Here is a 71,676-nt window from a genome sequence, read left to right as displayed (position 1 = left end):
CGAGCCTAAACTTCCCCTGGCACAGCTTGAGACTGTGTCCTCTCGTTCTGGTGCTGGTTGCCTGGGAGAAGAGACCAACCCCCACCTGCCTACAACCTCCCTTCAGGTAGTTGTAGGAAGCAATAAGGTCTCCCCTGAGCCTCCTCTTCTCCAGGCTAAACAACCCGGGCTCCCTCAGCCTCTCCTCACAGGGCTTGTGCTCAAGGCCTCTCCCCAGCCTTGTTGCCCTTCTCTGGACATGTTCAAGTGTCTCAATGTCCTTCTTAAATTGAGGGCCCCAGAACTGGACACAGGACTCAAGGTGTGGCCTAATCAGTGCTGAGTCCAGGGGCACAATCACTGCCCTGCTCCTTCTGGCCACACTATTCTTGATGCATACCAGGATGCCATTGGCCTTCTTGGCCACCTGGGCACACTACTGGCTCATGTTTAGCCAGCTGTCAATCATTACCCCCAAGTCCCTTTCTGCCTGGCTGCTCTCCAGCCACTCTGACCCCAGCCTGTATCACTGCATGGGGGTGTTATGGCTAGTTCTCAACTGTTCAACAGATGGATCAGATAGATCAGAATCAGAAGCTGATAAAATCTCTGGAAAGACCTTCCAAGCACACTGTACTGCGCCAATGTCATCAAAGCAATGCATAATCTACCAAACTATTGAAAAGTTCATGAATCTCAGCATCAGAAATGCTGGCATGAAGATCAAATTAATTTTTTAGTATATTGATGTCAACCCACTGCTATTAATAACAAGTCCTCCAAGCATCCTCAGTTATTTATTTGTGGGTTTTATCCTTCCTACAAACATCTTTTATATCTCCACTTAATCATTACTAAGTCAACATCATCAACTTGTTTCATTTTAATCTGCTTCATCACACAATCTGTCCAATCTTCAGTGATTGCACGAACAGGGTGGAGGGAAATGGGGGGGTTGTTCCCACAGGAATGTGAAAATCTTCCCATCATGATCTGGAATGGGGAAACCAAAATCTCTGCAGAAATAGTAATGGTGAAACATCTCTAAATCATTTTGATGGTCTTTCTCTTTTGCAAAAAATAAACAACAGAAAAGCAATTTGGATGCTTAAACTAAAACTTCAGCCTTATCTGCATGGTCTTTTCCTGTATTTTAACATTAAAGAAATAGTTGTTGAAACCAACCTTTTCATACAGGAAATGGAGTACAAGAGATGAACAGCTCCAAATGATACTCAGGTCAACACTGACACTCTAAATGAAACCTCCTTTCTTGGAGAAGAATAGAATAGAATAGAATAGAATAGAATAGAATAGAATAGAATAGAATAGAAAGAATAGACCAGGTTGGAAGAGACCTTTGAGATCGAGTCCAACCTGTCACCCAACACTATCTAATCAACTAAACCATGGCACCAAGCACCCCATCACAGAGTGGAAAGGGTTGGAAAGAATAGGCATGGTGATGTCAAAAAGCAGAAATGGAATATCATCAGGAAACAGCATCAGCATGGCTCCCACTAGTGTTGAATGGACTGGAAAGCCTGAGCTTGTAATTTTGGCACATGAGCAAAATGCACTCAGAGTTAATTGAAATAGGATTTGTTGTGATGTAAACAATGAAGCTTTCCTCAAAGATTTTTCAGCATGACTTTTAGTGAACCAGCTAACAAAAGCAAGCTTCCAAAATCATTGCCACTCGAGACATGAAGGCTGCAGAAAGGAATCACAGGAGTCAAATCAAACTGTTGATGTGTTTAAAGGTCTGGAGAAAGCTCAGCTCCTTGGCTCCTGGAAATGTAGCAAGAAGCTTTGCCACCCAAGACTGCATGTCAATTTGACATTTTCTTTTTGCAGTTCTTTCTAGAATGGTTCCATAGGGAACCATTTCATGGAAAGAGTGATCAGGCATTGGAATGTGCTGCCCAGGGAGGTGGTTAAGTCACCCACCCTGGATGTGTTTAAAGGTCATTTGGATGTGGTGCTTGGGGATATGGTTTAGGGGTGAACCTTGTAGAGTAAGGTTATTGGTTGGACTTGGTGATCCCAAGGGTCTTTTCCAACCTGAATGTTTCTGTGATTCTGTAACCCAGGATTTATTATTACCCTTATATCAACTTGCAGTCAGTGCCTTTATCACTGGCAATCCCCAACCCTTTGTCCCTGTGAATAATTAAACCATTTGATTGCTTTAATTTTCTGAGCTGTGACACAGCAAGTCCTTATTGAGGCACCGAAGGGTGGAGGGAAAAATGCAACTTTGTCAGATAGTTCCAATAGGAGTCTTGGGCTCTGAAACAGGCAAACATCAGGGGGGTTTATCAGAATGTGACACCATTAAATATTAAAGTCATGGGTAACAGGGCTTTCTAAATAACATACCCTGAGGGGGGTGAAGGGAATTAACTCCCAGGTATGACAATGTGTTCAATAAAGATGAGGACATACATATTCCTGGAACTCAGAAGAAACTGAGTAAAGACTTTGCTTCTTACACAGACTAGGAGGTAGGCACCAAAGAAGCCTGTCAACTGGAGGCCAAAGGAAGAATCATCTGGGGATGTCTGGGGGGAACACAAAGGGAATAACTGGCATTTATTTAAGAAGGGATGTAGAGAAAGTGGCCTGACATCCTAGGAAAGAAGGGAAGAGTAACCTTAAGAGCAATGCTCCTGCTCTCCTTCATATCTCACCTTTCCAAACCACACAGCTTTGCTTAGCAGAGCTTTCCCTTGTCCTGTCCCTGTCCTATCTGCTCCTTGCAGTTTGACCCTCAGTGCTTTCCATGCATCTTTTCATTCTAGCCATCCTTTTCTTTGCTTATCTGCCTCACTGCATTTCATTTGTTTCCCACAAACACTTATCCCTACAGATTTCCCAACAGCCCTGCAGACCTGCATGGCTGTGAGATGCCTTGGGTTTGGGTGGTCTGACCCTCTGGAGCAGACTGCCCGCAGGTAAGAGTAATACTGGATTAGCCTTATGCAGTGACTGGTTGGCTTTCTGTCTTGGCTCTCCCAAGTCATTCCCACAGGTGGACTTGGGAAGCATTTCTTAAGTCATGGTTTCTAGTCCCCCAGTTCCTTCCAAGATTTTTTTTTTTCCCCTTTGTCATAATGACACCATAAACCAGCTTAAGATCTTTAATCTGTGGACATACTGGTGCTGACAGTGTTGCCTGCTAGCTGAAAACCAGGACACATACTGCCCAGAGAGGTTTAGAGTCTCCTCCTCTGGGAACATTCAAAACCTGCCTTGATGCATTCCTGCGTGACCTGCTCTGGTAGAGGTGCTGGATTCAATGGTCTTTTGAGGTCCCTTCCAATTCCTAACATTTTGTGATTCTATGACATTCAGGCACACATCTTAGCTCAGACTCTAATCAGCTCTTACTACACATAAATCTCAGTGAGGCTGGTCCTACCATGCTGACCCCACAGTGAGGGAACCAATGGCTTCAGGACCCTGGATGTTCACAGCCTGGCTAAAGATCTTCATTGCTTAACATGCAATGTAGATGTATCCTTACAATAGTTACTGCCCTTCCTTTTCCACTGAGCTATCACCTCCATAAAGCATTTGCAGTGTATTCAAAGGCTGACTGCCTCAATCAGTCACCCACTCCTATACATTGAACTTTTGATTTCTCTTTCAAAAAAGCTGGATCGCTTTTTCCCTTGAAAACATCTCACCTAAAGGAATATCACCAGGTTTATTTTAATAGGAAGACTTATATGTGACAACAGCCATCCTGTGCTTGAGAAAAGCATTTGGAGTGTTGCTGACAGCAACTTTTGAACCTTTACATGCAAAACCTTAGGAAATGTCCCTGGAGGTGTGGACATAGCACTTTGGGATATGGTTTAATGGCTATGGTGGTGTTGAGTTGATGGTTGGATTTGATGATCTTTAGAGGTCTCTTCCAACCCAAACAATTCTATGGTTCTATGTGATTTTAAAATACAGTTCATATGCCATTCCTGTAATCTGTCATTCTCATTCATCAGCTTCCGACCTCAAAGACCAGGAGAAAAACCAAACTGGGAAACTTATACTCTAGAGCAGCAGCAGCAGCAAGGGTTAGAGTCTTTTCCAGAGACCATGAGGTTCTCCTAGGTTTACATAAGATCATTAATTTAGCTGTACAAAAAAAGAAGACCTGGGAACTCAGCCCTTTCCTGTTACTGTTTTTGTTTTTCCTTTCTCCTAATTGTGTGCGAAGTACCCAATAAACCAAGAAGCGATTTTAATCATGTCATGGAAAACATTATTTTAGATATATTTAGCCAGGTTGAATGCATGAGGAACCCCATCCCACCCCAAAGAGCACAGTGTGGTAGCAGCTCTTTTCCCTCTAGTTGTCATCAGGAAAAACAATCTTAGACCCTCCTTAGAATTCAAGTGTTTCTTTCCAAGCTGATTCCAAATACCACTCCACTCCCTCCTTTTATCCCTCTTTCCTCTGCACTATTTGGGAGGGCTTTTTTTAATTCCCAGCGTATACAAATACTTGGCTTCCACACCAGGGTACACAATTCTTCACTGTCCATAGAATCAAGTCCAACCATCAACCCAACACTGCTATGGCCATTAAACTATGTACCCAGGTGCCACGTTCATTGAACACCTCCAGGGATGGTGACTCCACCACCTCTCTGGGCAGACTAACCTAAACCTCCCCTGGAGCAACTTGAGGCCATTTTGTCTCATTCTATGATGTGATACTAGAAAGAAGGGACCAGAAGGCATAAGAAGCAGGGAAGTCATTCTGCCCCTGTATTCAGCGCTGGTTAGGCCACACCTTGAGTCCTGTGTCCAGTTCTTGGGCCCTCAGTTTAGGAAAGATGTTGACTTGCTGGAACGTGTCCAGAGAAGGGCAACAAAGCTGGGGAGGAGTTTGGAGCACAGCCCTATGACGAGAGGCTGAGGGAGCTGGGGTTGCTTAGCCTGGAGAGGAGGAAGCTCAGGGGAGACCTTATTGCTGTCTACAACTCCCTGAAGGGAGGTTGTAGGCAGGTGGGGGATTGGTCTCTTCTCCCAGGCAACCAGCACCAGAACAAGAGGACACAGTCTCAAGTTGCACCAGGGGAGGTTTAGGCTGGATGTTAGGAAGAAGTTCTTCACAGAAAGAATGAAATGTGCTGCGCAGGGAGGTGGTGGAGTCACCATCACTGGAGGTGTTTAAGAGGAGACTGGATGGGGTGCTTGGTGCCATGGTTTAGTTGATTGGATGGTGTTGGGTGATAGGTTGGACTCAGTGATCTCAAAGGTCTTTTCCAACCAGGTTAATTGTCTTCTATTCTACAAAAGAGGGAACATTTTCAGAAAGAGCTTCTTGTGAGTCCCTTGAGACTCAGAAATATTCTTTCCATGTGCAAAAGAAGCTTTCCATTAACTGCTGAAATATCACTCAGTTAATTATATTTTTTTGATAAAACTGTTGTGTCCTTGACAAATCTGTTCACTCTAATGAAACCAATCAGATGCAGAACAAGACCTGATTGATCTTTGCACTCTGTCTGATTGAAAGTGTGCAGCTCTGGCACTTGAAGCATGAATTGCACATCTCTTGTTGAAGGATTGATTTTCTTTTTCATGTAGTGAAACTCTGATCTGATGGCATGGGGAACAGTTTAGAGCCCAGGATACCATGGTGCAATGAAGAAACAGAAAGGGCAAATAAGCAGCCTTAAGGCAGTTGGGTTTTGTGTGTATTGCTGCTATCATTAAACGGGAGAATGGAGTTACATTATAAAGTATTATAGGATCATGGAATTATAGAATGGTTTGGGTTGGAACAGCCCTTAAAGATCAGCTACTTCCAACACCATGACATGGGAAGGGACACCTCCTGCTGGACCAGATTGCTCAAGGCCCCACCCAACCTGCTTTTGAATACTTCCAAGCTTGGAGCCCCCACAACTTCTCTGGGGAACCTGTTTCAGTGCCTCACCACCCCCATGGCAAAGGATTTCTTTCTATTTTCTAACCTAATTCAAGCTTCTTCCAGTTTGAAGCCATTACCCCTTTTCCTGCTGCTCCATGCCTTTGTAGAAACTCTCTTTACAGCTGCCCTGGAGCCACCTTCAAAAACTGAAAGGCAACCACATTAAGTTTTTTATTACTATAACATCAAAGATTTCAATAAAGAATCCCAGAATCCCAACGTGCTGGAGGTTGGAAGGGACCTCTGGAGATCATCCAGTCCAACACTCCTACTACAGCAGACAGGGTCACCCAAGATCACAATGTCCAGGTGTGTTTGGAATCTCTCCAGAGAAGGAGACTCCAAAACCAATCTGGGCAGCCTGCTCCAGGGCTTCAGCACCCTCATAGCAATGAATTTTTTCCTCCTGTTTAAGTGGAGCTTCCTGGGTTCCAGTTTGTGCCCACTGACCTTTGTCTTCTCCCTGGGCATCACTGAATAGAGTCTCCATCCTCTTGCTCCCCACCCTTTAGCTCTTGATGAATATTTTAAAGAGCCCCTCTCAGGCTGCTCTTTTCTAGGCTAAACTGCCCCAGGTGTCTCAGCTTTTCCTCCTCACTGAGATGCTCCAGGGCCCTCAGAATCTTTGGACCCTCAGCATCTTTGGACCCTCAGCTGGACCCTCCAGTAGTTCTCCGTCCCTCTTGCAGCCTGCTGGCAAGAACTTGGCCTACTATTAGTCAGGGAACCCAGTTCCCCAGGGAACTCTGGAGCCATTAATCAGTCTGTAAGAGCCTATCTGCTGCTCACACCAGTTTTAGATCTCTTTGTTCAGGTCAACATGTTCCAGCATTTTATCTTACATAGTCCAGTTCATTTTGTCACACACACAGCTCCCCCTCCCCTCCAAAAAAACCCAGAAACTATTGGAGGAAAAAGAGGCTTTGTTTCCTTAATTTCATGGGAACCCCCAGAGCTTCCAGTTCTCAAAACACAATTGTCATTGTTGTGTGTTAGTATTCGTGCAAATACCAGGGCAGTGAATTCCCCTGTTCCAGGGGAACCTGGAATAGGGATGGAAATGGTGAGGGTTTTTTTCCCTCACCACTTTCACAGTCCTGCCCACACTGTGGTAGCTACTGGGAAGGACCTGTTCTATATTTTTTTCTGTCTTTGGTTCTGCAGTGATAATGGTGAAGCCCTTTCTGTCACTTTTGTGTACCTTGCCCTATGATGCAGACGTGATGTGATCAGACACATTCTTTTCCCACCTCAAAAGATAGATCAGCATTCTCAGCTTCGGTCTTACCCCTGAAACCAATGAAAACCAAACAAGCAGATCAGGTATATCACAGAATGCACTGGGTTGGAAAGGACCCTCAAAGGTCATCTTGTCCAACACCTCTGCAGTCAGCAGGGGCACCTCCAACTATATCAGGGTACCCAGGGCCACAGCAAATTTGACCTTGAATGTCTCCAGGGATGGGGCCTCAACCACATTGTGGTGGTTTAGGCTGGGTGCTGGCCCGGATGCCACTGCACAGACCACACCTGGGAGGTCCCAAGGGGTGGGCCCAGCCCAGGGGGTAGGCACAGGAAACCAGGTATTTCATTCCCATAATGCCCTGCTCCCCTATAAAATGTCCATGTGGGGTCTTCACTTCCTCTCTCTTTCCTCCCTCGCCAGTGCCTAGGTAAAATGGCATGAGCTGCCTCCCTTGGGCCTGCCCAGGCCCAAGGCTGGCTGGGGGGGGGGAGGGGGAGAAGGAGCCCTGGGGGGCTTTGGGTGTACCCCCCAGGTGGGGATGGGACGTTCGTGGGTATGTTGTGGGATTTCTCTCTTTTGTCACGGTGCTTGTGGTTCTCTGTAAAACTTTCATTGTTGTTTTTTATTGTTTCCCCATATAAACTTTCCATCACTTTTGCAATCCGTTTGTCTGAGTTGTTATTTCTGCCTGTGGTGGGGAGGGGATCTGCCCCAACCCATTACACACATTTCTGGGCAATCTGTTCCAGTATTTCACCACCCTCACTGGAAAGCACTTCCTCCTAATGCCCAACCTAAGACCACCCTGCTCCAGTTTCAAATCATTGCCCCTCATCCTATCACTACAAGCCCTTCTGAACAGTCCCTCCCCAGCTTTCCTGTAGGTCCCCTTCTGATATTGAAATGCATCTCTAAGGTGGAGCCTTCTCTTCTCCAAGCTGAACAGCCCCAACTCTCCCAGCCTTTCCTCATATGAGTGGTGCTCCCACTCTCTGATCATCTCAGTGGCCTTTCTCTAGTCAAACTCCAGCAGGTCCACATCCTTCTTGTGCTAGGAGCTCCAGAAGTGGACACAGTACTCCAGATGAGGTGTCACCAGAGCAGAGCAGTGCCAGAACCACCTCCCTTGGTCTGCTGGCCACATTGCTTTTGATGCAGCCCAGGATGCCGTTGGCCTTCTGGGCCACAAGTGCACATTGTTGGCTTGTGTCCAGCTTCTTATCCAACAGCAGCCCCAAGTCCTTTTCTGCAGGGCTGCTCTCAATCTCATCATCCCCCACCCAAACCTAGCTGCAGCACCTTGTTCTTTGCCTTGTTGAACCTCATAAGATTCTCCTTAGCCCACTTCTCCAGTCTTTCTAGGTCAAGGTTTGGTCTAGGTGTGTCTATGTTTGATGTGGCTGACATCAAACCAACAAATGTTTCATTAGATTTGTTCCCTGTTGTGATTGATCCACACAAGATGGTAACATTCAACTTGTGTTCTCAGATCCAAGGAGAGACTTTCGTAGCTTAAAGAGTTGGCTTCTCCATCTGCAGTCTTTGCTCAAAGTTCTGCAGATGACTCAGAGGGCACTCCTTTAGTGATGAAAGCTGCCTGCAATTCAAAGGGGAACATGCAGTGATCTCTTGTCAGAAATTCAGATTACATTTGTTCACTTGCATTCGAAAAACTTTGCAAGGGACTTGATTTTACTTTCAGATGAGACCAGGTTTCAAGAAGGAAGAGTTACATTATTAAGAACTTGAAAAGGTCTTAACCTAAATCTGTGGAAACAGCACTGTGACAGCCTGAGAGACTAAGTGACACCATGCCAAGCGTAACTGTGGTCTTCCTGGCACAGACCACCTGCCATTCTCTTTACCAGGCTAAACAGCCTCATGTTTCTCAGCCTCTTCTCATGAGAGAGAACTTCCAGTCCCCTCAGCATCCTGAAATGATACTCCAGGAAGGCCAAAAGAAGTACAAAAGGAACTCAAGGGGAGTTTCATGAGCTGTGCCCAAAAGTACAAAATGTCAGAGGTAATCCAGCAGCTCAGTGAATCAGAGAGGAGCACAAACAGTTCTGAAGAGTTACATAAGACTGCAGAGGATGCATTCATCTACCTCACCCATCCACTTCAGTGGCTGAAGTATTACCTTCTGCACAGCAACACAGGAAAACAGGAGAAATTTTACCTTCTTCTCAAAACCCTGATGAATTTTCCACAATGAAGAGACACGCAGCTATGCTAGCTACATAACCAGTTGTGGAACCTGAGCCATTCTGTAAGCCTCTCACAACTTGATTTCATCAGTTCTCAAGTTTCATCACCATGCAAGATTGAAACCTAAGATCAAGTGATAGGACTATGAAGTATAAAAATTTAAGACAGACATGGAAGTGCTGGAGTGGGTCCAGAGGAGGCCATGAAGATGATCAGAAGGCTGGAGAACCTCCTCTGTAGAGACAGGCTGAGGGACTTGGGACTGCTCAGTCTGAAGAAAAGAAGGCTCCAGCGAGACCTCATAGAGGCTTTCTGGTACCTGAAAGGAGTCACAGGAAAGCTGGGAAGGGACTTTTTACGAGGACTTGTAGTGATAGGATGAGAGGGAATAGGTTTAAGCTTGAGCAGACTAGATTTAGATTAGATATTAGGATGAAATTCTTTCCAGTGAGGGTGGTGAGAAACTGGAACAGTTTGCCCAGGGAAGTTGTGGATGCCCTCTCCATGGAGGTGTTCAAGGCCAGGCTGGATAAAGCCTTGAGCAACCTGATCTAGTGGAAGGTGTCCTTGCCCATGACAGGGTGATTTGAACTAGATGATCTTAATGTCCCTTTCTACCTAAACTATTCTATGAATCTATGGATTTTTTATTGCTGTGGTTTAGTCTGCACTGTAGACTTTGTCTATAAGTACATGAAGGTCAAACATGTCCACATTTTCAAAGACCTGAAGCTATGAACCAGACAGCTTTGGAAATGAAGGTGCCTTGAGCTCAATTTAGGAAATAGGGAGTTGTCACTGCGATTTCCTGGTTAGTCTTTTGGGACATCTCCAGATGAAGAGCTTGGACATAATTGTGGCAGAGTCATGGTCCCTGAGCCAGCAGAACTGAAGAAACAGCTGGGTCAGATTTTAAAGGAAATCTCATTAGCCCTAGTGGAGCACTGTGCTAGGGCTGCTTTGTTCACCTTGGGGTTAGCTGGGATCAGGCTTCATATAGAAAAGCCTCACCTGGGAAGCCTTCAGTTTTCTGGATTTTGACAAAGAGAATAATTTCTACGGCTAACTGTTAATAACTGAGGTCACAGTTTGAAGGCTAATGTCTTCAAACTTGGTGAAGATGGGTTGAAAAGAGACATCAGGAAGAAATGCTTCCTCATGCAGGTGGTGAGGCACTGGAACAGGTTTTCCAGACAAGCTGTGGAGGCTCCAAGCCTGGAAGTATTGAAAGACAGTTTGGCTGGGGCCTTGAGCAACCTGGTCTAGCAGGAGATGTCCCTGCCCATGTCAGGGTGTTGGAACAAGAGTGTATCTAATGTCACAGTATCACAGTATCACAGTATCACTTAGGTTGGAAAGGACCTCGAGGATCATCGAGTCCAACCTGACACCACAGACCCCATGACTAGACCATGGCACCAAGTGCCACGTCCAATCTCCCCTTGAACGCCTCCAGGGTCGATGACTCAACCACCTCCCTGGGCAACCGGTTCCAATGCCGAATGACTCACTCGGTGAAGAACTTCCTCCTCACCTCGAGTCTAAACCTCCCCTGGCGCAGCTTGAGACTGTGTCCCCTTGTTCTGGTGCTGGTTGCCTGGGAGAAGAGGCCAACTCCCTCCTGGCTACAACCACCCTTCAGGTAGTTGTAGAGGGCAATAAGGTCACCCCTGAGCCTCCTCTTCTCCAGGCTAAACAATCCCAGCTCCCTCAGCCTCTCCTCATAGGGCTTGTGTTCAAGGCCTCTCACCAGCCTTGTTGCCCTTCTCTGGACACGCTCAAGTGTTTCAATGTCCTTCTTAAACTGAGGAGCCCAGAACTGGACACAGTACTCAAGGTGCGGCCTAACCAGAGCAGAGTACAGGGGCACAATGACCTCCCTGCTCCTGCTGGCCACACTATTCCTAATGCAGGCCAGGATGCTATTGGCCCTCCTGGCCACCTGAGCACACTGCTGGCTCATATTCAGGTGGCTGTCGATCAGCACACCCAGGTCCCTCTCTGTCTGGGAGCTCTCCAGCCACTCCGACCCCAGCCTGTAGCTCTGCATGGGATTGCCATAGCCAAAGTGCAGCACTCGGCACTTGGACTTGTTGAAAGTCATCCCATTGGACTCTGCCCATCTGTCCAGTCGGTCGAGGTCCCTCTGCAGAGCCTTTCTACCCTCTAACTGACTAACATCTGCCCCTAACTTTGTGTCATCTGCAAACTTGCTGATGACTGACTCTACCCCTTCATCCAGATCATCAACGAATATGTTGAAGAGGACAGGGCCCAGCACTGATCCCTGGGGGACACCACTGGTGACTGGCCTCCAGCTGGATGTGGCACCGTTCACGACCACTCTCTGGGCCCGGCCCTCCAGCCAGTTCCTAACCCAGCACAGAGTGTAGTGGTCCAAGCCACGGGCTGACAGCTTAGTCAGCAGTTTGCTGTGGGGGACGGTGTCAAAGGCCTTGCTGAAGTCTAGGTAGACCACATCCACAGGCCTCCCCACATCCACCAGGCGGGTCACCTGATCATAGAAAGAGATCAGGTTGGAGAGGCAGGATCTGCCCTTCCTGAATCCATGTTCCTTCCCTTCCATGTCCCTTCCATCTCAAAGCATTCTATGATTCTCTGATCAAGAGAGGTGATTCTGCCCTTTTGCTCTGCATAGTATTCCACCTGGAATACTATGTCCAGCTATGGGACCCCCAAGACAAGAAAGACATGGACCTTCTGGAGTGGATGCAGAGAAGGGCCACAGAGATGATCAGAGGGCTGGAGCACCTTTCCCATGAAGACAGGCTGAAAGAATGGGGCTGATCAGCCTGGAGAAGAGAAGGTTCTAGAGAGACCTTAAAGCAAGCTTCCAGTACCTGAAGGGGACCTACAGAAAGGCTAAGGAGGGACTGTTTAGAAGGGCTTGTAGCAATAGGGCAAAGGCAATGGTTTGAAACTGGAGCAGGGTAGATTTAGGTTGGATATTTGGAGGGGTTGCCCAAGGATATGGCTGAGGCCCCATCCCTAGAGATATACAAGATCAGACTTGATGTGGCCCTGAGCAACTGTCAGGGATTGAGTTGAACTTGCTGCCAAGCTAAACCTCCCCTGGTGCAACTTGAGAGCATTTCCTCTCATCGTGTCACTTGTTAGCAGGGAGAAGAGACCAACCCCCACCTGGCCTCAACCTCGTTTCAGTAAGTTGTTAAGAGTGAGAAGATCTCCCCTCAGCCTCCTCTTCTCCAGCTTCAACAACCCCAGTTCCCTCAGCTGCTCCTCATGTGATCAGTTCTCCAGACCTGAAAAGAGGCAGAGATCTGGTGCTGAGCAGCATGGTTTAGCACCAGACTTGGTGAAGTTAGATAATGGTGTAACTAGATGAGCTTAAAGGTCTCTTCCAACCTAAACCCTCCTATGATTCAGTGATCAAAGCAAGAATACAGTCATTTCATTACTCCATATCAGCTGCTGCATATTAAGAGTTATTTCACCCAGTCCCAGATTTAACCATGATTCTGGTTCAGAAGGCTTTGTTCTCATTCACATACTTGTTGAAACACAACAACAGTGCTGCAAATGCTTATCTTTGCAGTATTTGTTTGACAGAACAATGCCCGTGGAGGTAATGCACTATCCATCAAGCCTGGTGATACTGCAGGGAGCAATAAAAAGGAAAGTGGTTTGTTTGAGTCTGATGGAGGAGATAATGTATTGAAATAATGCTTCTTTTGTTTCCTTGCCTGCTAACTCCACTAGGACACTGAGCCTGCAATGACCACTTACAGCCCAGAAGGCAACTGTATCCTAGCCTGCATCAAATGAAATATGGCCAGCAGGATGAGGGAGGTGATTCTGCCCCTCTGCTCTGAGACACCATCTGGAGCACTGCATTCAGTTTTGGGAGCGCCAGAACAAGAAGGACATGGAACTGTTAGACCAGGCCCAGAGAGACCACAAAGATGATCAGAGGGATGGAGTACCTCTCCTGTGAGGACAGGCTGAGAGAGCTGGGGGTGCTCAGCTTGGAGAAGGTTCCGGGGAGACCTGAAAGTGGCCATCCAGTACTTGCAGAGGCCTACAGAAGAGCTAGGAAGGGACGTTTTACAATGGCTTGTAGTGATAGGACCAGGGGCAATGGCTTTAAGCTGGAAGAGAGTAGCTTTAGAGTGGATACTGGGAAGGAATTCTTTACAGTAAGGGTGGTGAGACACTGGAACAAGTTGCCCAGGGCAGTGATGGACACCCCATCCCTGGAGTGCCTTGAGCAATCAGGTCTAATGGAAGGTGTCCCTGCCCATGGCAGGGGGTTTGAACTACATGATCTTTAAGGTCCCTTCCAAGCCAAACTATTCAACGACTCTATGATAAACTTCCCCTGTGTGGTAAACTAGCTGCTGCAGGCAGCCCAGTGCCAAGTGGAAGTCTGTCTTTTTGAGGAAACCACAGGGAACTGAGTATTTTTAATTGGGATTCAATCAAATGGCATGTTCCTGTCCTTATCTGTAGAAGAACTACAGCTAAGACACTGATTAAAGCTGAAATGATTCCTTTTGCTGGAAGCTTAATCCTCTTAGAATTAGTTTTCCTACTGAGTTTGGAGTCTTATTTTCTAACTTTGTGCTGCAAGAAAACAAGCAAGAAAACAAGCCTCTGAGTATCGATTTTGTTTTCAACATGTTTCCTTACAGCCACAGAGCTGCTCCTTCTATTTTAATGAATCCCATTGGAAATCTGATTGTGGCAGTGCCATTGCAACATTACACTTCAGAATCTTTTTTTTTTCCAGTGCTTTTGTTCTGAATTTCCTGGGATCTATAGGTCAGTTATCAACATTTGTTGTGCAACCCCCACATGCCTTAAAGTGATTGAATTACAGAATCACAGAATCACCAAGGTTGGAAGAGACCTCAAAGATCATCAAGTCCAACCTGTCACCACAGACCTCATGACTAAACCATGGTACCAAGTGCTACGTCCAATCCCCTCTTGAACGCCTCCAGGGATGGTGACTCCACCATCTCCCTGGGCAGAACATTCCAATGACTAATGACTCTCTCGGTGAAGAACTTTCTCCTCACCTCAACCTTGTTCTGTCAGAGGTTGCCTGGGAGAAGAGACCAACCCCCACCTGCCTACAACCTCCCTTCAGGTAGTTGTAGAAAGCAATCCCCTGAGCCTCCTCTTCTCCAGGCTAAACAATCCCAGCTCCCTCAGCCTCTCCTCATAGGGCTTGTGCTCAAGGCCTCTCCCCAGCCTCGTTGTCCTTCTCCGGACATGTTCAAGAGTCTCAATGTCCTTCTTAAACTGAGGGGCCCAGAACTGGACACAGGACTCAAGGTGTGGCCTAATCAGTGCTGAGTCCAGGGGCACAATCACTGCCCTGCTTCTTCTGGCCACACTATTCTTGATGCATGCCAGGATGCCATTGGCCTTCTTGGCCACCTGGGCACACTGCTGGCTCATGTTCAGCCAGCTGTCAATTAGCACCCTCAGGTCCCTTTCTGTTTGGCAGCTCTCCAGCCACTCTGACCCCAGCCTGTAGCTCTGCATTGAATATCTGTGGGATGCTGTCTGTGCCCATGCTGGAGTGCAGTGCATTCAGACAGGTTGGAAGTTTCACAATGGATACATATAGGAGCACATTTCCTTTTTGGAACAAGAGTGAACAACTCAGACACAGAGAATCACAGAACACATCAGACTGGAAGGGGCCCTCCAAGGTCACTGCAGTCAGCCGGGACATCTCCATCTCCAGGTCAGGTTGCTCAGGGCCCCATCAAGTTTGACCTTGAATGTCTCCAGGGCCTCTACCACTTCTCTGGGAAACTGTTTCAGTATTTTGCCACTCTCATTGTGGAGAACTTCCTCCTAATGTCCAACCTAAATCTACCCTGCTCTAGTTTCAAAACACTGCTCCTTGTCCTATCCCTAAAAGCCCTTCTAAACAGTCCCTCTCCAGCCTTCTTGTAGGCCTCCTTCAGGTATTGAAGTATATCTAGAAGTCATTCCTGGAGCAGAACATAATACTTAAAAATATAATACTTAAAAACATAATACTTAAAGACATAGAATTATAGAATCATAAAATGGTAGGGGTTGGAATGGACCTCTGGAGATCAAGTCCAAAACCCCTGCCAAAGCAGGATCACCTCAGGCAGGTCACACAGGAACACATCCAGACAGTCTTGAAAGTCTCCAGAGAAGGAGATTCCACAACCTGTCTGGGCACAGTAGAAAAGAGCCTGGCCCCTTCTTCCTGACACCCAACCTTCAGATATTTATAGACATTAATAAGATCTCCTCTCAGTCTTCTCTTCTCCAGACTAAACAGCCCTAGGTCTCTCAGCCTTTCCTCATCAGACAGATGTTCCAGTCCTTTCATAATTCTAGCAGCCTCTGCTGGACTCTGTCCAGTAGTTCCCTGTCCCTCTTGAACTGGGGTGCCCAGAACTGGACACAGTACTCCAGATGTGTTGTTCTCTCCAGACTCTGTGACAGAATTATAGAATCACAGAAAAGTGGGGGTTGGAAGGGACCTCTGCAGATCATCCAGTCCAATCCTATTGCCAGAACAGGTTCACCTAGGGGAGATTGCACAGGATGGTGTCCAGGCCGGTTTTGAGAGACTCCATAGAAAGAAACAATTACAGTTCATCTGTGTTGCAGTTTTGCTATCCCCACGAAGCACTCTGAGCAGAGGATTTAAAACTTAGACTTACAGCTACTTCAGCTCAACCAGGAATTGAAAAATAAGACAGATGTTTTCCAAAAGAGAATGGCTTCCAAGGCAGAGACACCATAAACTCCCTGAGAACAGTGAAATATGGTCAAATTACATTTGGATCCAGCTTTTCCATTGCAAATCCTGTAGGAAATTATGGTTTGCAGATGGGAAATAAATATCTCAGTGAGATCTGATCTAAGTAGTCCAGCCAGAGGTTTTTACGAGAAGAGAAAGTTTTTTATCTTCATTTCTACCCTTCTCTCACACAAGTTTGAAGTCAGGCCCCAATTCATCAAACAACTCTCACTTTACAGAGGTGCTTTAATCAATGTGGTAGAGAAGAAATGCAGCGTGTTTTTATTAACCTGATACAAAGTGATAGGACAAGAGGAAATGGAATCAGGTTGCACCTGGGGAGGTTTAGGTTGGCTAAAAGGGTTGTTAAAGACTGGAACAGGCTGCCCAGGGAGGTTGTTGAATCTTCATCCCTGAAGGTGTTTCTAAGAGGCAGAGATGTGGTGCTGAGGGACATGTTTTGCCACAGACTTGGTAGAATTAGATGATGGTTGGACTTGATGATCTGAAAGGTCTTCTCCAACTAAAACCATTCTATGATTTTATGACTATGTTTTCTCATCAATGAGTAAGAATGCAGATATGCACCTGATCTTTTCAAGGATAGCTGTACTGCTGTTGTCACAGGTTCAGAGAAGCCACAGGTGAAGTCACTGTGCCCGCTCATGCACAGCACTCAGCCAAGTCACATGGCAGCACCCCTAGTATCAAGAAGCAGTGAGAGAGTAGCAGCACAAATACCTCAGGATGTGGAAGACCACAGACCCCTGGAAAGATAAGCTTTATTCAGAGTCTTTAAAATCATCTGGTTTGAAATCACTGATAAGAGTGGCAAGAAAACCTTCTCTTTCTTCTGTAACCTTCAGCTTTCTAATTTCTCAGACCAGAAACTCAGCTTCAGTAGTTAGCTCTCCATGTCCAGGCCGGCAATGTCCTGGAGTGCATTAAAAAGAGTGTGACTGGCAAATCAAGAGAGGTTTTCCTCCCACTTTGCTCTGCCCTGGGAGTCCTCATCTGGACTGTTGCATCCAGTTCTGGGCTCCCTGATTCAAAAGAGACAGAGAACTACCAAAAAGAGTCCAAAAGGGAGGGACTGGAGCATCTCAGTGAGGAAAGGCTGAGACACCTGGGTCTGTTTAGGCTGGAGAAGAGCAGCCTGAGAGCAGAATCTTCTCAATGCTGAGCAAGAACTAAAGGGTGAGGAGCAAGAGGATGGGGCCAGACTCTTTTCAGTGGTGGCCAGTAACAGGACAAGGGACAATGGACACAAACTGGAACCCAGGAGATTCCATCTGACCATGAAGAGAAACTTCTTTGCTCTGAGGGTGCTGGAGCCCTGAAGCAGACTTTGAGAAGCTGGCCATTTTAAGGCAACAGGAAATCACAGACCACAATGGTTGATCCTGGGAGCAAAATACACCCAAGTTATGGTTCTGAATTCATTTAACTGTAATCACTGTATGTGCTCTCCTTCATGTGTTTCTCTTTCCCAAGAGATCTATTCATTTCTTTCCAAAGAGGCCATGAGAGATGCAAGAACAGTGGCAAAGGGCACAAACTAGAACACAGGACGTTTCACTTGAACTCCACGCCCATCAAGAGCATTGTGTAAGTGCAAAAAACCTGCAAACTTCTGCTGGATCCTCACCATAGTGCATGGTTGGTCATTTCTAAATTCCACCAAACACAGTTTGAACACCCTCAAATACTGGAAAAAAAACAGTGGGGTGTGGGGTTGTTTGTTTGTTTGTGTGTTATTGTTCCAAGGCTTTATTTCTGGGTAGAGCAAATACAGAAAGGGGGAAAGTGAACCACTCCCTTTATAAGAAATATTTGGAAGATCAGCAACCACATTTTCGTCTCCAAGTAATTGCACTCATGAGATAAATTGGAGTATATTCAACAAAGAAAATGCTGCTTCTATTTTTGCCTGTGAGCTGAGTGGTGCAACTTTGTAGTGCACAAGCCCTATGAGGAGAGGCTGAAGGAGCTGGGATTGTTTAGCCTGGAGAAGAGAAGGCTCAGGGGTGACCTTATTGCTGTCTACAACTACCTGAAGGGAGGTTGTAGCCAGGTGGGAGTTGGTCTCTTCTCCCAGGCAACCAGCACCAGAACGAGAGGACACAGTCTCAAGCTGTGCCAGGGGAAGTTTAGGCTCGAGGTGAGGAGAAAGTTCTTCACAGAGAGAATCGTTTGCCATTGGAATGTTCTGCCCAGGGAGGTGGTGGAGTCACCATCCCTGGAGGTGTTCAAGAGGGGACTGGACGTGGCACTTGGTGCCATGGTTTAGTAGTCATGAGGTGTTGGGTGGCAGGTTGGACTTGATGATCTTTGAGGTCTTTTCCAACGTTGTTGATTCTATGATTCTATGATTGGCCTTTCTTCTCTAGAGAAGACTCTAGAGAGACCTTAGTGTCGCCTTCCAGTACCTGAAGGAGGTTAACCTTCCCTACAGAGATTTTGCTATTTGAACATAGCATTGTTTTACCTTCCCACCTCAAAAAAAAAATTAAAATGACTTTTTGCCTTCAAAAATCTTTAGCCCTGGTTACAAATTAGCATGACAATTCAAGCTGTATTTCTCACTCAGGCTTTTCTAACTGCAGTTTTGCCTTCACTTCTGCAGATCTTTTCCTTCTTTGGCATTCATCCTTCATATTTGTCTTGAAAGAAGTGGCAGTCTTCTCAGCCTTTCTCTTGCTCCTGCTAGTGATCATATTCTTCTGTCAACCCCTTGCTGAAGCTCTTATAACCCCATGAAAATACACACCCACCCAGTTGTTCCTGAAAGTAGGAACTCCCACAGCTCACAGCATCGAAGCAATGTGACACAGCTGTTCAGCAGGCCTGGCACTTTGCTGGCTCAAGCACTGCTCGGGATCAGCCACTGTTCCATTTCTAGGAGCAATTTTGTATTGGTTATTTTCTTTGTGTTTGAATCTCTGCCCATTTTCCTCTGAAACTCTGCTGTAACATAGAATGGATTTGCAATTACAAAACAAGCCAGATTTTTGGTCCCAGGCTTGATTATCTTGGCCAAGGAAAGATGCTCTGGGGGAAAGGTAACGAGCTCCATGGAGTGGAAAATAACCCCAGCTTTGGCTTCCACAGGGTACAGGTCATATCAATCACTCACCTTTCGGATTCCCTGTTGATGCAGACAGCTGTTAAAGGCTAAACACTGTGCATCTGGGCCCCCCAGTTTAAGAAAGATGTTGAGATGCCAGAATGTGTCCAGAGAAAGGTAACAAAGCTGGGGAGGGGTTTAGAGCACCAGCCCTATGAGGAGAGGCTGAGGGAGCTGGGCTTGCTTAGCCTGGAGAAGAGGAGGCTCAGGGGAGACCTTATTGCTTTCTACAACTACCTGAAGGGAAGTTGTAGCCACGTTGGAGTTGGTCTCTTCTCCCAGGCAACCAGCACCAGAACAAGAGGACACAGTCTCAAGCTGCACCAGGGAAGGTTTAGGCTGGATGTTAGGAAGAAGTTCTTCACAGAAAGAGTGATTGGCCATGGGAATGTGCTGCCCAGGGAGATGGTGGAGTCATCATCACTGGAGGTATTTAGGAAGAGACTGGAAGGGGTGCTTGGTGCCATGGTTTAGTTGATTAGATGGTGTTGGGTGATAGGTTGGACTTGATGATCTCAAAGGTCTTTTCCAACCTGGTTAATTCTATTCTATTCTATTCTATTCTATTCTATTCTATTCTATTCTATTCTATTCTATTCTATTCTATCTTGTCATTTCCAGGTAAGGTCCCACTCTACTCTTGTCTAGTCAGACCTCATCTGGAAGTCTGTGTCCAGTTCTGTGCCCCCAACACAACAAGGACATGGACCTGCTGGAGTGGGTCCAGAGGAGGCCACAAAATAATCAGAAGGTTGGGGCACCTCTGCTATGGGGAGAGGCTGCTCAGCCTGGAGAAGAGAAGGCTTTGGGTAGACCTTAGAGCAGCCTTCCAGTATCTGCAGAAGGCTAGAGGAGAGCTGGGGAGGGGCTTTTTACAAGGGCTTGTAGTGATAGGATGAGAAGGAATGGATTGAAGCTGCAAGAGAAGAGATTTAGACTGGATATTAGGAAGAAATTCTTTACAATGAGGGCGGTGAGACACTGGAACAGGTTGTCCAGGGAGGCCAGGGGTGTCCCCTCCCTGGAAATGTTCAAGGCCGGGTTGGATGAGGCCTTGAGCAACCTGGAACACTGGGAGGTGTCCCTGGCCACTGCAGGGGGCTTAGAACTAGATGATCTTGAAGGTCCCTCCCAGGCCAAACCATTCTATGAATCTATGACTATTCATTAGCATTCAATTGAAGAACATTTTGTGAAGTGACAAAAAAAGAAGTTTTACGACACAAACACAGAAGCTGGTTTATTTGGGGCATACAATCTTTATTTAAACAGTCACTTAGGAATAACTTTATAGAATAAGATTTCTCAGTCGATTGTTTTCTCTTTCCTCCTATATCTGCTCCAGGCTCTGATGTTCAGACTTTAGCTCCCACACTCTTCATGGGATGAAGAATTATTTATGTACACAATTACATCCCAAAAGGGGCCTCAGTCAAGATGAGGCCTGTGTATTTCTTTGGGGGATATCACTTGCACAAGCTGAAGTGGGAGAGGGGAGCACAAAGTGAACACAAGTTGTCAAAAAGGATAATTACAAAAGCGGAAAAATCGTTTGGTGTGTGAAAGTTGCTTCACTACTCCTCCACAGATTTATAATCCATTTCCCCTCATGCTTTCCAGCTCTGTGAAATGAGACCTGTGGATCTCCCCAGGGTTTGTTGGTAAGCCATACAGCCCCAAGCAGCCATGCTTAAAGGCATTTTAGAAAGGATGGTACGAAGCAGCATTGTAATTCCTGTGCAGGCAGTCACTGGGCATAAGGCATTGTTCCTTTGCCAGGACAACACTTTCAGCTCTGGATAAGGATGCTTTGGGCTCACTTCCAGGAAAAGCTGCCATTTCACTAGATCCATATTCAGTTCCTTTGCCAGGGATCTTCTATCCAAGTCACAGAGATCACAGGTGAAAATCTCAAGTGCCCTGCACAAAAACTCCAGAGATGCCACCTGCCCTGCAGGCAGCGTGACACTATGTGTGCACACACTTCATATGGTTTTGCAAAACCTAGTTTGACAACCAGCATTACCCACGGGAAAGTCACTTTACCTCTTCCGTAGCTAAGAGGTCCATTCCCCTGGGAATTCTCCTGTTTCTGGGAGCTGCTTCTGAATTCCATGATGATGAGGTGCAGTGGAATTAGAGAGCTTTGCACCGGCAGCACCGATGGCCAAGCTCAGGAGCAGTGACCTTCAGCAGCAGGCAGCTCTTTGCTCACAGGAGTGTTGTCTCTGTCTCAGTATCTCACAGGTCCACATTAGCAGATCTGAAGTCTTTATGCCAAGTTTCTCTCTTTGTCCTATTTCCTTAGTGCTCTTGGAAGGAGGAAATGGAGAAGAAAATCAACCTTGAGGAGCAGCTCACACCAGGATATCGCTTCTCTTGCTGCACCACACTACCAGTGTTATCATGGCACATGTCAACATGACTGGGATTATGATGAGAGTTATGAGAATTTCATCAGGTGGATCTTCCCAGTGAACCTTGTCTGAAGTACAGTTTGAAAAGAATTGTTTATGAATTCCAGTGATAAAGCCCTCAGCCAGGGGGTTTGGCCAAAAGCAGCTGGCGCTGTTGGCTTCACGTTCTGTGCACTGGGTAAAGTTGTCATAATACCTAGGAGGAGAAGAAAAGCAAGAGAAGTTTAAACAGGACACATATGCACATTACACCTGGGGAAAGCTACAGAGGGTGCCATGTGGAATCTGTAAGAGTGGGTTTGTCATATAGATACTCTACTGAAGGACCTTTAATGGAAGCTGTGGGTCCCAAACAGTATACAATGAGCCAGGAGAACTCATTCACAGTGCGGGAACTAATGCCTGAACATACAAACAGGGAGATTTCATGTGAAATTCTGAGATCCCAGATGGACAGACAGTGGTCAAAACTCTGTCCTTTGGGTGCTGTTACTACAGCCAGGACCCCCTAACACTGCTTAACTAGAATTAGAACCTCCTCACTAGAGACATCTCTAGGGACTTTTTACAAGGCCTGGTGGTGATAGGATGAGGGGCAATGGATTTAAGCTGGAAGATAGGAGATGTAGACTGGAGATTAGGAAGAAATTCTTTACTATGAGGAGTGGTGAGACAGGTTGCCCAGGGAGGTCATGGATGCCCCCTCCCTGGAGGTGTTAAAGGCCAAACTGAACAGGGCCTTGAGCAACCTGGTGTAGTGGAAGGTGTCCCTGCCCATGGCAGGGCATTTGAACAAGCTGATCTTTAAGGTCCCTTCTAACCCAAATCATTCTGTGGTTCTATGATCTTTAAAAAACAAATGTGCCCAAGAACAGGACATATTGAGCAATATGTGGGCAATTTGTGCATCCTCTGCCATTGGATATGAAGTTGTGGTGAAAATGATGAGTTGAGGCTAGACTGAGCCACAACACACATCACTGCGCAAACATTTCCAGTTCTGTTGTACTCTCCAACAGTAAGAAGATAATGGGAGACTAAACATACAGAAAGTTAGTCTGTGACAACCTTTATCTTCTTGCCAATTCTAGCAAATGTCCGGCAGGGGAAAAAAATTAAACATTTCTAATTGCACGTTGGCAAGGCTCCCAAAAGATCAGCAGCTCCTGGTAATGCCTGACACGTAATTGCCACACAGTGTTTGATGAAATTTACAAGAACTCACCATCCCTCGTGGGGGGGGAAGGAAACAATAAGCCTGGGCAAGGAATCCAATGGGTTTTGTGGTGTTATCACAAGTCAAAGAAACTCAGGAAGCAAGTGGAGTATGGGGGAGGAGACTGGAAATGGAGAAGACGCAGAGTGTCTGGTCAGGACATGAACAGGGCAAGAAATGAGGAAGCTGAACGATTGTCTGCTGTGATTTTAAATATTCCTTTCAGTCCTGCATGACTCCATAAGCTCACTTCAAAGGGAAATTAAAAATAGAAAGGAAAGAGCAAGAAGCCAGATGACACCTCAAGGGACAGCATCCTGCACCATTATCTGGAGGCCCTGCCCTGCCTTTCAGTAAGCAGACCTAGGATAACTCCTGCTGAATGACTCAGTTCTGACATCAAGCACTACAGGGCCCTAACACAGGGAGGTCATGGGGGAGGGACATTCAGGGCTTGGGTCAAGGCTGAAGTCCACTGTCTATTGCCTGTCTCTCAGGGCAAACATCTGCCTGCCCATGCTACAAGCACAGAGGGTGAGAATACAGGCTGCAGAGCAGCTGTGTTCTCAGGGCTGTTCATGAAAGAAGAAAAAAGTCCCACAGAAAGGTCCCTCTGAAGCCCCCTCACAGTTCTCATGCTCAGGGAGTTTAAGCTGATGCCACTTTACTCATAAGCAAATGCACTGGACAATCTGAAAAATCCATACCAGGGTGCTCTGGTGCACACTTGAGGTTTAACAAAACCAAGTACTGAGTCCTGCACTTGGATCACACCCACCCCATGAATGCTACAGGCTTGGGGCAGAGTGGCTGGAAACAGCCCAGCGGAGAAAGACCTGAGGGTGCTGACTGACAGCCAGCTGAATGTGAGCCAGCAGCGTGTCCAGATGGCCAAGACCACCAGCACCCTGGCTGGGACCAGCAATAGTGTGGCCAGCAAGACCAAGGCAGTGATTGTTTCCTGAATTCAGCACTGCTGAGGCTGCACCTTGAGCACAGGGTTCAGATTTGGGGCCTTCACTCCAAAAAGGACATTGAGGTGCTGAAGCATGTCCAGAGAAGGGCAACGTAGCTGGTGAAGGGTCTGACAATTGATTGATTGATGGGGCAGGAGCTCAAGTGGTGTTCTGCTCAATTCCTTCAGTGTCAGGGGTGTACACTGAGAGGAATGGGAGAACCCACACCATCAACAATTGGCTCAGGGGATGGTGCCAGCGGCAGAACTTTGGGTTCTATGACCACGGGGCAACTTTCACTGCACCTGACCTGCTGGGTCCTGATGGGGTGCATCTATCTAGAAGGGGTAAAAGAGTCCTGGCACTGGAGTTGGCAGGGCTCATTAGGAGGGCTTTAAACTAGGTCTGAAGGGGGTGGGTGAGGCAATCGGTCCCTCTGCAGAGGTAAGAGTAGGGCGCAAGGTAGGGTCAGTTGAGAAGTCAGGAACCCAGCTGCGATGCGTGTACACCAATGCACGCAGCCTGGGCAACAAGCAAGAGGAGTTGGAGGTCCTAATCCATCAGGGCGACTATGATGTAGTCGCCATCTCAGAAACTTGGTGGGACAGCACCCACGATTGGAGTGCTACCCTGGGGGGCTACAGGCTCTTTAGGAGAGACAGGCGAGGGAGAAGAGGAGGAGGGGTGGCTCTGTATATTAGAGAGTCAATCTCTGCCACACAACTTGTGGTGGAAGATGAGGTAATTGAGAGCCTGTGGGTCAAAATCAGAGGACAACCTAACAAGTCTGACATCCTGATTGGAATCTGTTACAGACCACCCAACCAGGATGAGGCGGCTGATGAGTTGTTCTACAAGCAACTGGAGGCTGTCTCAAGATCATCAGATCTTGTCCTTGTTGGTGACTTCAACCTCCCAGATATCTGCTGGGAACTTAATTCAGCAGGGAGGAGGCAGTCCAGAAGATTCCTGGAGCGAATGGAGGACTGCTTCCTGACACAGCTGTTAAGCGAGCCTACCAGGGGACAGGCTCTGCTTGACCTGCTGTTCTGCAATAGGGAAGGGCTGGTGGGAGATGTGATCGTGGGAGGCTGCCTAGGGTGCAGTGACCACGAGATAGTGAAGTTTTCAATATGCAGGGAGATTGGGAGGAGCACCAACAGAACCTCCACCTTGGACTTCCGAAGGGCGAACTTCAGCCTATTTAAAAAACTTGTCTGCAAAGTCCCCTGGGTACCAGCCCTCATGAACCAAGGGGTTCAGGAGGGTTGGACCTACTTCAAACAGGAGCTCTTGAAGGCACAGGAATTGGCGGTTCCCACGTGCCGGAAGGCAAGCCGGCGGGGAAGGCGACCGGCCTGGATGAGCAAGCAGCTCCTGGAGGATTTAAGGGGGAAGAGGAGGCTGTATCACCTTTGGAAGGAGGGGAAGGCTTCTCGAGGTATGTTCAAGGAAGCTGTTAGATTATGTAGGAATAAAATTAGGGAGGCAAAGGCCCAGCTGGAACTGAAGCTGGCCACCACAGTCAAAGATAATAAAAAGCATTTTTATAAATATATTAACAATAAGAAGAGGGGCAGGAAGAACCTGAACTCCCTAGTGGACCTGGAGGGGAACACAGTTACTGAGGATGAGGATAAAGCTGAGGTCCTGAACACCTTCTTTGCCTCAATTTTTAACAGCAAGGCAGGAGTTCAGGACGAGTGGTCTCCGGAGCTGGGCGTTGGGGTCGGGGAGCAGAGTAATACCCTGGAAATCCATGAGGAGTTAGTTCGGGACCTGCTGAGCCACTTGGATATCCACAAGTCCGTGGGACCAGATGGGATCCATCCTAGGGTGCTGAGAGAGCTGGCGGATGTGCTAGCTAGGCCACTCTCCATCATTTTCCTCCAGTCCTGGCTCACCAGTGAGGTCCCAGATGACTGGAAACTGGCCAATGTGGTCCCCATCCACAAGAAGGGTCGGATGGAGGAACCTGGAAACTACAGGCCGGTCAGCCTGACCTCAGTGCCAGGGAAAGTGATGGAGCAGATTATCCTGCCAGCAATAACTGCGCACCTGAAGGATGGCCAAGGGCTCAGGTCCAGCCAACATGGATTCAGGAAGGGCAGATCCTGCCTCTCCAACCTGATCTCTTTCTATGATCAGGTGACCCGCCTGGTGGATGTGGGGAGGCCTGTGGATGTGGTCTACCTAGACTTCAGCAAGGCCTTTGACACCGTCCCCCACAGCAAACTGCTGACTAAGCTGTCAGCCCATGGATTGGACCACTACACTCTGTGCTGGGTTAGGAACTGGCTGGAGGGCCGGGCCCAGAGAGTGGTCGTGAACGGTGCCACATCCAGCTGGAGGCCAGTCACCAGTGGTGTCCCCCAGGGATCAGTGCTATGCCCTGTCCTCTTCAACATATTCGTTGATGATCTGGATGAAGGGGTAGAGTCAGTCATCAGCAAGTTTGCAGATGACACAAAGTTAGGGGCAGATGTTAGTCAGTTAGAGGGTAGAAAGGCTCTGCAGAGGGACCTCGACCGACTGGACAGATGGGCAGAGTCCAATGGGATGGCTTTCAACAAGTCCAAGTGCCGAGTGCTGCACTTTGGCCACGGCAATCCCATGCAGAGCTACAGGCTGGGGTCGGAGTGGCTGGAGAGCTCCCAAACAGAGAGGGACCTGGGTGTGCTGATCGACAGCCACCTGAATATGAGCCAGCAGTGTGCCCAGGTGGCCAGGAGGGCCAATAGCATCCTGGCCTGCATTAGGAATAGTGTGGCCAGCAGGAGCAGGGAGGTCATAGTGCCCCTGTACTCTGCTCTGGTTAGGCCGCACCTTGAGTACTGTGTCCAGTTCTGGGCTCCTCAGTTTAAGAAGGACATCGAAACACTTGAGCGTGTCCAGAGAAGGGCAACAAGGCTGGTGAGAGGCCTTGAACACAAGCCCTATGAGAAGAGGCTGACGGAGCTGGGATTGTTTAGCCTGGAGAAGAGGAGGCTCAGGGGTGACCTCATTGCCCTCTACAACTACCTGAAAGGTGGTTGTAGCCAGGAGGGGGTTGGCCTCTTCTCCCAGGCAACCAGCACCAGAACAAGGGGACACAGTCTCAAGCTGCGCCAAGGGAGGTTCAGACTCGAGGTGAGGAGGAAATTCTTCACCGAGCGAGTCATTCGGCATTGGAACCGGTTGCCCAGGGAGGTGGTTGAGTCATCGACCCTGGAGGCGTTCAAGGGGAGATTGGACGAGGCACTTGGTGCCATGGTCTAGTCATGGGGTCTGTGTTGATGGGTTGGACTCGATGATCCTCGAGGTCCTTTCCAACCTAAGTGATACTGTGATACTGTGATACTGTGAAGAACAGGTCTGGTGAGGAGCAGCTGAAAGACCTGGGGTTGTTTAGTGTGGAGAAAAGGAAGCTGGGGGGAGACCTCACTGCTCTCTACAACTCCCTGAAAGGAGGTTGGTGTGAGGTGGGGCTTGGTCTTTTCTCCCTAGCAGCAGGTGACAGAACAAGAGGAAACAGCCTGAAATTGTACTAGGGGAGGTTTAGGTTGGATAGTAGGAAAAAATTCTTTCTTGAAAGATTGGTGACATTGGAACAAGCTTCCCAGGGACATAGTGGAGTCACCATCCCTGGAGATGCTCAAGAAACACGTGGGCATGGCATGTGGGGACATGGCTCAACGGCCATGGTGATCATGGGTTGAGGGTCTGACTCAATGATCTTAGAGGCCTTTTCCAACCCAGCCAATTCTGCGATTCTATGACCTATGCACAATGCACATATACTTTAAGCAAAGCTTAAAACTGGAAAGGAAGGTCTTGTGACAACACCAGCAGCTGCAGGGAAATAACAGGAAATAAGCTAAAAATAAAACACAAATATGAGCTGGGTGTTATTTTTACAGTGTCATTCTTCCGTGTGACCCCGTAGCATCCATTCTTTATGTCCTTGGACTAAATTAGCAGCTGAAAATGTCTAGCTGAACGTGGCAGAGACAACCCCAGAGGACCTGGAGAATGATACATCTAAAGGCAAGCCTACAAGGTCTGACAGCGATTCAGAGCCGGCAGAGCCAGCAACCAGCTGCACACACAGCTCAGGGCTCTTTCTGGCACAGGCACCAGGCAGGGCTCCAGAGTGCCCCAGGCTCTGCTCCAACCCTGCTCCAGGACATGTTCTGGGGAGGAAGCTTGTCCCATCAACAGCTGCTCCAGCTCTTCACAGCCATCCCAATCTGCCCATCTGTTGATGGAGAATACCAAAACCAAGAAATCCAGGTCACCAGAGCAGACTTTATATAAAAGTACTGAATAATTTAATGACAGAAAATGTTTCTTTTCACTTCTTATCTTTCTTTTTATCTTTTTTTTTTTTCCCCTTTGCTGTAAACCCCTGTAAAAGTTCCCTGCTTTTCCACCAATTTTGTAGATGTCTTTCATAAATGGTCCCCATCCTCTTTAACATCTTTATTGATGATCTGGATGAGGGCATTGAGTCTATCATCAGTAAATTTGCTGATGACACCAAGCTGGGGACAGGAGTTGATCTGCTAGAGGGTAGAGAGGCTTTGCAGAGAGACCTCGACAGGCTGGACAGATGGGCAGAGTCCAACGGCATGAGATTGAACACATCCAAGTGCCGGGTTCTGCACATTGGCCACAACAACCCCATGCAGTGCTACAGGCTGGGGTCAGAGTGGCTGGAGAGCAGCCAGGCAGAGAGGGACCTGGGGGTGCTGGTTGATGGTAGGATGAACATGAGCCGGCAGTGTGCCCAGGTGGCCAGGAGGGCCAATGGCATCCTGGCCTGCATTAAGAACAGTGTGGCCAGCAGGAGCAGGGAGGTCATTCTGCCCCTGTACACTGCACTGGTTAGGCCACACCTCGAGTACTGTGTCCAGTTCTGGGCCCCTCAGTTTAGGAAGGATGTTGACTTGCTGGAACGAGTCCAGAGAAGGGCAATGAAGTTAGTGAGGGGCTTGGAACACAAGCCCTATGAGGAGAGACTGAGGGAGCTGGGGCTGCTTAGCCTGGAGAGGAGGAGACTCAGGGGTGACCTTATTGCTCTCTACAACTATCTGAAGGGGGGTTGTAAACAGGCAGAGGTTGGTCTCTTCTCCCAGGCAGCCAGCACCAGAACAAGAGGACACAGTCTCAGGCTGCGTCAGGGGAAGTTCAGGCTGGAGGTCAGGAGGAAGTTTTACACAGAGAGAGTGATTGCCCATTGGAATGGGCTGCCCGAGGAGGTGGTGGAGTTGCCGTCACTGGAGGTGTTCAGAAGGAGACTTGACAGGGTGCTTGGTTAGATGGGTTAGTTGATTAGGTGGTGTTGGGTGATAGGTTGGACGCGATGATCTTGAAGGTGTCTTCCAACCTGGTTTATTCTATTCTATTCTATTCTATTCTATTCTATTCTATTCTATTCTATTCTATTCTATTCTATTCTATTCTATTCTCTTATGAGGAGCTGCTGAGCTGCTGAGTTTCCAGCCTGGAGAAAAGAATGCCTAGGGGAGAGTTTCTGGCTCTCCACAACTCCCTGAAAGGAGATTGGAGCCAGGTCAGTGTTGGTCTTTTCTTCCAGGTAAGAAGTGAAGGGATGAGAGGAAATGGCCTCAAGCTGCACCACGGGAGGTTTAGGTTGGACATAAGGAAAAAAATCTTTCCCCCAGGAGTAGTCAGGCATTAGAACAGGCTGCTCAGGGAGGTGCTGGAGCCACCATCCCTGGAGGTGTTAAAAAAAATAATAAAGTAGATGTTGCATACAATGATCTTAGAGGTTTTTCCAACCTTAACAATTCTTTGACTGTGCAATGGTGTAAACAAAAGCATTTCCCACTGACTTTGCATTTGAGGTATATCACAGCTAGAAAAAGCTGCTTAAATGTTGCCAAAGGCCAGATTAAAAACAAAACAAAACAAAACAAAACAAAACAAAACAGGGAATTACATTGTGTTTGAAAGGCTGAATCACTAGAAGTAAAAATAAAAGATGTTATCTTAACAGCTTGAATTCCTTTCAATTTTAATGCTCTCTCTCATCAAAAAAAAAAAAAATAGAAAGAGGAGAGGAGAGGTTCGGAGAGGAGAGGTTCAGAGAGGAGAGGGGAAAAAAGGAAAAGGGAGAGGGGAAAAAAGGAAAAGGAAAAGGAAAAGGAAAAGGAAAAGGAAAAGGAAAAGGAAAAGGAAAAGGAAAAGGAAAAGGAAAAGGAAAAGGAAAAGGAAAAGGAAAAGGAAAAGGAAAAGGAAAAGGAAAAGGAAAAGGAAAAGGAAAAGGAAAAGGAAAAGGAAAAGGAAAAGGAAAAGGAAAAGGAAAAAAGGAAAGGAGACGAATACCTGCACTGTAAATGTTCATTCACACAATTGTGAACATGTAGGTAAGAAAAAGGTCTCAAGCATGTCTGCTAGAAAAGCTCAATTCACTGAAATATTTACCTAATTTAGTAATTTGGAGTATCTGAACTGCAACACATAGTTCACCTTAAAGTGTTCTCTTTGTGGTGGTGCGTAACAGATGCCTAAGATGGGAGCAACTGCATCCTCATACCTATAGCATGGACACTTCCATCAGTTCATCTGAAAGTTGTTGGGGTTTTATAAGAGGAGGACAGGGGTTAATAAATGTTTGATTCTGACCACATTCCATAGAATTTTGGAATAGTTTTGGCTGGAAAAGCCCTCTAAGGTCATCTAGCCCAATCATCAGCTCAACACCACCATGGCCACTAAAACACAGCCCTACGTGCCATGTCCACATGTTTCTTTAACACCTGCAGGGATGGTGACTCCACCACCTCACTGGGCAGCCTGTTCCAATGCCTGACCACTCTCGCAGGAAAGAAATTTTCCCAATGTCCAACCTCAACCTCCCCTGGTGTAGCTTCAGGCCATTTCCTCTCATTCTATCACCTGATACTTGATCTGCTGTTGTGTATCTTTCAGCCAGAATAACACACTACAAAACATAAGGAAAGAAATGAATGTAAGGATGAGAAAAGGCCAAAACAAAAACCTTGTTGGTTTAATGACAACGTTCTGAAGTACAGTTTACTCTCTTGTCAGTAAATAAGGGGCACTGTGACAGATTCACTCACTTGGGTTGAAAATAATAAACACAGTTTAGTGTCCTTGACAATAACTACAGATCTCCACCTGTGGTTTCACATCAGCAGCTGTCTGGAAAATAGAAAACCCTAAAATGTGCAATTCTTACTCAATTGTTAACTTCCTAAAGATACAGCAAGAAAATGTAAATAGAAAGAGCAACTGTAGAGGCATGCAGTAGTTTACTTACCTAATACCTATCTCCAATGAGCAAGAGAGCTACTGTATCAAGCAAATTTGGAAGAAGAGGGAAATGCAGCCTGACATGTGGTGTTAAGTAATAAAGATCAAAAATGGAGTAGAACTGCAATTTTACCAAGCCAGAAGCTTCTACAAACAAGTGAGCTCTGCCCTCCATTGCTCCTGAACTACATTTTAATGACTTCTTAGTTGTAAACTCAACCCATTTGGGGGTGACCAGCATTTCAGAGGACAAGTCTTCTCTGAAGCCATCACTACTTCATGTCTATAGGAGCAAATAACTCACCCAAATTAGCCAAAAATCACAGAATTGTTTTAGACCTGGAAGATCATTGAGTACAACCAGGGCAAAGGCAAATCCTGCTCCCCCCAAACTTCAGCAAATGTATCCAACTGCTCCCAAGCACCTCCTAAGCAGCCACCACTGCCATCAGAGAGAATAGAATAGAATAGAATAGAATAGAATAGAATAGAATAGAATAGAATAGAATAGACCAAACCAAATTGGAAAATACCTTTGAGATCGTCAAATCCAACCTAACATCCTACACCATCTTATCAACTAAACCATGGCACCAAGTGCCCCATCCAGTCTCTTCCTAAACACCTCCAGTGATGGTAACTCCACCACCTCCCTGGGCAGCCCATTCCAATGGCCAATCACTCTTTCTATGAAGAACTTCTTCCTAACATCCAGCCTAAACGTCCCCTGGTGCAGCTTGAGACTGTGTCCTCTTGTTCTGGTGCTGGTTGCCTGGGAGAAGAGACCAACTCCCACCTGGCTACAACCTCCCTTCAGGTAGTTGTAGACACCAATAAGGTCTCCCCTGAGCCTCCCCTTCTCCAGGCTAAGCAAGCCCAGCTCCCTCAGCCTCTCCCCATAGGCCTTGTTCTCCAAATCCCTCCCCAGCTTTGTTGCCCTTCTCTGGACACTTTCCAGCAACTCAACGTCTGTAATATCATCACTCAATAGAGTGAAGAGGCTATTCCAGGTTGCAGAAGCTCTCAGTCATCTGGCAAATTCACACCTCTCCAGTCGAGAGAAATGCAGGTAAAGGGAATACACTGGGCAGGGCACAGGGGAATGCAGGATGCAAGGGCAGCACATGGATCTGGCACCCTGTAGGTCAAGGGCTGAAAAACTCTGCAAACATCTGCCTTGCCAAATGTTATTCACAGGCTGTATCTTCCAGAAAAGAGTTGCTTTCTCTCCTTAGATGATTACAGTGTCATGGTGTTGCTCTGGTGATACCATGCAGTAACTTGGCTCAAGTGTGGTGTTAACACACCTTGTCTAAACTATTATTTCCTCTGCTATTGCATGAACAATGACTCACATCAGAGCACATTACTTCATTGTGAACTCATCAGGGACAAAAACTGAAATGAAGAAGGCTGGAAATCACCAAAGAAATCCTTCTTGACCTAGATTTCAAAGTAACAATGAAGAAATCTGAGCTAATTTAGTGGGGAAGTCCAGTTCTCTGGGAAGGTGGCTAGTTGAGGCAAATCCCTTCATCAGTTTCACGGAATTCCAGCATGGTGGGTGTTGGAAGATAAGTCTAGAGGGCATCTAGTCCAGTCCTCCTGCTAAAGCAGGGGCACTCACAGAAATTTGCCCAAGAACACAATGCCCAGGTGGGTTTGAAATCTTTCTGGAGAAGGAGACTCCAAAACCAATCTGGGCAGCCTCATCCAGAGCTCCAACACCCTCAGAGCAAAGAAGTTTCTCCTCATGGTCAGATGGAATCTCCTGGGTTCCAGTTGGTGTTCATTGTCCCTTGTCTTGTTACTGGCCACCACTGAAGAGTCTGGCCCCACCCTCTTGCCCCTCACCCTTTAGCTCTTGTTCAGCATTGAGAAGATTCTGCTCTCAGGCTGCTCTTCTCCAGCCTAAGCAGCCCCAGGTGTCTCAGCCTTTCCTCCTCACAGAGATGCTCCAGACCCCTCAGCATCTTTGTAGCCCTCCCCTTTGGACTCTGTCCAGCAGTTGCTTGTCTCTCTCGAACTGGAGGAGCCCAGAACTGGACACAATACTCCAGATGAAGCCTCACCAGGGCAGAATGGAGGGAATAGCCTCCCTCAACCGGCTGGTCACTCTTCTGAATGAAATCCAGGAGGCAATTTGCCTTCTTGGCCACAAAAGCACATGGCTGGCTCATGGTGAACTTGTTGTCTACTCCCAGGTCCTTCTGTCAGAGCTGCTTTTCCAGCTTATCAACCCCTCGCTTCTACTGATGCAAGGGGTTATTCCTCCTCTTTTGGGGTGCAGGACATTATTCCTCCCTGCTGGACACATCAGTTACAGAGTTGTCATGTCAATTAACACACCCACTGGCCACTTTAGATTTCTGGCTTAAAACTGTACAAGAACAGTTCATGACAAGAACAGGGTCTTCTGTGACTGCTTTTAAATCATCACTGCTCAGTTTCTAAAGTTTGCTTGAATTATAGGTTTGGTGATAGAGCAGCTGATAAAGACCATAGCTAAAACCACAACTCATTTCTGTAGAAGCTCCTGAGGCACAGCAAAGTTCCTCATTAACAAGTTCCTTAGTAAACAGGTCCCCAGGTCTGCAGCAGCAATTCTGATATCTCCACTCAGGATCAGCTTAACATGGAACAGTGCAAGCAGGGCTGAGGAGTTGGGACTATTTTAGGGAGTCCAGTGCCTGCCCTCTGCTTTGGTCCAACACCAGCAGCTGTGGTACTAACAGTGACATCTGATGGAAAGCAGAACGACACGAGGGCCCTTCATTAGGCACTGAAAGCTAAAAGAAAGCAGATGATTTTTTTTTAATAGAATTCAGTGCTGTGAGCTAAAAAAAACCACTCACAGGTTTAAAACCTTGAGGAGAAAGCTTAACCACAAGATGGTACCTGGAAAGAGAATGAGACCGTATGGGGAGAAGAATGTTCTGTCCAAACATGAACCAGCATGTCCCCAGGTGGCCAAGAAGGCCACCAGCATCCTGGCTTGGATCAGCAACACTGTGGCCAGCAGGATCAGGGAAAGGGATTGTGCCCCTGCATGAAGCACTGGTGAGGCCATACTGTGAATACTGGGTTCACTTTGGGTCCCTCACTACAAGAAAGACATTGAGATGCTGGAGCAGGTCCAGAGAAGGGCAAACAAAGCTGGAAAAGGGTCTGGAGAACAGGTCTGGTGAGGAGCATCTGAGGAACAGAGTTCCTCCTCCACCAAAACATCCTAACCCTCCAATTCAGAAACAAGAAAAACAAAATCACAGCTGAAGCACTGATCTGGGATGGAATCCCTCAACAGCAATCACACAGAATCAGAGAATGGTAGGTGTTGGAAGGGACCTCTGCAAATCATTGAGTCCAACCCTCCTGCCAAGGCAAGTTCACCTAGAGAAGGTCACACATCCAGGTGAGATTTGAATGTCACTGGACGTCCTCTGGAGATGGAGACTCCACCACCATTCTGGGCAGCTTACTTCAGTGCTCCATCCCCCTCCCCATGTTTAGATGGAAGTTCTTATGTGCAAGTTTGTGCCCCTTACCCCTTGTCCTATTGCTGGACACCACTGAAAAAAGACTTGTCCCATCCTCCTGGCACCCACCCTTTAGCTATTGATCAGCATTTACAAGATCCCCCCTCAGTTTGCTCTTCTCCAGACCAAAAACTCCCAATTCATTTAGTCTTTTCTGGTAAGAGAGATGCTCCAGTCCCCTCAGCATCGTCGTAGCTCTTTGTTTTATTGTTATTCAAAAACACCTCCAGACCCAGGCAAAGGAGGTGTTGCTCTTAGAGGGGATGGATTCCATAGTTAAAAAGTTTCCATGTAAACAACCTACATAATGCTGTCAAAAACCTCCTACCTTCAGTACCATCAAATGAAAAGGGACTGAACTGTTTTCCTCTGGCCAAGGAGCAAGATAATCACTAATCATTCCCTGGAAAGACCTTTGGTAACCCTAACACAGCCACTTCCCCTGTAATTCATTTAGCAGAGGACTAAAGGTTATGGACTAACCATACATGGTAAGTGAATCTGAAAGAAAAAGATGCTTTTTTTCTCTCTAGGTCACTAAGCCACTAAAGCAAGGCAGTGCAATATTGCAATACGATGGTTAGAAACTGTGCAGCCTTCCCAACACACACCTCAAAACAAGCTCATGTATCTCCTTTTGCAGACAGCTTCACTCAGCTCCATTCTCCTGGGGAGCGGACTGGTATCATTCCCAATCCAGATAGTTCTATAGGAAGCTGAAGAGCTGGCATTGTTCAGAAAAAGTGGCTAAAGGCAGGCCTCTGCTTGCTACAACTCCCTGAAAGGAGGTTGGAGTCAGGTGGGGGTTGGTCTCTTCTCCCATGGAGCAAATGACAGGGCAGGAGGAAACAGCCTCAAGTTGCCCCAGGGGAGGTTTAGTTTGGACATTAGAAGAAACTTCTGGACTGAAAGGATTCTCAAACCCTGGAGCAAGCTGCTCGGTGAGGTGGTTGAATCTCCATAGAATAGAATAGAATAGAATAGAATAGACCAGACCAGACCAGACCAGACCAGACCAGACCAGACCAGGTTGGAAAAGACCTTTGAGATCATCAAGTCCAACCTATCACCCAACACCATCTAATCAACTAAACCATGGCACCAAGCACCCCATCCAGTCTCTTCCTAAACACCTCCAGTGATGGTGACTCCACCACCTCCCTGGCCAAGTGTTTCACAGCTGCAGAGATGTGGTGCTGAGGGTGATGGCTTAGCACCAGAGTTGGTAGAGTTAGAGAACAGTAGGACTGGATGATCTGAAAGGTCTTGTCCAACCCAGAGGATTCTGATTCTGTGACATTTCACTGCAGCTGGAGCTGGAGATTTTGTGTGGACATGTCCTACGTAAGACTCCTTTAGAATCACAGAATTGGTTTGCTTGGAAAAAACCTCCAAGGTCATCAAGGCCAACTGCCAGCCCAATACCAACACACCCACTAAACCGGGGAGGTTGTGAATGCCCCCTGCCAGGAAGTGTTCAAGGCCAGGCTGGATGAGGCCTTGGGCAACCTGTTCTAGTGGGAGGTGTCCCTGACATGTCGGGGGGTTCAAACCCGATAATTAGAATAGAATAGAATAGAATAGAATAGAATAGAATAGAATAGAATAGAATAGAATAGAATAGAATAGAATAGAATAGAATTAACCGGGTTGGAAAAGACCTTTGAGATCATTGAGTCCAACCTATCATTCAACACTATCTAATCAACTAAACCATGGCACCAATTGTCAAGGTCCAACCCAAACCATTCTATGAATCCATGAATATCTGATGATATCCAGCTCTGAAACAGAAACCACAGCTCAACCAGGCTTCTACTCTGAAAAACTCCCACTGCAGCATCTGCACAGAGGGAATAAGAACTTGAACAAATAAACAACAAAATTCAGCTGCTTCCTAGCTGAACTTTCCATCATAATTTCCATAGCCCTCCTTACATAACACTGATGAGCATGCCAAGACTCTGGGGTTTTCTTCTGATTATTTATGGAAAATGGGGGGGTTATGCACCAATTAAATTCCTGTAAGGACAAGCCACATTTTGCTTTTTGTGGAGAATGGTAATTCTTTTCTTCTCCAAGCAGAACACAAATGACAGGAGTTAAAAATCAGGTGACTAATTGCACATCTTAAACTTCAAATCACATCCAACACTACTTGAAGGACCAGTGATTTTTTGCAATTTGTAATAATAAAGACTTCCTTTAAAACTGCAATCTAGACATGGACAGTTCACATGTATCTTGGACACCTCCAGGGTTGGTGACCCGATCACCTCCCTGGGCAGCCTGTTCCAATGCCTGACCACTCTTGCAGGAAAGAAAATTTTCCTGATATCCAAACTGAACCTCCCCTAGCATAGCTTGAGGCCATTTGCTCTTGTTCTATCACCTCATACTAGGGAGAAGAGAACAACCCCCACCTCGCTACATGCAAACATCCATTATAGATTACAGTGCAAGTGATAAATTATACATAACATAGGACTATCTTAAGATCATCCTGCTTCTTAACCTACCTTTCTGCAGATAAAAATCAGACTCACAGCCTCAGTGGTTCATGGTCTCATTCCACAAGTTCCTTAATGGAAACAGCCAGAGAACCCATCTCTAGACACCAGAATCATAGAATCATAGAATTGTTAGTGTTGGAAGGAACCTCAAGGCTCATCCAGTTCCACCTCCCCTGCCACGGGCAGGGACACCTCACACTAGATCAGGTTGCTCAGAGCCACATCCAGCCTGGCCTTAAAAGCCTCCAGGGATGAGGCTTCCACTACCTCCATGGGCAACCTATTCCAGTGTCTCACCATCCTCATGGGGAAGAACTTCTTCCTAACATCCAGTCTGAATCTACCCATTTCTATTTTTGTTCCATTCTCCCCAGTCCTATCACTGCCTGACATCCTAAAAAGTGCCTCACCAGCTTTCTTGTAGGCCCCCTTCAGATACTGGAAGGCCACAATTAGATCTCCTCAGAGCCTTCTCATCTCCAGACTGAACAGCCCAAACTCCCTCAGTCTGTCCTCATAGGAGAGGAGCTCCAGATCTCTGATCCTTCTCATGGCCCTCCTCTGGACACATTCCAGCACCTCCAGATCCTTCCTGTAATAGGGGCTCCAGAATTGGATGCAGTACTCCAGGTGGGGTCTCACCAGAGCAGAATGAACATGACCCCTCCCAAACCCCATCTATGTTATGAACTGATAACTTTCTATGAATTGGTCCACATAGCAGTCACTGAAATGTGTGAAGGACATTTGTACAACCAAGAGAAATGTAGAACACCCATTTCATGAAAGCTGAACAGAATATTGCTCTCCAGTGTTCATCAACACACCATGCTGTGGCAGCATTTGTTCATCCCACATCCCTTACACTTTCAGACCTTATCAGAGAAATAATCCAATGTGATAAAAGCTGCTGTACCTCTATTATTTTTTCATAGGCATCACAGTCATTTCATTCGCTGGCATCAAGTTGAGCAATGAAGTTAGCAATATCTGTGTATGCCCATTACAAATCACAGTAGAAGAAGGTGAAGAAGGTGACACATGTCTTTAAGAGTGGTTGTCTGGGATATTTTGCTGTCTTGGGTATTGTATTGTCTTGCCATTCAATGAGATCCGGCCAGGCTCAAAAGCTGAGCAGAGGGGAACCTCATGAAGTTCAACAAGAGCAAGCATAGGGTCCTGCACCTGTGGGAAATAAAACCCTGCACCAGTACAGGTGAGGAGTTGACCTGCTAGAAAGCAGCTCTGCAGAGAAAGACCTGAAAGTCCTGGTGGACAAGTTCACCTAGAGCCAGCAATGTGCTTTTGTGGCCAAGAAGGGTGTGTGAAGAAGAATGTGACCAAGCAGGTTGAGGGAGGTTTTCCTCCCACACTACTCTGCCTTGGTGATACCATATCTAGAGTATTGTGTCCAGTTTTGGGCTCCCCAGTTCAAGAGACAGGGAACTACTGGAGAGAATCCAGCAGAGGCAACAAAGATGCTGAGGGAACTGGAGCATCTCTGTGAGGAGGAAAGAATGAGAGACTTCAGGCTATTTAGCCTGGAGAAGAGCAGCCTGAGGGGGCAGATCTTCTCAATGCTGAGGAAGAGCTAAAGGTGGGGGGCAAGAGGATGGGGCCAGACTCTTCTCACTGGTGCCCAGAGATAGGCAAGGGGCAATGGGCACAAACTGGAACCCTGAAGGTTCTGTATGAACAAGAGGAGAAATTTCTTTGATGTGACAGTGCTGGAGCCCTGGATCAGACTGCCCAGAGAGTAGTTTGGAGTCTCCTTCTCCAGAGAGAGTTCAAACCCACATGGCCATTGTGATCCTGGGCAACCTGCTATGGGTGCCCCTGCATGAGCAGGAACTTTGGACTGGATGATGCCCAGAGGTCCCTTCCAAGCCCACCATGCTGAGGTTCTGTGATACACTTTCCAACACTGAACTGCATACTGTTCTGCAAGGGTATATAACAGAGTCAGAGACTTTTCAATTAACCATGTAAACCACTTTTTTCAGCATGGTTGGATGATAGACCTCTGTAATTGCAACAAGGCCCCAAATACAGAACAAATGGGTAGGATTAATTCATACCTTGTTGTGCTGTCAACAGTTAAGCACATGACTAATACCAGATGTAGCTTGAAGCAAGAATATCTGAGGGTTCGCCTCTGCTGAGTTAATCTGGGTTATTATACAATCATGGTTGATCCGTTTAGAAAACAAGAATGTAGAAACTGTCTTGCAAACCAAAACAGAAGGAACAAAAGTTTTTATTATGTGCTTGTTTTCATAACACATTTATCTTCTTTTGCATTTTCATTGCCTCTAAAAATCTACTGTCCCAAGATGTTTGCACTGCGTAATTGATGCCAATCTGCCAGCTCATGGAATCATATAATGGTAGGGGTTGGAAGGGACCTCCAGAGATCAGAATCTAACCCCACACACACACACCAAAGAAGTTATACAGTATTGTTTTACCAACAAGCAACTTTAGAATAGAATAGAATAGAATAGAATAGAATAGAATAGAATAGAATAGAATAGAATAGAATAGAATAGAATAGAATAGAATTAACCAGGTTGGAAAAGACCTTTGAGATCATTGAGTGAGGGAAGAACTATACTATACTACTACAATTGAGTCCAACCTATCACCCAACACCATCTAATCAACTAAACCATGGCACCAAGCACACCTTCCAGTCTCTTCCTAAATACCTCCAGTGATGATGACTCCACCACCTCCCTGGGCAGCCCATTCCAATGGCAAATCACTCTTTCTATTAAGAACTTCCTAACATCCAGCCTAAACCTCCCCTGGTGCAGCTTGAGACTATGTCCTCTTGTTCTGGTGCTGGTTGCCTGGGAGAAGAGACCAACTCCCACCTGGCTACAACCTCCCTTCAGGTAATTGTAGACAGCAATAAGGCCTGAGCCTTCTCTTCTCCAGGCTAAGCAAGCCTCTCCTCATAAGGCTTGTGCTCCAAACCCCTCCCCAGCTTTGTTGCCCTTCTAGGTAGAAACCTTATGTATTACTTCTTTTGAGATACGATCTTTAACAATGAGCTCCCTGAAGATTGTTGTCTACTACTGATGTGGTTGCCACATTAAAATTCAAAGAGGTTATGAAAGGTGTTGAAAGGGAACAGCCCTTCAGCTGACAGCCATGAGATTAAAGTTAAACTGCAGAGTGCTTTCTAACATCACCTCTAAATTGCTAGCACAGTTCTTGCAAGGAGTACTGCATCCAGTTCTGGAGCCCCTGCTACAGGAAGGATCTGGATGTGCTGGAGTGTTTCCAGAGGGGGGCCATGAGGATGATATGAGGACAGATTGAGACAGTGGGGGATGTTCAGTCTGGAGAAGAGAAGGCTCCAAGGAGACCTAATTGTGGCCTTCCAGTATCTGAAAAGGGCTACAAGAAAGCTGGTGAGGGACTTTTTAGGGTGTCAGGTAGTGATAGGACTAGGCTGAATGGAACAAAAAATAGACAGGAAGATTCAGATTGGATGTTAGGAAGAAGTTCCTCCCATGAGGGTGGTGAGACACTGGAACAGGTTGCCCAGGGAAATGGTGGAAGCCTCATCCCTGGAGATTTTTAAGGCAAGGCTGGGTGTGGCTCTGAGCAACCTGATCTAGTGTGAGGGGTCCCTGCTCATGGCAGGGGGGGGTTGGAACTAGGCGATCCTTGATCCTTCCAACCCTAACAGTTCTATGATCCTATAATCTTGAGCTATTTGCTGTTTCAGTTGGTAAATGACTATTGGCACACTGACCCCACCTTCTGGGTGCAAGCTACCACCCATCAGTCCAGTGTATCTACTGTCGTACACATCTACTCACAGGAACCTTACTAAAGACCTGGGGGTGCTGATTGACAGCAGGATGAACATGAGGCAGTGTGTGCCCAGGTGACTAAGAAGGCAACAGCATCCTGGCTTGTATTAGGAATAGTGTGACCAGTAGGACCAGGGAAGTCATTGACCCATGCACTCAGCACTGCTGAGGCCATGGATCAATGTCCTGGATTTAGCTTTGAGGCCCTCACTCCAAAAGGGACACTGAGGTGCTGGAGTGGGTCAAGAGAAGGGAAATGAAGCTGGTGAAGTGTCTGGAAAACAGGTCTGGTGAGGAACAGATGAAAGAGGTTGAAGTGAGGTGGGGGTTGGTCTCTTCTCCCTACTAACAAGTGAGGGGATGAGAGGATGAGAGGGTATGAGGGGATGAGAGGAAATGGCCTCAAGTAGCACCAGGGGAGGTTTAGGTTGGATGTTAGAATAAATTTCTTCACTGAAAGGGTTCTTAAAGACTGGAACAGGCTCCCCAGGTAGGTGGTTGAACCCAACCCTGGAGGTGTTTCAAAGAGTCTGTAGTGCTGAGGTACATGGTTTAGCATCAACCTTGGGAGAGCTAGAGAATGGTTGAATTAGATCATCTGAAAGGTCCTTCCAGCTGCAATAATTCTATGATTCTGATATGGAAAGTAATGGAGATTCTCCTGAAATGCAGTTCCTCTTAAATATTGTAACACAGCCTCATTGAAGGAAAGGCTGTGCCTTGGCATTAACTTCACAGCAACTTTGTGGCCAGAACATACAGATTTTCAGTACAACCCTGCTTGTGGCAACGTGGTGCAAGTTTTATAAACTGTACAGTTCTTTTCTTCCCATTTTTTAGATAATAGATGGCAAATATTATTATTTCTGCAATGAAAAATTGCTCTTGTCAGCTACCAGCATGATGGCAACACAACTGCTGAAATACAACACCCTTTCCCACCGCTCTACTTGCTTGCATGTAAGTGATTTATAAGTTGCTTTGCTTTGCTTTTGAAAGGAAAGGGGTGACTCACAGAGCTGTGAGTTTCCAGCTGATGCCTGGAAACATGTCCACATCTTGAAGGGTAGAATGTAAATAAATCACCATCAGATGCAAATCAGTGATAAGGTCTAAATAATCCTATTGGTCTGACTACACATTGGCCACAACAACCCCATGCAGTGCTACAGGCTGGGGTCAGAGTGGCTGGAGAGTGACCAGGCAGAGAGGGACCTGGCCTGTATCAGGAACAGTGTGGCCAGCAGGAGCAGGGAGGTCATTCTGCCCCTGAATTCAGCACTTCTTAGGCCACACCTTGAGTCCTGTGTCCAGTTCTGGGCCCCTCAGTTTAGGAAAGATGTTGAGTTGCTGGAAAGTGTCCAGAGAAGGGCAACAAACCTGGGGAGGGTGTTGGAGAACAAGGCCTATGAGGAGAGGCTGAGGGAGCTGGGCTTGCTTAGCTGGAGAAGAGAAGGCTCAGGGCAGACCTTATTGCTGTCTACAACTACCTGAAGGGAGGTTGTAGGCAGGTGGGGGTTGGTCTCTTAGACTCCCAGGCAAGCAGCACCAGAACAAGAGGACACAGTCTCAAGCTGCACCAGGGAAGGTTTAGGCTGGATGTTAGGAAGTTCTTCATAGAAAGAGTGATTTGCCCATTGGAATGTGCTGCCCAGGGAGGTGGTGGGGTCACGATCACTGGAGGTGTTTAGGAAGAGACTGGGTGGGGTGCTTGGTGCCATGGTTTATTTGATTAGATGGTGTTGGATGATAGGCTGGACTCGATGATCTCAAAGGTCTTTTTCAACCTGGTTTATTCTATTCTAGTCTCATCTAGTCTATACTAACATAAAGTTAGTTTGTACAAATTAACTTTCTCTTTTTATGCTTCACTCTAGCTGGTGCTTCAGCTGACCTTGGCTGTGTTCTTGCTGTGGTTAAGTACTAATAGCAACTCTCTGCTCTTTCTCTTGTCCCGTGTACAGGGGGCAGGGAAGGGAGCAGGGAGGGGGAAGCTATTATAAATGGTAAACATATGTAAATATTATATATTTTGTTCATATTCATTGCATTTGATATTTAGATTGTAGTTTTGCTTGTAAATGTAGCTTCATTTACTTTCAACTGAGGTGGTCTGGCAATTTTATGTTGGGCAATGATTACGACCCACCACATGGAAGGAAAATAATCAGTTCTTGGGGGTAGTTAATACCAGTCTGCTTTTGCCACAGCTGCCATCACCTCTAGGAGTTTTTTGAAGGATTTTTTAATACAAAATTACTGAGGGATTTGATATTTGAAAGGGGGGGGGGGGGGCAGGAAGAAAGACACAGGTAGAAAGCTGTGGTAAGGATAAAGATGGTTATGCCACATTGAAAGAGCAGCCACAGACAGCTACAGCAATCAATAATGTCTGAAAAGCTTCCACCAGCTGCAAAACCTGAGTGTCATCAAGAGATGTCTAGAGACAAAGGTTATGGCAATGGCAAATAGACCCAAGTATTGTGTAGACCTAGAGTGTTGTGTCCAGTTTGGGGCATCTCAATAAAGGAGAGATGTGGAGGTGCTGGAGCAAGTGTGGAGGAAAGCAATAAAGCTGGTGAAGGGCCTGGAGAATAAATCTTGTGAGGAGCAACTGAGGGAGCTGGGGCTGGTTAGTTTGAAGAAGAGAAGGCTGAGGGGAGACCTCATCACTCTCTACAACTACCTGAAAGGGCATTGTATAGAGGCTGGTACTGGTCTCTTCTCCCAGGTAGTGATGGAAACAGAGGGAGTGGCCTCAAGCTGTGACTGGGTAGGTTTAGACTGGACATTAGGAAAAAAATTTTCACAGCAAGAGTGGTCAGGCTTTGGAATGTGCTGCCCAGGGAGGTGTTTGAGTCACCAACCCTGGTTGTTTTTAAAGGTGGTTTGGGTGTGGTGCTTGGGGATATGGTTTAGGGGTGAATCTTGTGGAGTAGAGTTATCAGTTGGACTTGGTGATCCTGAGGGTCTTTTCCAACCTGAATGTTTCTGCAATTCTGTGATTCTGTAATGCTTTCTGTGCAGAGCAATGAAAAAGCCAGGCCTCACACACATGGCTAAAGATGGCAGAAAGCAATCCTGCAAGACTGCAGAGAGATATGGAAAGAAAGAAAAATACTATTTTAAGGAGACTGTTAAATTTAAAATCATTTATTTCATCTCCTTTCTCAGACACCAGCAGAAGTCAGCTTTGCTCAGAATTTCTGATGCTTTTCTGGGACTACCTAGAAACCATTTTAGATGTGAAGAAAACAAAGCTAATTTGATTACAGGTCTCTAAGTGATAATCTGGAAGACATCCATGTTCAGTGAACTTCTCCATAGATCTGGGACCTTACAACAACATTTCAAGATCTGAAGGGGACCTACAGGAAGGCTGGGGAGGGACTCTTTAGAAGGGCCTATGGTAATGGGGCAATGGTTTGAAGCTGGACCAGGGGAGATTTAGGTTGGACATCAAGAGGAAGTTCTTCACAGTGAGAGCAGTGAAACACTGGAACAGGTTGCCCAGCAATGTCCCTGCCCCTGGAGACATTCAAGATCAGACTTGATGTAGCCCTGGGCAGCCTGATGTAGTTGGAGATGTTCCCTACTGATTGCCAGGGGGTTGGATCTTTGAGTGTCCCTTCCAACCCAATACATGGGATCTGTGAATCTGAATCTGTGAAAGGAGAAAATATGAGCAGTTTGCTGACTGTTTACAAGAAAAGCAGCAACTCTACCTGTCTTGAAAGCCCAAAGGAAGACCATCCTATTAAAGAAGTAGAAAATGCTAGCACCTACCACAGCAGTCCCTGGTTTTCAAAGCAAACATCTCATGATAAACAAACTGCACTGACATAAGGCCACGGAAAGTGCAGGTTCCTTCAACCCTTCTTCACACAGAAACACTGTGACAGGCTTGAAAAGTTTGATCTTAGCTTACTGAAGAAAAAAAAATAAAATAAAAAGTGATCATGTGACTTGCTTGTATTTAATTGGGGAAAAAATTATTTCTGACAACAGAAGGAATTTTACTGTACCAGCAACAGAGATAAGAAGGTGCAATGTCTGCTAACTGGAATCAGACATACTGATGTGAAAGAAAACTCATTTCCCCCTTACTGTGAAAAGCAAACTCTCTGGAACAATTTGGCTGTGGGAGGAATGAATTATTAGGTATCTGGTATCCTTCAAATGAAGAGTTGATACCTTCCCCAAAGACACTCCTTCCCTCTCAGGTGGTATAAAATAGTGACTGCTGGGCAGATGACATGGCCTGGATTATTCAGCAGTGCAGAGCAGATGGCCCTAACAGCCATCTCTCCAGTCTCAAAATCACTGAAATGCTAATAAGTACACTCAGAACCATTTCAAAAATGAGAATTCAGAGAAGAGAGGAGATACTGGTGCTTGGGAGCAGGCCAAAAGCTTAATGAGCCACTGAGAACCAGCATGAGCACATTTCAGTTCCAGATTTCCAGAGGGGTTGGGGCTGGGAGAAACATGGAGATTTGTTTAGAGACTGTCTGTTCTTGCTAAATTGTTTCCAGGATCTAGTTGGAAGCAGTTAGAAAGCCCTTTCATTAGCTAAGAATAGAAAGTAATCCATGCAGCTACAATACGGAACACTTTTTCAGGTTCATGGAAGCCAGCTTTGGGCACTCCCATCTTCACCTGGCTTTTTACTTTTAAATATCTAGCTGCTGTTGCTAAATACCCCTGTCCCCTGTACTCAACACTTCTGAGGCCACACCTTGAGTGCTGGATTCAGTTTTGGGGCACTCACTCCAAAAAGGACATTGAGGTGCTGGAGCAGGTCCAAGAGAAGGGCAATGAAGCTGCTGAAGGGTCTGGAGAACACTTCTGGTGAGGAGCAGCTGAGGGAACTGGGGTTGTGTGGTCTGGAGAAGAAGTCACTAGGGGAGACCTCATTTCCCTCTACAATTCCCTGAAAGGAGGTTGGAGTGAGGAGGGGATTGGTCTCTTCTCCCTAGTATCAGGTGATAGAACAAAAGGAAATGGCCTGAAATGGTGCCCGGGGAGGTTTAGTTGGGTATTAGGAACAATTCCTTTCCTGCAAGAGTGCTTAGACATTGAAACAGGCTGCCCAGGGAGGTGGTGGATTTGCTGTCCCTAGAGGTGTTTAAGAGACATGTGGACATGGCACTTTGGGACACAGTTTACTGGGCATGATGGTGTGAGGTCAAAGGTTGGACTCGATTATCCTAAGAGGTGTCTTCCAACTGAAACAATTCTATGATTGTATAACTGTTAAGAACATAATATAGAAGTATTACAGAGATGTTATTATACACACAAAGAATCTGCACTTCCCTGTCTCCTGGAGAACAAAAAATCCATTTGCTTTTGTTAACTGCAGTTTGCTTTCTCCCATGCTTCAGTCTCTGCTTGCTCACTTGCCGTGCACCATAATTTCCTGTCATTCAAACCACTCAGCTGTCTTTTCATCCTCGGGGCTGCCTCTGAATAGCCTAAAATCCCCAGCAAACCTGTGAATGTCTCCAGCTGTTCTTTGAAGGTTTTACCTTTCTTGTTGTCCTTCACAATTCTGATGTCCAATCACAAACCACTGAAACTTAAAACATCTAAATGGCTTGAAAGATTTTTAAATCTACTTGGATCCCTCATCATATTTAAGTTTTCAAATACTTTTGACAAGTCTTTCCCCAGCCCTAATTTCTGTATGAATCCTTACAGAAAAATGTGAGGACTAATGGTGGATGAAAAGCTGGACATGACCTGGCACCATGTCGTCACAACTCCGAGCCAACCATTTCCTGGGCTGCACCAAAACCAGCAGGTGGAGGGAAGAGATTCTGCTCCACTCTGCTGAGACCTCCCCTGGAGTACTGCTTCCAACTCTGCAGCACAAGAAAGACATGGAACAGTTAGAGCAGGTCCAGAAGATGCCACAAAGATGATCAGAGGGCTGGAGCACCTCTCCTTCAGTTTAGAAAGGACATTGACTTGCTGGAACGAGTCCAGAGAAGGGCAACGAAGTTGGTGAGGGGCTTGGAACACAAGCCCTATGAGGAGAGACTGAGGGAGCTGGGGCTGCTTAGCCTGGAGAGGAGGAGACTCAGGGGAGACCTTGTTGCTCTCTACAACTACCTGAAGGGGGGTTATAGACAGACAGAGGTTGGTCTCTTCTCCCAGACAGCCAGTACCAGAACAAGAGGACACAGTCTCAGGCTGCGCCAGGGGAGGTTCAGGCTGGAGGTCAGGAGGAAGTTTTACACAGAGAGAGTGATTGCCCACTGGAATGGACTGCCCGGGGAGGTGGTGGAATCGCCATCACTGGAGGTGTTCAGGAGGAGACTTGCCAGGGTGCTTGGTTAGATGGGTTAGTTGATTAGGTGGTGTTGGGTGATAGGTTGGACGCGATGATCTTGAAGGTCTCTTCCAACCTGGTCTGGTCTATTCTATTCTCTTCTATTCTATTCTTATGAACACAGGCTGAGAGAGTTGGGGTTATTCAGCCAGGAGAAGACAAGGCTGCAGGGGCACCTTAAAGCAGGGCTCTAGTATTTGAAGGGGGCTACAGAAAAGCTGGTGACGTACTTTTTGAAGAGGCATGGAGTGACAGGAAGAGGGGTAATGGCTTCAAACTGGAAGAAGACAGATTTCACTTAGACATTAGGAAGAAATTCACCACCATGGTGGTGAGGCACTGGAACAAGTTGTCCAGAGTTGTGGAGGCTTCAGACCTGAAATTGTTCAAATTTCAGGTTGGAGAGGGCCTTGAGCAACCTGGTCTAGGAGGAGGTGACTCTGCCCAGGGCATTGGAACCAAATGATCTTTAGGGTCCTTTTCAATCCAAACCATTCTCTGATTGTGAAACATTTTCAAACAGTGAGACATCTCAACATGCATGTCATCAGTAAGAGAAACACAGGGAACTGCTGCCACACAGCAGAGCACTCCAGCGTTTCGTTATCTGTCAGATGTGTTGCTGACCAGATAGTGACTTGCTTGCATTGAGTGACTGCAAAATCTTGCGTTACATGAAGTGATACTAAATAGGAGACAAGACCAAAGATCACATGAGACAAGAACACATGCAAGGCTAAATGACACTCTAAGAGATGTGGTGACAGCTAGCTTGTGGCTACCCTGCCAGCCCCTAAACCAGCAAATTCAGGAAGATGTTTTGCTTCACGCTGGCTCACACCACACCAGGCCTAATTCACTTGAGCCTCATTTTCTAAAGTGCTGAACACCTGCAGCTTCCTCTGATTTCAGTTGGTGTAGAGGGTACTCAGCGCTTCCAAAAACCAAGCCCTGCACATGAGGAGACATGCTTGGAAGAAGTAGATGTTCCACAGAGCCTAAAAAGCCACCAATCACACAAGCCCTGCAACTTTCCTTCAGAACAGAGTGTGCAGATTTAGAGAGAGAGGTTTAAATACCTCCAGCAACTACAGAACAGAAATAAGAAGTAAGAAAATAGAAAGGTCACCCTCATTATAGCCAGATCACAGCTCTTCAGTCACAGAATCACAGATTGCATTGGGTTGGAAGGGACCCTCAAAAGTCATCTTATCCAACACCCCTGCAGTCAGTAGGAACACCTCCAACTAGATCAGGCTGCTCAGGGCCACATCAAGTTTGACCTTGAATATCTCCATTGTTGGGGCCTCAACCACCTCTCTGAGCAACCTCTTCCAATATTTCACTACCCTTATTGTGAAGAACTTCTTCCCAACGTCCAAACTAAATCTACCTTGCTCTAGTTTCAGAATAAAAATGGGTAGTGCTCACTTTCTCCATGTTGTCTGGCAGGCAAAGAAAGAAGCTGCAGCAGTTTTAGTAGGATACATCATTTAGAAGGACAAGACAGCTTCACACAAGAGGTGGAATTGTGAAAATCTGTCTGGGGAAATATTCCCAAATCCTTTATTTTTTTCATTAAGATGACAGAGGCTGGAAGAGTTGGGGCTGTTCTGCCTGGAGAAGAGAAGGCTCCAGGGAGACCTTGGAGATGCATTTCAATATCTGAAGGAAACCTACATGAAGGCTGGGGAAGGACTGCTGAGAAGGGCTTGTAGCAATATAATGAGGGGAAGCAGTCTGAAACTGGAGCAGGGTAGATTGGACATCAGGAGGAAGTTATTTACAGTGACAGTGGTCAAATACTGGAGGAAATTTCACAGAGAGGAGGTAGAGGCCCCATGCCTGGAGACATTCAATGTCAAACCTGATGTGACCCTGGACAGCCTGATGTAGTTGGAGGTGTCCCTGCAGGCTGCAGGGAGATTGGACAAGATGACTTCTGAGGGTCCCTTCCAACCCAACGCAATCTGTGACTATGTGATGGAACTGCACTGCTGCCACCGGAGGAAACAGCACATCACTTTAGTGGTTTCACAGAAAAAAAATAGTCCTGATGTAAGTACCATTTGCCTAAAATGCACAAAAATATGGGTTAAATATAAATGAGAACAGCCTGAGTTGAAAGCAATAGCAATTAGTATTGAGTAGGCCACTGGTCAGCTCTTACTGAAGTGCTCTCTTCCGGGCACTGTTCCAGTTAAGAGCTGGGTCTCTGTGCACCTGTGGCCATATTGCAGGCACTGAAGAGCTGTAGCTCAGCCCTTTGCAGCTGGCAAGTGAATACAGAAGGATACTAATTTATCTGGAACATAAACACTGCATGCATTAGGGATATATCAAGGAGCGTTCTCAGGTTTTTGAGGTGATTCATCTTTTTAAAGGACAAACATCATTATAAGGTGAGAACTATCAAAACCAAAACTAAGTCTTACATGATGAATTCTGTCAGGTTGCACCATTTTTTGGAGTCCACTTTCTTCATCATCTCTTCAAAGGATTTCCCACAGGCAGGCAACTTTTCTAACATGAGAGATTCATTGCAGAGACGAGTCTGCTGATATGCACCTGGGTAAAAATCAGAAAGTGCCCTCAGTCTCCAACATTGAAATACAAGAAGTAGGAACACATCCTGCACAAACTCCTCCACATAACTCAGCCTGCCACTTATGCTGCTGTGAAATGTAAAACACTCAATTTGCCAATCAATTTGACAAAAGAGATAAAATATACCTTTATGCAAATTTAATTAAAATACAACTTAGTGTAAAATACCACAGTGTAAAATACCAGATATAGCATCACCTTTTGGACCTAGCATCTAGTCGCTTTTCTAACCTTACTTAGCTTCTAGTCATACCAACGTACAATGGCCCATTTGCAGCTTCAGCTAAAAGCTAATTGCAGCTATAGGTCTTACACTGCAGTGCAGAGAGTTTCTCAAGCTTGCACACTTGAACCCTGCTCAACTAGCAATGTGACACCATCAGAAACATCAGTATATATTACCAGCTAAAGGACTTTAATTCCCACAGTCACAAATCAGTTATTTCATTACTATATACAGTCACAGAATCATTTTGGTTGCAAAAGACCTTCAAGGTTATCGAGTCCAACCATTCTCTAACTCAACCAAGTCTGGGGCTAAACTGTGTCCTCAGCACCACATCTCTGCCTCTTTTCAACACCTTCAGGGACAGGGATTCAACCACTTCCCTAGGGAGCCTGTTCTAGTGTTTAAGAATCCTTTCAGTCAAGAAGTTTCTTCTAATATCCAACTCAAACCTTCACTGGTGCAGATTCAGACCATTTCCTATCACTTGCTACTAGGGAGAAGAGACCAACAACCTGCCTTACTCCAACCTCCTTTCAAGGAGTTGTAGAGAGCAATGAAGTCTCCCCTCAGCCTCCTCTTCTCCAGGCTGAACAACTCCAGTTCCTTCAGCTGCTCCTCACCAGACCTGTTCTCCAGACCCTTCACCAGCCCTTCTCTGGACAGGCTGCAGCACCTCGCTATCCTTCCTGTAATGAGGGGCCCAAAACTGAACCCAGTACTCAAGCTGTGGCCTCACCAGTGCTGAGTGCAGGGGGACAATCTCTTCCCTAGTCCTGCTGGCTACACTATTCTTGCATTGATGCTTTGACAGAAGTTAAGCACACCTGCTTTCCCTGGCAGAATATTTTAAACAGCCAGCCAGGACTTGATTTATAACCCTGTAAATCCAACAGAATACGAGTTTCTCCTCCACTATCATGTACACTGACAGTTTACTCCAGCCCATCCCCAGCAGAATGTTTAAATAGATTTTACAGGGCCTTGGTGTTTTGGTTTTCTTTATCAGAACTTCAATATTTTGCAGGGTTATAGAAAAAGCTCCAATAGTCATGTGATTGGAGCAACCCAACAACACATGAGTTTCTATGTCACTGATCAAAGATGTTCACATCCAGAGAAGGGCAATGAAGCTGTTGAAGGGTCTAGAGAACAGGACTAGTGAGGAGCAGCTGAGGGAACTGGGGGAAAGGAGGCTGTGGGGAGACCTCATTGCTCTCTATGACTCCTTGAGAGGAGGTTGGAGCAAGGTGGGAGTTGGTCTCTTCTCCCCGGTAAGAACAGGATGAGAGGAAATGCCCTGAAATTGTGCTAGGGCAGGTTTAGGTTGGATATTTTTTCATTGAAACAGTGGTCAGGCCATGCAACAGGCTGCCTAAGGAGGTGGTAGAGTCACTGTCCCTGGTAGTGTTCAGAAAATGTAGAGATGTGACTCTTAGGGGCATGGTTTAGTGGTGGTCTTGGCAGTGTTGCCTGAACAGTTGGAGTCAGTGGTCTAGAAGGTCTTTTCCAACCTTTATGAGTATGAGATGATTCTATGAAATTATGAATATTCCTGTAGTTTTACCATTGCATTGAGACTGGCCTTTACAATCACAACACTCCCTGTTGATCAGGCCAACAGACAAAGCCGGCTGTAAAAAATGCACGAGCTGATCAATCGAACTGAGATGGAATGGAAGTACTTCTCAAATGGCTGCCATCAACAGACCAGAGAGAGGAGTTTTCACTTTAGAAGTAAAGCTCACCTGCAAATCCAAGCGTCATTAGACCATTAACTAGATGGGGGGGAAAAAAGAAGAGAGATGAATTAGATACCTCCACACTATTACATCAAAGAATTAGTGCAGACATAAGCCAACTTGAGCATAATTGAAAGGGGCCTACAGGAAAGCCAGGAAGGGAGTTTTTACAAGGGCTTGTAGTAATAGGATAAGAGGGAAGAGCATTAAGCTTGAGTGGGGCAGATTTAGACTGGATATTAGGAAGAAATTCTTTACAGTGAGGGTGGTGAGACACTGGAAGAGGTTGTCCAGGGAAACTGTCAATGCCTCCTCCCTGGAAATGTTCAAGGCCACGTTGGATGAGGCCTCGAGCAACCTGGTCTAGTGGGAGGTGTCCCTGTCCATTATAGTGGGCTTAGAACTAGATGATCTTCAAGGTCCCTCCCAACCCAAAACATTCTATGAATCTATGACTATTCACAGAGTCACATAAGAAGAGATGGCTGATCTTATTAAAGTCTATAAATATGTGATGGATGGGTGTCAAGAAGAAGGTGCCAGTCTCTTTTCAGTGGTACCCAGTAATAGGACAAGGAACAATGGGTATAAGCTGCAACACAGGAGGTTTCTCCTCAACATGAGGAGAGATGATAGAGCTCTGGAGCAGGTTGCCCAGAGTGGTTGTGGAGTCTCCTTCTCTGGAGACTTTCAAGGCCCACCTGGATGTGTTCCTGTGTGACCTGCCTTAGGTGATCCTGCTTTGGTGGGAGGCATGGACTCAATGACCTCTAGAGGTCCTTTCCAACCCCAGTACTCAAGGCATGGCCTCACCAATGCTGAGTACAGGGGCACAATTGCTTCCCTATTCCTGCAGGCATTCCTAATCCAGGCCAGGATACTGTTGGCTGCTTTAGCCATCTGAGTACACTGCTGTCAAGAGATAAATCCAGCCCCACCCTAGCCCCTCTAATCTCTGCAGGTCAGCTAGAGAGTGAGGGAATTCCTCTCTTTCCAAGTTTATCCTTCACTAAATGCCACCATACCCTATGCATCACTCCAGCAAAAGGAATCGAGGCAATGGCAGCAGAGTATCAGTCCAGATTGTATTGATTATAAGCAGAGCAGGACGGGACAGGAGGCAAGAAGGTCACCACATCACATTAAAGCAGCCAAGGAAATGAGGCACCTGGAGTTCACAGAGATGGGCAATGACAGGAACCCAACACAAAGGAAGGATGATGGGAATCTGCAGGAGCTTGTAATAAATATAATACTTGAGACAAGGGCTACACTTGCATTCAAAACAGGCCCAGCAAAAACACACCCTGGCAAATGGACAGGCAAGGAGCAAGGGAAACCCACAGGCAGTGGGGATTGGTCTATCCCTGAGTCCAAGGAGTCACCTAAAGAGCTCGCATGACACACAAGAGCAGCTTTGCATTATCCCCTGCTTTGATGCTGACTCCTTTCTAATAGTTTTCTTTTTTTCTCTTCTTGTGTCAGCTGCACAAAAGATGTATCTTAGCCATGGAGGTGTCCTGATCAGCAGTAAAAGCTCAGCTCAGCACTACATTTTGTCACATTTTGAGGCACTATGTTACTGCTTGGGAACAGGGAAAGGTAATTTCCAAAAGTTAACAATTTTGGACATTAGAATCTTCTTCCTGCAGAGCAAGAAAAGCATGAAATGAAGCAATTTAAGCTTTTTCATTTCATCAGTGCAAATCAACGGGGAGTATTACTGAGGGCATCAACTCTTCAGTCTCATGTTGGTTCAGAGTTCCCCAGCTTGCCCATGACTGCAAAGAAATGTGGCAATTATTCTGAACTCCTACTTCAATGGGGCGTTTTTCAGAGCAGGAATACAAATGATTGTCCTTTACATTTCTTTGTGAAGTTCTTAAATCACTGCTGGCAGCATGTAAATAACACTTCACCATTTTGGAACAGCCCATGTCTAGTTCCAGAGGTGTCAGATGGGTTTTCTGCTGCTACATATTTATTTAAATAAAACATAGTATTTGAAACTACTATGCTTTATTTAAATAAATACATAAGCAATTGTAATCTTTGTTACTCGTGTTCATATTTATGCACTAAATATATATCTAAATTAACCATACCCATCCAATGATGTACTTAGGAAAAGGACTACTTAGCAGTTGACCAAATGCTAAGATCTGTGTAGTAAAGTCACATAGAATCATAGAATGTTAGGGGTTAGAAGGGACCTCCAGAGATCAAGTCCAGCTGCCCTGTCACAGCCGGATCACCTAAGGCAGGTCACACAGGAATGCATACAGACAGGTCTTGAAAGTCGCCAGTGAAGGAGACTTCACAACTTCTCTGGGCGGCCTGCTCCAGGGCTGCAGCACCCTCACAGCAGAGAAGCTTCTCCTCATGTTGAGCTGAAACCTCCTGTTTTCCAGCTTATGTCCACTGCCCCTTGTCCTATCACAGGACAGGAGCCTGAAAAAGAAGCCAAGCAACTTGTTTTAACTTTTTTTTTTTTAAGGGGAAATGACCCATAAAGGTTTCACAGATGAGGGTCATGGCACACTCCCTCCTGAGGAAACATTTAAAACCACAGGATACTTGAAGATGTGAGAAGTTTCTTCTTCCCTTGACAGACAGAACATTTAAATCAAGATACTGTCATCACAGAAGGGGGTTTTCATTTTCAGAACAAACTGAAACTCTGTACATCCACCTTCTCTTGATGCTACATCTTGTACTCTTGCAGATTCCTAGTGCTGTTAGGTACCATGCAGAGTCACGACATAAGCATTGTTTCAGCCAAGTCATCCTTTCAGTGAACTCTACATCTACCATGAAATAGTAAGTTGGCCTGACTCTTCAAAGGTGGGTCACTTCAGCAGCCCAGCTTGCCCAGCAGGGTTGGATACTCAGTGGTGTGACCACAGAGTATTTTAAATGACATGCTGCCATGAAGAACTCCTAAAAGCAATAAAACACTAACAAAATCTCAGAGCTTCACATCTCCTTCTACTGTTCTATGTGTACCTGCTCATAGCAGGTGTGTATGGCACTTCACAACAGCATCCCTGCTTCCAAGACTAAACACTGACAACAGATCCCTGCCCACCATCATATTCCCTGCCTGGATATAGAATCATAGAATCACTAAGGCTGGAGAAGACCTTTAAGAACATCAAGCCCAATGCTTGCCCAGCTGCCATGACCACTAAATGATATCCTGTAACACCACATCTACACGTTCCCCAAACACCCCCAGGGACAGCAACTCCACCATCTCTCTGGGCGGTCCGTTCCAATGCCTGACCACTCTTGCAGGAAAGACATTTTTCTTTATAGCCATCCTAAGCCTCCCCTGGCACAGCTTAAATCCATTTCCTCTCATCCTATCACTATCTACTTGAAAGAAGAGACCAACCCCCCCACCTCACTCCAACCTCCTTTCAGATAGTTGTAGAGAAAAAAAGATCTCCCTTTAGCCTCCTCTTCTGCAGACTAAATAACCCCAGCTACCACAGCCACTCCTCCTACAATATGGGCTCCAAACCCTTCACCCACCTCTTCTCTGGACATCCTCCATGACCTCAGTGTCTTTCTTATACTGCGGCACCCAGAATTGGGGGTTTTGTTTTCCCCTTTGATAAAAATGCTTAATTAAATGCTAGAACAAAGACATTGTTAGAAGAAGGACATTGAGACTCTTGAATGTGTCCAGAGAAGGGCAACAAAGCTGGGGAGAGGCCTCAAGCACAAGCCCTATGAGGAGAGGCTGAGGGAGCTGGGGTTGCTTAGCCTGGAGAAGAGGAGGCTCAGGGGAGACCTTATTGCTCTCTACAACTACCTGAAGGGAGGTTGTAGCCAGGAAGGGGTTGGTCTCTTCTCCCAGGCAACCAGCAGCAGAACAAGAGGACACAGCCTCAAGCTGCACCAGGGGAAGTTAAGGCTCAAGGTGAGGAGAAAGTTCTTCACTGAGAGAGTTGTTAGGCATTGGAATGTGCTGCCCAGGGAGGTGGTGGAGTCACCATCCCTGGAGGTGTTCAAGAGGGGATTGGATGTGCCACTTGGTGCCATGGTCTAGTAGTCATGAGGTGTTAGGTGACAGGTTGGACTTGATGATCTTTGAGGTCTTATCCAACCTTGGTAATTCTATGATTCTATGAGCAATTAACATTTTTTCCTCAAATCTTAAAATGCAGTAAGGCATGAAAACACAAATATTCTGAGGAGTCTAATTCTCCTTTGACCTTCATCTTCCATTACCCTGACTGATGGGGTTTCTGGTTTACACCTCAGCTAGTTCAAGAGAAACTGAACCAATGTTTATTCCAGTAACACTACTTCTATTTTACTGCGCTTCACAAAGTATTTTATGGCAGAATACTTCCCACCCAAAAAGTATCCCTGGAAATATTTTCAGTAGGAGTATCAACTAATGGCAAAGGTTGGCTTGCTTGGGTGTAAATCCAGCCAGGTCAAAAATTAGGAAGATTTACATAATTTTTAAATAGAATGTGGTAAGTTCTAATTTTGAGTTAGTTTGCAGCATGCCCTCAGCTTAAAACCAAATATTGATTTGCTTTTCTAAAAATAAGATAGGACCAGATGAGATGTCACATATACTGTACAAAAATCAATTTTTCTATGGTCATATTAGCTTTGAGTGTCTCCAGATTGAAAGCCAAAACATATCTCTTTGTCCTATTTCACTTGAACACACAAGCATAATCATAGAACCACAGAATGGTAGGCTTGGAAGGGATCTCCAGAGATCATCAAGTCCAACACCCGTGCCAAAGCAGGATCACCTGGAGCAGGTCATATGAGAACACATCCAGGCAGATCTCTCTAGAGGAGACTCCACAACTTCTCTGGGCAGCTTGCTACAGGACTCCAGCACCCTCTCAGCAAAGAAGTTTCTCCTCAGGTTAGGGTGGAACTTCCTGTGTTCCAGGTGGTGTCCATTGCCCCTTGTCCTATTGCAGGACACCACTGAAAAGAGACTGGTACTTGCTTAAAGCTGCCCCAGAACAAGTGTACATCACACAGTGCTGAATACATTTAAAGAAATCCTTTCTAATATTAAATGGGGCGAGCTGTGTTCTCAATACGCTGAGATCCTTGAGTGGTACAGCTGGAAAAACAACTCATGAACTCAAGGGGTGTCAAAGGACAGCAAAACACCTGCAGCAACAGGTCAAGAACAAACGGGAAGAGAAAATCTATTGCACAGCCCCGTGTGGCTACCAGGCAGCAAAGCCCTGATGCCAAAGCTGAGATACCCTTCAGGCAAAGGCTGCAGAATGTGCCTGGACACCGTAGAGACAACCAAGTCTCTTCAGAAAACAAGACTGATTGCAAGCATTCATGTGGCCTTTGCACCACCACATCAAGAGGACATCTTCCTCAGAGTCTTGAAGGTGCTCTTCCATGCGCAGAGAGTAATACAGCCCACAGCTCAGGAGTTTCAGTTTTGGAAGAAACCCAGACATTGGGTCCTATTGCTAAACATTTGAATGATTACCACAAGATGCTGTTTCTGCCACAGTACCTCCCAGGCTCTTTGCAATACCCTACATCTATGAACTCTCCTTTCTACTGAAGGCCAGAAAGTCATGCAGACCTAGAGAACCATACCCTTTCAAAACACAAACTACATATTTTGAGACATATGTAAATTAATGTAAATTAATATTTAAATGGGGGGGAGGGGGGCAAAAAAAAAAAAAGGTATTTTCTATGTATCAGAGTCCTTAGCATCATCTTTCTGCACACCAAGGGAGGCAGGAGAAACCTGCTGCTTCCAACCTTTGGAAACAGAACCCTGAATTCCCAGAAGAAGAGACAGTCATCCCTGGCCTGCAAGAATTACAGTGCTTCCCCTCACACCACCCACAGAACTTACCCCCACATCATGCTCTCCAAAAAGAGGGCAAATCACTCACACATGTAAGGGTGTAACGGGACTAAGACTGATAGTTCACCACAGGGTGTGGTGCTACCACACAGTCCTTTGCTTGATTAGCTTCCTCGGATTGACTGCAATCAAGATGCTCTTTGGTCATCCCAGTGCTGTGCTAGAGCCCCAGCAGTGCCTAGCACATTGTCACCACCTCCCTGGCCTGGAGCCTAGGTGGAACAAGTAGCATCCCATCTGCAGAAAGGGCATAAATCTGGTTTCACACTGTGGTAGTTTTAGGCTATGCCTAGAAAACTTTCCACAGATCTTGAACAGAAAGTAGTAGAATGTAAATAAATTACATACTAAATCCTGTATTCCAGGAGCTAAACTAGGGCCACCACCTCTTACACAGATGTCCTACATGTTCAAGCCAACACCGCAGGTCACACAGAATTACAGATTGCATCCAGTTTGAAGGGACCCTCAAAGGTCATCTTGTCCAATCCCACTGAAGTCATCAGCAACATCTCCAACTAGATCAGCATGCCCAGGGCCCCAGCAAGTTTCACCTTGAATGTCTCCAGGGATGGGGTCTCCAACACATCTCTGGACAATCTGTGCCAGCGTTCCACCACTCTCATTGTGAAGAACTTCCTCCTAATGTCCAACCTGAACCTACCCTACTCTAGTTTCAAACCATTGCCCCTTGTCCTTATCACTACAAGCCCTTCTCGAAAGTCCTTCACCAGCCTTCCTGTCAGTCCCCTTCAGATACTGAAATGCAGTGCTAATGTCGCCCCAGAGCCTTCTCTGCTCCAGGCTGAACAGCCCAAACTCTCTCAGCCTGTCTTCATAGGAGAGGTGCTCCAGCCCTCTGTTCATCTTGGTGCCCTCCTCTGGACCTGCTCCAGCAGGTTTATATCCTTGTTCTATTGAGAGACCCACAGGTGGACACAGTACTGCAGATGAGGTCTCACTAGAGAAGAGTGGCAGAATCACCCCTCTCCATCTGCTGGCCATGTTTCTTTTGATGCAGCCCACAATGCCATTTGCCTTGCAAGTTCCCATTGTTGGCCCCCGCATGTCATCCATATCAATCCACTCTCAGAACAAAGGTTGGGACCCTATCTAGCCTTCAGACTATTTCTAACAGCATCAACCCACTTTCTTTTAAAGGAGCAAAACTGTCTTCACATTTCAGTCTGGTTTCAGGGAAGCCAGCAGATGAAGCCTAAAATCTTGCGAAAAAGGCTTTCTCATGTTGTACTTTTCTACTCCTTTCTTTTTTCTTATTCACATATCTTCATGCCAAATGATCCAAAAGTTCTTCGGGCAGCTCTTTAGGCTGATTCCTTAGGCTGATTTGATGGCCAGAGTCCAACGGCATTAGATTTAATACATCTAAGTGCCAGGTTCTGCACATTGGCCACAACAGCCCCAGGCAGTGCCACAGGCTGGGGTCAGAGTGGCTGGAGAGTGGCCAGACAGAAAGGGACCTGGGGATACTGGTTGATACTAGGCTCAACATGAGCCAGCAGTGTGCCCAGGCAGCCAAGAAGGCCTGTATCAGGAACAGTGTGGCCAGCAGGAGCAGGGAGGTCATTCTGCCCCTGTACTCAGCACTGGTTAGGCCACACCTGGAGTCCTGTGTCCAGTTCTGGGGCCCTCAGTTTAGGAAAGATGTTGACTTGCTGGAACGTGTCCAGAGAAGGGCAATGAGGCTGGGGAAGGGTTTGGAGCACAAACCCTATGAGGAGAGGCTGAGGGAGCTGGGGTTGCTTAGCCTGGAGAAGAGAAGGCTCAGGGGAGACCTTATTGCTGTCTACAACTACCTGAAGGGAGGTTGTAGCCAGGAAGGGGTTGGTCTCTTCTCCCAGGCAGCCAGTACCAGAACAAGAGGACACAGTCTCAAGCTGCACCAGGGGAGGTTTAGGCTGGATGTTAGGAAGAAGTTCTTCACAGAAAGAGTGATTGGCCATTGGAATGGGCTGCCCAGGGTGGGGGTGGAGTCACCATCACTGGAGGTGTTTAGGAAGAGACTGGATGGGGCACTTGGTGCCATGGTTTAGTTGATTAGATAGTGTTGAATGATAGGTTGGACTAGGTGGTCTTGGAGGTCTCTACCAACCTGGTTAATTGTATTGTATTGTATTCTACTCTACTCTACTCTATTCTATTCTATTTTACATACACAACCAAATTAAAACATCCCTTTTTTTTTTTTTTTTCATTGCTATTTTCCAGTATGTCTCAGTGCAAGCCTGGCTGTGAAAAGATGGTTTCTTGCTTTAGGAGAAAAAGAAAATTTAAAAAAGAAAGCAAAAGAACAGCACAGGCTGTTTTCATGAAACAACAAACAATACACTTCTACACTTCTGAGACAAGGTGGTTCATGCGACAGCTTTTGCTGAAACAAAAAGAGGTGTGAATTAAAGAAGGTTTCGTTATGTTTGTGAAAATGAATCTCTTTACCAGCCCTAAATGAGAACACAGTTTGCTTTCTTCATACCTCTCTCTCAAGCACTAATTTCAATACCAAAGACACAGACGGTGACAAATGTTTTTTTGGAAGGGACCTCCCCTCACCATATCTTTCTCTACTAGGACAACCTACAGTCTCCTTGGCCTCCAATCCAAGCCATGAATCATCTGTCTACAGCTGTCTACAGCCATGAATCAGCTGTCTACAACTACCTGAAGGGAGGTTGTAGGCAGGTGGGGGTTGGTCTCTTCTCCCAGGCAACCAGCACCAAAACAAGAGAACACAGTCTCAAGCTGCACCAGGGGAGGTTTAGGCTGGAGGTTAGGAAGAAGTTCTTCACAGAAAGAGTGATTGGCCATTGGAATGGGCTGCCCAGGGAGGTGGTGGAGTCACCATCACTGGAGGTGTTTAAGAGACTGGATGGGGCACTTGGTGCCATGGTTTATTTGATTAGATAGTGTTGGATGATAGGTTGGACTCAATGATCTCAAAGGTCTTTTCCAACCTGGTTAATTCTAGTCTAGTCTAGTCTACCTCTGCTATCAAAAGGGAGGCACTGGAACAGGCTGCCCATACAGGTTGTGGAATCTCCTTCTCTGGAGACTTTCAAAACCCACCTGGACATTGCAATTCTGGGCAATCTGCCGTGGGTGACCCTGCTTTAGCAGGGGGAGGGGACTGGATTATCTCTAAAGGTCCCTTCCAACACCCACCACTCTGAAACAACAAACTGTACAAACCCCACTGCTGCTGCTGGGCAAAAGCATCCAGAAGACCCCTTGAGCACACCCAGTCATGCTCAAGACCCTTTCCTTAACATCTGGTGGTCTGCATGCATTTGTACCTACAGCAGTACCTGGCTATCTCAGCAGGTATTTCTGGTTTCAGTTCACAGCCTCTGACTGCTTGCCTCAAGTTCCACTAAAATAAACCCAAAAGCTAAGGGCTCAGACCTCAAAGTATTTAAAGACCCAGCTATGTAGGTAGGAAAACCATCCTCATTCAAGAGTGAGCTCTTAAATTTTACTATCTAAATTGTTTCCAGTACTGAATCTCATTGGTGTAAATCAAGTTCAGAAAGCCCATTTACTTCCTTCCCACCTTCAGTCTGGAGTTACCATGAAACACATAGGGTCACTCCTCCTGGCTGCTGGGGCCAAGCCATCTGGAGATACTTTCTCATGCTCTGTGCTACCATCTGCAGTCCACTTATGGTAACCACATACAACTCAATGCAAGCTGCCGTTTGCCCTGTCATGTACCACCTAAACCTGTCTCCTGCAGTCCATGCAGACCTCAGGAAAAGGGCAACACCTTCCTGAAACGGGAATCAGGAAATATGAAAAGAGGGAAGCATGGTGAGCAGGATGTCTGGATCCGTCAGCAAGTTGGCTGCATTCACACTCTATGTTTTGCTGTCAGGACAGATGTTGCTGGGGGTTTGCCAACTGTCTTTCTGTTTGCCCTGTGTTGAAAATCTCATCTTTAGAAAACACAGCATCATTTTGGTAGAGAGGTGGTTTTATTACACTTCTTTGGTCTCCCTCACACTCAGATGTTCTGCATTGCAAAGGTTTATTTGTTCTACATGCCATTCACCCGGACCTATTAAATTCAGAACTCTCACAGCAGTTTTCCCTTTCTTGATTCCACCCTTTGCAGCTGCAGAACAGCATGATAAGAAAACAAACAAAACCAAGCTTTGGTTTTCAACCCAATATAATTCTTTCCTGTTTGTTTTTTTCTCCCCTCATTAGTGTCCAAACACCCCAGGAGTTATGGACACCATGTTCCACGTAAGGGAAGCATGGGACTTGGCAGAATTTGCACTTTACTGCACAGGTGTTCCATTATTGTTTTGTGGGATGAGGGGGAATAGCTTTAAGCTTGAGGATGGAGGATTCAGGATATTAGGAAGAAATTGTTTACAGTGAGGGTGGTGAGACACTGGAACAGGTTGCCCTAAGAAGTTGTGGAGGCTCCACACCCAGAAGTGCTCAAAGGCAGGTTGGATGGGGTCTTGAGCAACTTGGTCTAGTAGGTGTCCCTGCCCATGGCAGGGGGATTGGAACTAGATGGTTTTTAATGTCCCTTCCAACCCAAACCATTCTGTGATTCTATGCTCTTTCAAGTCAAATAGAAATAACACCACTGAAATGCAGATGCTGTGTAAAAGGATGGAGCAAATGCCTGGGCAGTTGTGCCAAAACAACAGCTTGTGTGAAAAACTGACTTAGTCTGTTAAAGTCTTGGTCAAGCTCTTAAGTTTCTCCTTGCCAGATAAAAGAATCTGGTATTACAGTAACCACATCATTCTTGCTGAGGTTTTTAGCTCCTACAGTAGGTAGATATCTTTGAAGTATCTACTCTGCTAAGCACAGCAGAGAGGATTTCACCCAACAGCTGGCATTCCCAGCTCAGCATCTCACCCCATTCTGGGTGTTATCAGCACTTGGTAGGGGAAACAGCACTGATAAGATGCCTGTGTACCAGGTTCCCTCAGTTCACACATTCCTTCAGCCCCCAATACACCCCCACATACACACACAGAGAGCAAGTGCCACCTCTCCTACAATCCCTGCACTCCCAGTGAGCAAACACGCTGCCTTTGGCCATCCTCTCTAAGGAGGGACAACACAGCAGATGGTTCTACACAGTAATAATGTTTCAAGAGCTCTAGGCAGAATGATATGCAGAAAGCAATCTGAGGTTAGAAAAGTATGGTCCAGGTCCCCACCCAGGCAGGCTTCATACCAAATTCAGCCAGAGCTGACACAGAGGAATCCTGGCAAGAGTTTTACTTTAATGAGAGAGGTCCTGGATCTCTGGCTAACCAGAGGGAGGAAAGCACACTCAATTCAAGTATGAATGCTTCCAAAATAACTGATAAATGTTTGTATTACTCAGAGAACTTTCATTTTCTACCACTTAAAACTTTCTTTATTGAAACACCTCAGTTTCACATCGTAAAACTTCCAAGGCTTGTCTACTAGGAAATCAATCTGATTTCATTAGTTCTTGATTATACCAACCCTTTCCAATTCCAGTAGAAAGCAACACATTATCAGTTAACAGATGTCCTTCACCTCACTTGGTTGGTGCTATTCTATCAAGAAAGCCACCAGCACAGTCAAAAATGTCTAAGCACAATTGATTCACCCATGTCTCTCTGATTAAAGATGTCTTTCTGTGGTTCTCAGTGCTACAGGGACATTGTCCCTCACTCCACTCTCTGAAGAGAATTCTCCAATGCACAATTTTTCTGAAAGTAAACCTCCACTGCACAATTTTGCTTTCTCAAAAGTCACAGCAGCATCAGGGTGTCTGTCTCCCTGTACACAAAATGATTGCTGCTTCATTCTCCAAGTTCAAGGCTGCATAAAGCCCTCACGTGTCAACGGCAGGTGCCTGCCATTTTTTAATTCTTTTTCAGCCATTAAATAAATAAATAAATACTTTAACAATCAAACAAACAAAAAGGCAACTGAGGTAAGATTTTGGCCACAAAGAACCAGAAAATCTATGCACTTGAAATTTCATTCTTCAGATCAGATCAAGACAGTTGGATTCAATGATCTTAGAGGTCTTTTCCAATTTCCAAACAATTCTATGAATATATGGTAAGACAGCAGCCCTAAATACTGCCAATGCAACCATCTATTTCTTTGGGGATCTTCCCATGGAAAGATGTCCAGGGTTTACCAGCGCAAAGCAAGCACATAAAGTTATCAGGTCCTCAGATAAACCTCCTAAACATACAAGATCTGATTTTCTTCTCTATCTGTGACTCGTGGGGAGGAAACCACATCTCTGGGATTACTGCTGAGTGAAGAAGACCAGAACTCGCTTCTCCTAGGAACTTTTGGGCTGACTGCAACACATTAAATCTGATACTCCTAAAAGAAGCTATCCAAACAGAAACAAAACTTCATTTTTCTAGCAGCAGAGTTACTTGTTGTGACCGCACTTGTATATTAAGGGAGAAATCTGAAGCCGACTTGCACTTTTTGTTGCCCGTTTGCAACTCAGCCACCTCAAGAACCATCAGCCCTTCGTCTGCAGCAGACACCTTCCCTTTGGCCAAACCTCTCCCCCCATATGCAGCTCTGGAGACAGAGAGGGAAAGCCTGACATCGGTAAGCTCGGTTTTCCTGGGGGGCTGCCAGCCCTGTGCCTTATTTCGGGGTTCCCTGCCCATATCCTCCCCGGGAGCGGGCAGCCGGCGGGGGCAGGATGCTAAAGCTGCAACAGAGGCGCAGAGGCTGCGATGCCGAAAGTCTCTCGCCTATTCGGGACGCGAGAGCCCTGGAGGGAAACCGCCCCGCAGCACGGCCAGACCCACCCGCCAGGGCCCCCCGGAGAGATCCCCCCTCTCCCAAGGGTGCTCCTGCAAAGGAGCTCACACTCCTCCCGAACTTCACCCCCTACGCACACACCCCGGCACAAACGGCTGCCCGGAGGGGCCGGTCCGAGCCGCTGTCCCTGCTGAGGGGATAGCGACGAACATCCACCCCCTCGCCACTTACCCCACAGCAGCAGGACGGGGAGCTGGCGGCGGCGCAGGCGGCAACCGGGCATCTCCATCCCGGCGAGGGGCCGCGGGGGGACAGAGCCCGCATGGGGCGGCTGGTCGGCAGCCGCGCAGGGCCTGGACCCGCCTCAGCCCCGCTCCCGCCCGGGAGCCTCCTCTTCATGCCTCAGCGCCCAGCCCCAGGCGGCGGCGGGGGCGGGCGCGGAGGGGAGCGGCTCTCCCGCCCCCCACCCAGGGTGCTCCCGGAGCGAGGGAAGAGGATGGGACGAGCCGCTCCGCAGCGGGAAGAGAAGAGCCGCTGCAGAGGGAAAGCGGTGTACGAGCGGGAGGTGTGGGCGCCTGAGAGCGGTGTGCGGGAAAGGCTGCCTCAGCCAGCCCACGTGGCCAGGTGGGGGAAAGGACCCTGCCCTTTCCACAGAGAAGGTTCTTGTCCCAGCTGTCCGAAGGTCCAGGGGCTCTGCCCTCCTGCCACAACGCCCTGGCAGTGGGTGTGAAGGGCTAAAGGGCCACCTGTGATGGCCCACCGACAGCTCCTTAGGTTTGACTTGTAGGATAACGACATAAAATCATGAATGTTGGAAAACACTTCTTAAGGTCATCGAGTCCAACCCTTAACCCGACACTGTCAAGTCCACCTCTAAACCATGTACCTCAGCACCACATTTCCACGTCTTTTAAACACCTCAAGGGACAACGACTACACCACCTCCCTAGGTAGCCTGTCCCAATGCCAGATCACTCTTGCAGGAAAGAAATTTTCCCCAATACTCAACCTAATCCTCCCCTGGTGCAACTCGAGGCCATGCCCCCTTGTCCTGTCATTGTTCCTTGGGAGAAGAGACCAACCTCCACCTCACCCCAGCCTCCTGTCAGGGAGTTGTAGAGAGCAATGAGGTCTCTCCTCAGCCTCCTCTTCTCCAGATTAAACAACCCCAGTTCCCTCAGCTGCTCCTCACCAGACCTGTTCTCCAGACCCTTCACCAGCTTTGTTGCCGTTCTCGGGACCTACTCTGGAACTTCAATGTCCTTCTTGCAGTGAGATGTTAGCATGCTTAGTGCTGAGAGCTGAACACGGGCAGTGAGCCAGCCTAACTCCACAAAGCAGCTAGGAGCTGAAGGAAAATCATAGAATCATAGAACTGTAAAATGCTTTATGCATTTTTATGTTGTCATTTCATCTCTGCATGGCTCCTCTCAGAGAGCGGTATGGCTCTTACTTTTCATCAATATTTAAAGGCTGTGTTCCTGGAGTTCTCTCTCTAGGAAATTAGCATCTCTAGCAAGAAACACAAGCCACTAGAGAAGGCTTTTCTTAGCTAAAAATAATTATACTGCTCAGTAATAAAGAGCCAAGGTGCACTTCTTGGTGTGTGGACACTCCAGTAACTGCCTTTCTGTAGAACATTAAATAATTGCCATTGTTAAAGGCCAAATGTACCATAAAACTTCAAATTCCAAAATTATTTTCATGCCCTTCAGAAGAGCAAAGGGTACTCTTGTGTGTCAGTTCAGGCTGTGTCCATCAATTCCATACACTTGCATAGCACAGGACCAACACTGCAGCACAGCTGCTCATTGCACGTGCCTCCAAAAACAAAGTAATCAATACATAAACTCCCTCTGATCTGTGCTGCTACCTGGGCTGAAGGAAATTTTAAAACCTGGAAAAGTACAGAAAAGGCTGGGAATGCATAATGTAGAAATAGCTCTCTCTGCAGAATTTGTGTCAGTTTTAACGAGCCTCCTGCCATTCGTCTGCCTCTCAGCTGAAAGCAAAGCTTGCAAACTACCATGAACCATAAATAAACCATAGCTCAGGGAGATCATCCTTCCACAGAGGGGCTGCCACTTCTGCTTTCCATGGAGCCTCTGCAAGCTGTCCCTGCCAGAAGAAACTACAGGGACATGACAGGCATGAGGGCACACATGCAGCAGACTTGCTATAGCATCCTTCCTAATTGTAAGGTCGAGTTCCTTCATAAAATCTGACCCTGGCAATATCTGAAGTGACAATTAGTATATACAAGACTTCAGACTGATCTTCAGGAGGGTTAGGGCACATTGGTGCTTTACATGCAATATTATACATTACACAATGTACAGTATATTATACAATATACAGCATGCAGACAACATTTTTATGTCTCATAGGGTATGGAGATAAAGCTGACAATTGTCCTTTACATATTTTGTGAACGTTCCTACTTCCATCCATCAGGGTTTTGCAAGCACTTTCCATTTTCTGCTTGCAGCAGGTAGTATGAAGGTGCAAACAGTGTCTTTGAGGAACTTCTTTAATTTAAGGGTGATGGAGCACTGGAGCAGGCTGCCCAGAGTCTCCATTTCTGGAGACAATCCAAACCTTCTTAGAAATATTCATGTGTGACCTTTTCTAGGTGAACCTGCCTTGGCAGGGGCATTGAACTCAATGATCTCCAGAGGTCCCTTTCAACCCCCACCATGCTGGGATTCTGTGATCCTTCAGGTCAAACAGTAGCTAGGATTTATGGGCAAGTACACTAATTTAGAGCATTGCATTGAATCACAAGCCAGCTGTGATAGGTGACATCTTCAGCAATGTGTCCTAAAATGAGTCTGTTTCCCCCTTTCCTTTGCTCTGGTGAGGCCACTAGCAGACTGAAATATCCCAAATCCCCTCTCAGGCTGCTCTTCTCCAGGCTAAACAGCCCAACATCTCTCAGCTTTTTCTCCTCACATAGATGCTCCAGTGCCCTCAGCAGTTTTGGAGCCTCTGTTGTTCTCCGTCCAGTAGTTCCTTGCTTCTCTTGAACTGGGGAGCCCAGAACTGGACACAGTATTCCAGCTGCCACAGAATCACAGAATGGTTTGGGTTGGATGGGACCTCCAAGGGTCATCTAGCCCAACCCCACCTGCAGTGATAATCCATATCAAAGGAACACAGGTAGACTTTATGGGAGAATGGCAAACACTTTCTCCTCTCTCTCTGCTGGAGGGAAGCTCCCCAGCCAAGCACCCTCCCCATTGTTTCATATCTGACAGTACAAAAGGCTCTCAAAAAAAGGACCCCAAGCATGAATCTGTAAGAGCTGGAATGTCTCACTGATTCCCAGGTGGTATTCTCTTCTCAAAATGATCATCCCAAGGCTGCTGAAACTGCACATCATACACTCATGATCTTCTCTTCCTGTTGCACATGGGTATTCTTCCACACCAGGCAGAAGCTTTAGCTTTAACAGCAAGTCTGTTTGCCTCAGAGAAGGGAAACAAATCATGTCTTGGATTTTAATGTAAACATGAGGAAAATGCACACAACCCTCTATTCCTTCTAGACTAAATAAAGGCAAAATTAATTTATGGGTTTTTAAACACTTCACTGTCAGTTACATTCTAGAGGCCCTGAATCTTTACTCAGCAAATGCATTTCTTTTTCCATGACAGGCTGTCTAAGCAACTTTGGAAATGCCAGCAAGAGGATAATATATGGACTGTCTCCATATATGGTGTGTCTCAGAGAAGTAACTCAGCTTGGAAAATTAGGGGAAAAGGTGCAAGAAGAGAGATGGAAACACACACCTCTATTTGGTTTTTTCTTTTTAGACACAGTAACACTGCCACAATTCCTCTTCCTTCAAAATCTTGCAGAGCTGCAGCCTGAACTCTAACAGGACTCAGTCACCAATACTTTTGCAGCCATCTGAAGGAATATTCAAGGATCATTTTGTGGCCTTTGAAATTCAGCTGAGTCTGCAGACACTGGCAAAGGAGCAATCATTGCAATTAGGAACTATCCAGCATCTCCTTAACATGAAACCAGGCAAATTGTCCTTCTGAGGTGTGTGAAAGGCTAGGGCTGAGCAAGGCAGACCGTGCGACCCTTCTTAGCCAGGGTATTTGATAAATTTTCCTTACATGGAAACATGCAGCACTATATAAAATGGAAAATATTGCCATAGTAAATAAAAGGTTATTTGGAGGCACCAAATGAGTGCAAGATATACCATTTCTAATTTTCCAGTCCTATCACAGTTTGCCTTCTAAAGCAAACCAGAAATTAAAAATAAAATAAAATCAAATAAAGATCTTGAGGGTGAGCTCAGTACATTCACACAGTCTGATTTATTTCTACCATAATAAATCATCCTAGTTTCCTCAGCCTTGGGGCAAAGTGGCTGGAAAGCTGCCCAGCAGAGAAAGGCCTAGGGGTGTTGATTGACAGCTGGCTGAAGATGAGCCAGGGTGTGCCCAGGTGGCCAAGAAGGCCAACAGCATCCTGGCCTGCATCAGGAATAGTGGGACCAGAAGGACCAGAGAAGGCATTGCCTCCCTGCTATCAGGTCTCCCCAGAGCTCTTGCAGCTTCAGCCCTCTGATCATCTTCGTGGCCTCCTGTGGACCTGCTCCAACAGTTCAACGTCCTTCTTGTGTCAGGGGCACCAGAACTGAATGCAGTGCTCCATGGGGAGTCTTACCAGAGCAGAGTAAAGGGGCAGAATCACCTCACGTGGCCTCTGCTCAGATTCTGCTAACCACAAAACCAGTGTGCTAAGTGACTCCAGCTCTCCTTTGATCAAATAATGTGCCACAAACAATTGGAAGAGCACAAAACCAAGAAGAGGGCACAAGTGGAAAGGGTGAGTTGAAGACTGACCTTGGTAACGCTCTCTGTTTGCCCTGCATTGTACAGCAGCGTATGCTGCTGGGATGGGTGTGCTTAATCTGATTCACTGGAAATTAAACTGCCTTTTAAGGAAATTCCACCTATTATTAAGAAAAGTGCAATGATTACATGATTCCAAGAAGGAAAGCAAAGTGTGTGTATGTCTGAGAGGTTGTGGAGTCTCCTTCTCTGGAGACTTTCAAGGCCCATCTGGATGCGTTCCTCTGTGACCTGAGGTAGATTGTACGGTCCTGCACTGGCAGGAGGGTTGGACTTGATGATCTCTTTGGGTCCTTTCCAACTCCTGACATCCTGTGATCCTGTAATGTGTATGTATAGATTAGTATACATGACATAATCTTGATCCTCAAATAAAAGTCTACAACATAGAAGAAAGGGAAGATTCTCTTTTCAAATGTTGACTGTTTATGGAAGGTTTTACTCTTCACAAAGTTACATTTAGCAGAATATTATTTAATTAATTGTTAATGTACTTCATTAATTTGCTGTTAAAAAAAAATCCCAAGAAGTATTTAATTAATTTGCTGTTAAAATCTCCCACTGTTTTCAGCCATAAAAATACAATATTCTGTATCTCATGGAAGTTTTGGTGAAATCTCACACAGGATCTCTTCTTACCTATGATCCTTTTTGTTTTCATCTTAGAAAAGATCAGAAAGCACCAAAACAGGTAGCAGCAGTCCCCATTGCAGATTAAATTTACCAGAAATTAAATTGTTCCATGGAAAGGAAGTGACCACCTAATAGAGATGAGCAGGAATGCATTCAATAACTTAGTCAATTCAGACAGGCAGCTCTTCTGGTGGTAGACACAGACATAAAATAGTCCAAAGGCAAGCTATCTTTACCATTGTCTCCTGAGGTTTCTCAGCCAGAGGAAGGATGTGAGTCAGTGGATGGCATGCACAGGAAGGGGGTGTACCACCAGAATGCATGCACGCTCACCGGCTCCATCTACTAGGTCAGCCAGATGATTAATTTGTTGCAGCTCAATGATTTCAGGTGGAATTTACTGCTTGATTTTGGCAAGGGTAACAAGAATACTTGAAGCAAAGCCCAGGGTAAAAAGTACAGTGCTACACTAAGAGAAGTAAGAACTATCAGAGAATATGAAATCTCCCCTGGCCCAAAAGTCAAACCAAGATTTATAGTTCACAGTAAAGTCAGTGTTAGGGACATGCAAGGTGGACTTTTATTTTGCATTGCTTTAGCAAGTGGTGTTTGCCTCAGAGCCATCAGAGCTTCAGATAAATGGGAGTTTCAGAACCAATTGCAAACAGAATACTGAAAACCACACACACACACCCCAAAAAAACAACGGAACAAAAAAACCCTACAATTACACTTCCCTGAAAGTGCTCAAAGCACACGTTGAGGGGAAAAATAAAGTATTAATATCTCACCTAAAACGTGTACCTCTGCATACCATAAATTAGACAATTGCTTCTAAAAGACAGTATTACCTCCAATTATTTTTAACTTACTCTGTCTTCTGCACACATGCCCCAACTGCTTTTCTGTCAGAACAATCTCTGCTTGTTTTTTGTCTGCTCTTCAGAACATTTCTATTCTAATTCTGAATAAAATAAACACCTGTGATTGAGCTCATGAGGAACATTGTCTTCATGCAATGCAGTCACATTGGTGCTCCAGGCTTGGGGCAGAGTGGCTGAAAAGCTGCCCAGCAGAGAAAGACCTGGGAGTGCAGGTTGACAGTTGTCTGAATATGATCCAGTGAGTGCCCAGGTGGCCAAGAAGGCAAACAGCATCCTGGCCTGGATCAGCAATATTTTGATCAGCAGGACCTGAGCAGTGATAGTCCCCTTGGACTCAGAGCTGGTGAAGCCACAGCCTGAGTACTGGGTTCAGTTTTGGGCTCCTCACTCTAAGAAAGACTTTGAGGTGCTGAAGGACAAGGTTTAGCACCAGAATTGGTAAGAGTTAGAGAATGGCTGGTCTCAATGATCTTACAGGTATTTTCAATCCAATCAAAACTCTTGTATGATTCTGTGATTCTAAGGTTGGGAAAGCATTTCCACCTCTTAAAGGAATACATTTCACTTGACAGATTTCTTGTACCATTTCTTCCTTTCCTGGAAGGTATGAATAAAAAAATCAGAAAGATCATAATTTCCTGCACTACCTTTCTTTCATTTGTTTGTTTTGCTGAGCATGAA

General features: G+C 46.3%; 1 protein-coding gene across 2 annotated transcripts; it reads right to left on the bottom strand.

Moving 5' to 3' along the window:
* Positions 1–20,527: 20,527 nt before the first annotated feature.
* On the bottom strand, positions 20,528–65,171 carry RAMP3 (receptor activity modifying protein 3). 2 transcript variants are annotated; one of them, XM_068152587.1, is made up of 4 exons: positions 64,836–65,169; positions 51,956–51,985; positions 49,810–49,942; positions 20,528–21,904 (listed from the first exon to the last, which is right to left on the bottom strand). In XM_068152587.1, the coding sequence occupies exons 1-4, from the start codon at positions 64,891–64,893 to the stop codon at positions 21,649–21,651; spliced, it is 477 nt and encodes a 158-aa protein (XP_068008688.1). In that variant the 5' UTR covers positions 64,894–65,169; the 3' UTR covers positions 20,528–21,648. The 2 variants fall into 2 exon arrangements, with proteins under 2 accessions (XP_068008688.1, XP_068008689.1); XM_068152588.1 differs by lacking the exon at positions 51,956–51,985 and having other exon boundaries at positions 64,836–65,171.
* Between the last annotated feature and the right edge of the window lie 6,505 nt (positions 65,172–71,676).

This window comes from Melanerpes formicivorus, unplaced genomic scaffold (assembly GCF_026170545.1).
Source record: "Melanerpes formicivorus ecotype bairdi unplaced genomic scaffold, bMelFor1.0.p_v2 SCAF_24, whole genome shotgun sequence".
Taxonomy (NCBI): Eukaryota; Metazoa; Chordata; class Aves; order Piciformes; family Picidae; genus Melanerpes; species Melanerpes formicivorus.
Note: the sequence above shows the minus strand (reverse complement) of the source record. Positions and strands in the feature narration are given on the sequence as shown.

What these genes read in the sequence shown, in the direction of transcription:
- RAMP3 (XM_068152587.1), bottom strand. Translation starts at nt 64,893, where the DNA reads ATGGAGATGCCCGGTTGCCGCCTGCGCCGCCGCCAGCTCCCCGTCCTG. An exon ending in CCCCGTCCTGCTGCTGTGGG is followed by an intron (nt 51,986 to 64,835) that starts GTAAGTGGCGAG and finishes CCCCCCATCTAG; the next exon opens with TTAATGGTCTAATGACGCTT. An exon ending in AATGACGCTTGGATTTGCAG is followed by an intron (nt 49,943 to 51,955) that starts GTGAGCTTTACT and finishes ATTTTTACCCAG; the next exon opens with GTGCATATCAGCAGACTCGT.